Source organism: Drosophila simulans, unplaced genomic scaffold (genome assembly GCF_016746395.2).
Source record: "Drosophila simulans strain w501 unplaced genomic scaffold, Prin_Dsim_3.1 Segkk5_quiver_pilon, whole genome shotgun sequence".
Lineage (NCBI taxonomy): Eukaryota > Metazoa > Arthropoda > Insecta > Diptera > Drosophilidae > Drosophila > Drosophila simulans.
Window position 1 is genome coordinate 1 of NW_025416856.1, and position 71,169 is coordinate 71,169.

The window sequence follows — 71,169 nt, forward strand, 5'->3', positions numbered from 1 at the left end:
AACCGAGTCATCGAAAAGGACTTAAAAGTTGTCCCACTGGGAGACCAAATAAACTTCCACAGCAGCCGATATGCCGACAGACTTAGCGCCCACCCGAACTCGTTGGCGAATCTTGTCGACCCTTTTTCCCCCTATTTTACATTTGTATACATTATAATTAAGGAACAGTATCCATAATATTAAGCAACACATTAAGTTCATAAGTTCAGAACAATAAAAGATTTCAAAAAAAAAAAAACATTCTTCGTGTTGATTCTGTACGAGTATGAACACAAGAAATCAAAATGCACTTTACAATTTTATATTCAATGCATATATTTATGTCTTCATGTTTTAAAAAATCAAGTAATTATACCACCCAAGACCTGACATTAATTTAGCTTAATCTAGATAACGACAAAAAATTTAATTCACTGGTAAGCATAATTATTATTTGATACCCAATCTGCCACCGAAATGCTCTTCTGTGGAAGCGTTTTCAAAAAAAAAAAAAAACAAGCCAACAGTGTATAACAAAATACACGGAAAAAATTAATCAGCATTACCAAGGAACCTTGCGTTAAAATTATTCGGATAATCTTGCAGTTCAAGATTACTCGTGGTTGAAAACGGCTGCGGCCCACCTAAAAAATCATAAGTAAGAGCTGTCCCAAATGCAAGCTAAATTGGTAAATTCTTGTTTAATATGCCTCTTCACCTTCACAGAGAAGAAATTCTTTGAGTTGCGCATTTGAAGTCAGGGACGCAATCTTCTGATTGCTGGCCGTTAAGAGAGGCGTGTTGGCGAGGTGTGTTGCTGTCGGCAGTTGGAGTCTGCGACTGGAGTTGTCTTAAGTGGTGTCGTCGTAGGTGAAGTTTGTGCCGAATAGAGAGTTGCACACTTTCACGGCCACGTTGCGATGGGCGATCTTCTTGGATCTGCCGTGGGCGTGGAATTCCTGGTTGTCCACCGTGATTCCCAGATGCTGCATGCCGTTGGTATTGTCGCCAGATGACCCGTAGTTCACGTAGCTGAGTCCCGGGCGCATCTGCAGGGGAATTGATTACTGACAGTGAATATAGTGAGGTGGGCTGGCCTACAATACAAAGAATGGTCGCCGGGTGCATGGTCTCCCAGCCAGAGGGTAGCTCCGTACGCACTGGCGGCTTCTTTGGCTCCTTCGGCGCGGCGGGAACTGGAGTTCCGGCATCCTCTTCGGCCTGCTGGGCAGCATTGGCCGAAGCGTGCATCTCGGGTACGACATAGCCCTCGCGCTCCCACTCCGCGAACAGCTTGTAGATGGCAAACGAAGCCAGATTCAACATGGGCAGATCATCATCCGGTGCATCGGCCTCATCCTCTTTAGTGTCTATTGGCTCCGCACCTATCTCCACCTGGTGAATACGGGGAGGCTTAGGCGTCATCTTCGCAATTATAAAATCGCGCCAAGCCTTCTCGCAGGCCGCGTTCTTGGCTGTCATCTTTGAGGTACCCTTGCCCACGTACTGAGTCGAGTTCACAGTGACAACGGCCGTGAATCCCCCGTCGGTATTGCTGACGATGGTGAAATCGCTGATGGTCACGCCCTTAACCTCGTTGAGGGCCATCAGAGCGTTCTTGGGGAGCATGGACTTGCGCAGCTGGCGGTTCTGTCGCAGCTTCTTGTCCCGAGTGCGTTCTACGATCGAGTTAAAAGACATATATGTTATTGTATAAATGTTAAGTAATTTCCAGTCTGTCCTTTCATAAGAACTGTAGTGATTCGTGTGTGTGTGCGATAAAAGTCTGGGAAAACTGATCACCAAAGAATTCCACGCTTACCAGACGACTTCTTGCGCTTTTGGAAGATCTTTTTAAATGGGATCTTGCCCCCAATGCCGCTGGCACTGGTATTGTCCTCTATAATGTCGACGGACGGTTCATCGTCGACAGAGATCGGCTCCTCCTTGATGATAACTGGCAAGGGCAGCTTCGAGGCGATGGCGTCCGCATCCGGATTTTGCTGCTGGACGGACGAGTTCGGCACTTGAACGGGGACAGGAGTCGATGGCTGCTGAACAGCCACCGGAGTGGCCACCGGAGGAGACTGCTGCTCCTGGACATTGGCGGCCTGCAACGGCATTTGGATCAAAGGCTTGACGGTGGCATTGGGATTCTGCGTTTGCGAAAGAGTTAACCGATTAGTTAGCAAAGGCAACGGGCTGGTCCAGTGGGTCGACAGAAAAGCGACTCGCTGGCCAACGGAAACCATCAAGTCGTCAAGTTACCCGGAAGCGTCAGGGTGGTCGGCTGGTCACTTAAAACCATAGTTCAGGAAATAGCCATGGCCATTCCTGCGACCCAAGTGCCCCGAAACGAAGCTCTGCACCAGCGGAGCCACCTGCCCAGCAACTGTGGATCTAGGGTAGGGTAACAATTCCCTCATTCATTTAAAGGGGTTAAAAACAGCAAAGTCCGATTAACAAATAAATGCAGTCTTATGGTGAGTTAATTTTTCGCTAATGTATTCTGTTGCAGCGAGGTTCGAGAAAATCAAATTCTAATTCTAATACAATTTTCTCCGATATGCAAAAATGGATTAATTTTTAATGACTAGTGCTCTATAAGTTACACAATTCTAAAATACGTTAATTTATTTCTTTCTATTTTAGTAAGAAACAAATCAAACACGAATTCATTTTGGACTTGGAATAGTATAGTTATGGGGATCCTTCGGTCATCGGCTGAGCTCATGGTCGCCGGCTCGTTTCGGGCACTTTCGGTGGAGTGAATGGGCATTGCTATCTGACCCAAAACTAATAATTTTAGTTACAATTTCGAGTAAATGCATTTTCAGTAGCCATAAAAGTTAGCGATAACCGCAAGTCCAGCGTGAAACTATCGCAGTGCTAGCCATCTCTGGTTGATCGAAAGCACGAATGGAGTGGAATGACTGCAATGACCAAATGGGTGGGATACAAATGCAATGGAAGAGGGAAAGCTGGGGGTGGGCTGGAGGGTGCATTGTGGATGCTGGTGGAATTCGGACAACGATCTGCAGTGCAGTCTCTGCACTTTCGATTAACCCGCTTTTAGTGGCTATTGCAAATGAGTTCACAATTGTAATGAATACACACACTTTCACTTTGTGCGCTGCAAATTATAGAAATAAAATCGAAAACTTTGTTATTTCACAAATCAAATATGGATGAGTCCAACAATGGTTTTTGTTTTCGTGATCTAGGAACACTAGGAACACATCTCTTCACAGGGAAGTTTAAACTCACACTCCTGCACACACTTGGAAAAAATGTAGATTCTTACGTAAATGCCTCCAAAGACAAATGGCTTGTTGTTTGCCGCGAGTGGACGAAGATTTCCCTCCATCTTGATTTTTTCGTTTTTGTAATTTAATTTTTCACTGTTCAAATCACAGAGATAAGCTTACTGCGCTGATGGGAAAACCTAAATAGGGATGTAAGGCATATATCAGAATATATCGATATTTGTTTCACATATTTTGAAAATCGATTCTTGTATTAAATATATTAGAGACATTTCACACTGGCCATAGTAATATAAGCAAGTGAAGGGATAGAAAGACGGCGGAAAATGAGCGCAGACAACTGATTTTTTTCTAAAATAATTAACAATAATATAAAAATAACACGAAGATGCCTATTTGAAGTGTCTAAAAATTAATGCGAAAATTAAAAATTGCAACAGTATTTCTGTATTTCTTGAGAAATTTATAGCTTTTAGAGCGTGTGCATGTTAATTCCCTCAATTTTTTGTGATTGACTTACATTTGAATATAGTAAAAGAATAGTCTAAAACTCAAACCATACCCGCAACAAAATTATTATTTTAACGCACAAAATTTTTGTTATGATCGTGGTTTATTTTTTGACCACAAATGTATAGTACTTTTAAAATATTTAAGCTGAAGACACTGTGCATTTTAAAACACGACGAGTTAGAAAATGCAATGCAATAACGTATTAAATCGTTTCATGACTTGCAAACACAATTTGGCAGTCCGCAGCGTGGGCAAAATCTATAAGGTTCCAATCAACGAAAAACAGAAAAGGTGTTCACACTGTTTTAACAAGAGTTTTGCGTTTCCTCAACCACAGCAATAGGAAAGTATGCGAATTTTTGAAAATGAACACCGAATTAAGTGAATTAACTATCTGGGTTGGGATTAATCGCCCAGTTTTTAATATTTTTCATATATTAAACAAATATTATTATTCGTCAAAGTAAGGTAAGATACCTGTAACTCAGATAGTGTTAGTTCAATGGAGAATTTTCGACATTCTTTTGGCATATCTATAGAAAGCTCCAAGACAAATAATTTTCTAAAAAAAATGGGAACATTTTTGAAAAGTGTTGGCATGGCAGTTTTGGACAAACTGCTCTAGAATCTGGAGAATAAGTCTCAACGCCCTGACTTTTTATAGTTCCTCAGATCTAGAAATTTATACGGACGGAAATGGACAGATCGCGGTTTTTATTATTTTACGAAAATTGAAGCAGTAGTCAACCTGCGCTGCATACAGGCTTAGTCCCAACTAGCACTTAAGGTTCGCGATGTTCCAAAGTTCATACAATCGGGCAGTCGGACAAAAGACCATGGGAAAGCACGACTCGTTTTGTAATCATGGACTACAGAGAACTTATATACACCCACCTACAAAAACTCCAATTTAATTTTTCGCTGCTCAAGTCACAAAACTATTGACAATGAAGACAAACCCGGATCAAATGAAACCACAAGGTAACTATAGATCTATGTTTACATTGTAGTATCTGAAACAAAATGATACAATTTTTATACCTTTTACTTGTAGAGCTATACTAGATTTGTTGAAAAGTATATAACAAGCAGAAGGAAGCGTTGCCGACTATATAAATTATATGTATTCTTGATCAGGATCAATAGCCGAGTCGATCAAGCCATGACCGTCTGTCCGTATGAACGTCGAGATCTCAGGAAATATAAAAGCTAGAAGGTTGAGATTCAGCATACAGTTTTTAGAGACATAGATGTTGCGCAAGTTTATTTACAAACCGCATAAAACTACCGCGCCCACACTTTTGAAAAATGTGTTGATTTTTTTTCACATTTGTATTAATCTTGTAAATTTGCAAGATCGATTTGCCTAATAACTTATTTTTGTCTTTGGTCTATGGCTTTACCCTACATACTGCCAACCATCCGGATGACAGACAACATCCTTGCTAGATCAAATATCTCTCATCGCCACTCTATCTCAAAATCATATCCAGGAAGTAACTATTCAGCTGACTGCAAGCAGAGGAAACTTTAATGTTGCCTTAATATACTGCCCTCCTTACACTTAGATGGACAGATGCCATTGCTGGGCAGTTCATCACACACAATTGGAGAAGCCACATGCTACCCCCACCATGCAACTGCCTCTCCAAGTGCCATAGATTTTGGGATCTCCAAAGGCTTTAGACAGCAACTAATCAGGGTGAAAGTGCTGACAGAACTGTTATCTGACCATCATCTGCCATTGATTGAAGACGCCCAATCATTTAGAAGTGTTAAAAAAATGCTGTCTCCACAAGCGAGAATTCGGATCTTTAAAAAACACATCGAGGCTACTGTAGAACTCAACATTTTCATTGACACTTGCAGTAGGCTGGAAGCGTACGTCGACTACTTCACATCGGCGATCATTGAAGCTGCAAGGCAGGCTACACCAAGTTGGTCTCACGGCCATAAGGAGGCCTGCCATTTTAAGCTTGGAGGCTAGGGACTTAGCCACAAAAGACGCCTCAGAAGACATACACCGCGACAGGAGATCCTAGCATTTACCAGCAATATTCATACTCCAACGCTCAGACACGCCCTATACCTTACCGCATAAGGTAATGATGCAACTAAAGGCTTTGCAGCCAAAAAAAACCCTGGTTACTATGGCATAGACAACCGAACTGCGAAATTTCTACCACGCAAAGGAGTGCTTGCTCTTGTGAAAATATTTAATGCTATGCTAAGATTAGGTAATTTTCCCAGGCAATGAAAACGTGCGCGCATTGTAATGATCCCCAAAGCTGGAAAGTCACCAACACAGATCGACTCATACCGCCCGATAATCCTGCTACCAACTTTCTCCAACGTTTTTGAGAGAATTTTGCTTACCCGCTTGATGGAACTGCCGGAGGTAGGTAACACATCCCACAAGAACTAGCTTTGAACAGTCGGCGTATTTTTGGACGTGAAACAAGCGTTTGATAAGGTGTGGCATGAAGGTCTGCTATATAAAATGAAAGATCTCCTCCGAGCAGCCCATTATGCCATCCTCAGCTCCTTCATCGCTGATCGGCCCTTCGATGTTGCTGTACGAAACTGTCGGTCAAGCCTGGAACACATTCATGCAGGGGTTCCACAGGGAAGTGTGCTTGGACCCTTTCCGTATACCCTGTACACTGCTGACATGCCAACTCCCGTCAACAACACCGATGAAGCCTCCCCTGCTCAGCTGCTCCTGGCCACCTACACTGATGACACCGCCATGCTTGCGTCGCACTCATCCTTTCAATTCAGCCCAATGCAGTTCAGGAATGGCTGCATGCAATCGAGCGATGGACTGGTAAATGGAACAAATCCATTACATACTAAGTCGGCCTGTGTCACATTTACCCTGCGACCTCAACATGCCTAGGTCTTCTCTTTGACGGAAATACCATTGACCACGTCTCATCCCACTGCTACTTCGGAGTTCACCTTGATGGACGCTGAGTTGAAAAGCCCATATCACGGCAGTTAGAGCCAAATCCTCATGGAAGCTGAAAAAGCTGGACAGGCTTTTCCACTCAAGCAACCCTCATATGGCAGTTAAGGCTCCCTTAATAAAAGCCATATTAGGTCCAACACTGACCCACGCAATCCAAGTGTGGAGTGTGCCTCTGGGACTCAGCTCAATGGGCTTGGAGTAATACAATCGCGAGCGGCACGACATGCATCTGGGCTACCCTGGTATGTGAGCAACCGAGTCATCGAAAAGGACTTAAAAGTTGTCCCACTGGGAGACCAAATAAACTTCCACAGCAGCCGATATGCCGACAGACTTAGCGCCCACCCGAACTCGTTGGCGAATCTTGTCGACCCTTTTTCCCCCTATTTTACATTTGTATACATTATAATTAAGGAACAGTATCCATAATATTAAGCAACACATTAAGTTCATAAGTTCAGAACAATAAAAGATTTCAAAAAAAAAAAAACATTCTTCGTGTTGATTCTGTACGAGTATGAACACAAGAAATCAACATGCACTTTACAATTTTATATTCAATGCATATATTTATGTCTTCATGTTTTAAAAAATCAAGTAATTATACCACCCAAGACCTGACATTAATTTAGCTTAATCTAGATAACGACAAAAAATTTAATTCACTGGTAAGCATAATTATTATTTGATACCCAATCTGCCACCGAAATGCTCTTCTGTGGAAGCGTTTTCAAAAAAAAAAAAAAACAAGCCAACAGTGTATAACAAAATACACGGAAAAAATTAATCAGCATTACCAAGGAACCTTGCGTTAAAATTATTCGGATAATCTTGCAGTTCAAGATTACTCGTGGTTGAAAACGGCTGCGGCCCACCTAAAAAATCATAAGTAAGAGCTGTCCCAAATGCAAGCTAAATTGGTAAATTCTTGTTTAATATGCCTCTTCACCTTCACAGAGAAGAAATTCTTTGAGTTGCGCATTTGAAGTCAGTTACGCAATCTTCTGATTGCTGGCCGTTAAGAGAGGCGTGTTGGCGAGGTGTGTTGCTGTCGGCAGTTGGAGTCTGCGACTGGAGTTGTCTTAAGTGGTGTCGTCGTAGGTGAAGTTTGTGCCGAATAGAGAGTTGCACACTTTCACGGCCACGTTGCGATGGGCGATCTTCTTGGATCTGCCGTGGGCGTGGAATTCCTGGTTGTCCACCGTGATTCCCAGATGCTGCATGCCGTTGGTATTGTCGCCAGATGACCCGTAGTTCACGTAGCTGAGTCCCGGGCGCATCTGCAGGGGAATTGATTACTGACAGTGAATATAGTGAGGTGGGCTGGCCTACAATACAAAGAATGGTCGCCGGGTGCATGGTCTCCCAGCCAGAGGGTAGCTCCGTACGCACTGGCGGCTTCTTTGGCTCCTTCGGCGCGGCGGGAACTGGAGTTCCGGCATCCTCTTCGGCCTGCTGGGCAGCATTGGCCGAAGCGTGCATCTCGGGTACGACATAGCCCTCGCGCTCCCACTCCGCGAACAGCTTGTAGATGGCAAACGAAGCCAGATTCAACATGGGCAGATCATCATCCGGTGCATCGGCCTCATCCTCTTTAGTGTCTATTGGCTCCGCACCTATCTCCACCTGGTGAATACGGGGAGGCTTAGGCGTCATCTTCGCAATTATAAAATCGCGCCAAGCCTTCTCGCAGGCCGCGTTCTTGGCTGTCATCTTTGAGGTACCCTTGCCCACGTACTGAGTCGAGTTCACAGTGACAACGGCCGTGAATCCCCCGTCGGTATTGCTGACGATGGTGAAATCGCTGATGGTCACGCCCTTAACCTCGTTGAGGGCCATCAGAGCGTTCTTGGGGAGCATGGACTTGCGCAGCTGGCGGTTCTGTCGCAGCTTCTTGTCCCGAGTGCGTTCTACGATCGAGTTAAAAGACATATATGTTATTGTATAAATGTTAAGTAATTTCCAGTCTGTCCTTTCATAAGAACTGTAGTGATTCGTGTGTGTGTGCGATAAAAGTCTGGGAAAACTGATCACCAAAGAATTCCACGCTTACCAGACGACTTCTTGCGCTTTTGGAAGATCTTTTTAAATGGGATCTTGCCCCCAATGCCGCTGGCACTGGTATTGTCCTCTATAATGTCGACGGACGGTTCATCGTCGACAGAGATCGGCTCCTCCTTGATGATAACTGGCAAGGGCAGCTTCGAGGCGATGGCGTCCGCATCCGGATTTTGCTGCTGGACGGACGAGTTCGGCACTTGAACGGGGACAGGAGTCGATGGCTGCTGAACAGCCACCGGAGTGGCCACCGGAGGAGACTGCTGCTCCTGGACATTGGCGGCCTGCAACGGCATTTGGATCAAAGGCTTGACGGTGGCATTGGGATTCTGCGTTTGCGAAAGAGTTAACCGATTAGTTAGCAAAGGCAACGGGCTGGTCCAGTGGGTCGACAGAAAAGCGACTCGCTGGCCAACGGAAACCATCAAGTCGTCAAGTTACCCGGAAGCGTCAGGGTGGTCGGCTGGTCTACTTAAAACCATAGTTCAGGAAATAGCCATGGCCATTCCTGCGACCCAAGTGCCCCGAAACGAAGCTCTGCACCAGCGGAGCCACCTGCCCAGCAACTGTGGATCTAGGGTAGGGTAACAATTCCCTCATTCATTTAAAGGGGTTAAAAACAGCAAAGTCCGATTAACAAATAAATGCAGTCTTATGGTGAGTTAATTTTTCGCTAATGTATTCTGTTGCAGCGAGGTTCGAGAAAATCAAATTCTAATTCTAATACAATTTTCTCCGATATGCAAAAATGGATTAATTTTTAATGACTAGTGCTCTATAAGTTACACAATTCTAAAATACGTTAATTTATTTCTTTCTATTTTAGTAAGAAACAAATCAAACACGAATTCATTTTGGACTTGGAATAGTATAGTTATGGGGATCCTTCGGTCATCGGCTGAGCTCATGGTCGCCGGCTCGTTTCGGGCACTTTCGGTGGAGTGAATGGGCATTGCTATCTGACCCAAAACTAATAATTTTAGTTACAATTTCGAGTAAATGCATTTTCAGTAGCCATAAAAGTTAGCGATAACCGCAAGTCCAGCGTGAAACTATCGCAGTGCTAGCCATCTCTGGTTGATCGAAAGCACGAATGGAGTGGAATGACTGCAATGACCAAATGGGTGGGATACAAATGCAATGGAAGAGGGAAAGCTGGGGGTGGGCTGGAGGGTGCATTGTGGATGCTGGTGGAATTCGGACAACGATCTGCAGTGCAGTCTCTGCACTTTCGATTAACCCGCTTTTAGTGGCTATTGCAAATGAGTTCACAATTGTAATGAATACACACACTTTCACTTTGTGCGCTGCAAATTATAGAAATAAAATCGAAAACTTTGTTATTTCACAAATCAAATATGGATGAGTCCAACAATGGTTTTTGTTTTCGTGATCTAGGAACACTAGGAACACATCTCTTCACAGGGAAGTTTAAACTCACACTCCTGCACACACTTGGAAAAAATGTAGATTCTTACGTAAATGCCTCCAAAGACAAATGGCTTGTTGTTTGCCGCGAGTGGACGAAGATTTCCCTCCATCTTGATTTTTTCGTTTTTGTAATTTAATTTTTCACTGTTCAAATCACAGAGATAAGCTTACTGCGCTGATGGGAAAAGCCTAAATAGGGATGTAAGGCATATATCAGAATATATCGATATTTGTTTCACATATTTTGAAAATCGATTCTTGTATTAAATATATTAGAGACATTTCACACTGGCCATAGTAATATAAGCAAGTGAAGGGATAGAAAGACGGCGGAAAATGAGCGCAGACAACTGATTTTTTTCTAAAATAATTAACAATAATATAAAAATAACACGAAGATGCCTATTTGAAGTGTCTAAAAATTAATGCGAAAATTAAAAATTGCAACAGTATTTCTGTATTTCTTGAGAAATTTATAGCTTTTAGAGCGTGTGCATGTTAATTCCCTCAATTTTTTGTGACTGACTTACATTTGAATATAGTAAAAGAATAGTCTAAAACTCAAACCATACCCGCAACAAAATTATTATTTTAACGCACAAAATTTTTGTTATGATCGTGGTTTATTTTTTGACCACAAATGTATAGTACTTTTAAAATATTTAAGCTGAAGACACTGTGCATTTTAAAACACGACGAGTTAGAAAATGGCAATGCAATAACGTATTAAATCGTTTTCATGACTTGCAAACACAATTTGGCAGTCCGCAGCGTGGGCAAAATCTATAAGGTTCCAATCAACGAAAAACAGAAAAGGTGTTCACACTGTTTTAACAAGAGTTTTGCGTTTCCTCAACCACAGCAATAGGAAAGTATGCGAATTTTTGAAAATGAACACCGAATTAAGTGAATTAACTATCTGGGTTGGGATTAATCGCCCAGTTTTTAATATTTTTCATATATTAAACAAATATTATTATTCGTCAAAGTAAGGTAAGATACCTGTAACTCAGATAGTGTTAGTTCAATGGAGAATTTTCGACATTCTTTTGGCATATCTATAGAAAGCTCCAAGACAAATAATTTTCTAAAAAAAATGGGAACATTTTTGAAAAGTGTTGGCATGGCAGTTTTGGACAAACTGCTCTAGAATCTGGAGAATAAGTCTCAACGCCCTGACTTTTTATAGTTCCTCAGATCTAGAAATTTATACGGACGGAAATGGACAGATCGCGGTTTTTATTATTTTACGAAAATTGAAGCAGTAGTCAACCTGCGCTGCATACAGGCTTAGTCCCAACTAGCACTTAAGGTTCGCGATGTTCCAAAGTTCATACAATCGGGCAGTCGGACAAAAGACCATGGGAAAGCACGACTCGTTTTGTAATCATGGACTACAGAGAACTTATATACACCCACCTACAAAAACTCCAATTTAATTTTTCGCTGCTCAAGTCACAAAACTATTGACAATGAAGACAAACCCGGATCAAATGAAACCACAAGGTAACTATAGATCTATGTTTACATTGTAGTATCTGAAACAAAATGATACAATTTTTATACCTTTTACTTGTAGAGCTATACTAGATTTGTTGAAAAGTATATAACAAGCAGAAGGAAGCGTTGCCGACTATATAAATTATATGTATTCTTGATCAGGATCAATAGCCGAGTCGATCAAGCCATGACCGTCTGTCCGTATGAACGTCGAGATCTCAGGAAATATAAAAGCTAGAAGGTTGAGATTCAGCATACAGTTTTTAGAGACATAGATGTTGCGCCAGTTTATTTACAAACCGCATAAAACTACCGCGCCCACACTTTTGAAAAATGTGTTGATTTTTTTTCACATTTGTATTAATCTTGTAAATTTGCAAGATCGATTTGCCTAATAACTTATTTTTGTCTTTGGTCTATGGCTTTACCCTACATACTGCCAACCATCCGGATGACAGACAACATCCTTGCTAGATCAAATATCTCTCATCGCCACTCTATCTCAAAATCATATCCAGGAAGTAACTATTCAGCTGACTGCAAGCAGAGGAAACTTTAATGTTGCCTTAATATACTGCCCTCCTTACACTTAGATGGACAGATGCCATTGCTGGGCAGTTCATCACACACAATTGGAGAAGCCACATGCTACCCCCACCATGCAACTGCCTCTCCAAGTGCCATAGATTTTGGGATCTCCAAAGGCTTTAGACAGCAACTAATCAGGGTGAAAGTGCTGACAGAACTGTTATCTGACCATCATCTGCCATTGATTGAAGACGCCCAATCATTTAGAAGTGTTAAAAAAATGCTGTCTCCACAAGCGAGAATTCGGATCTTTAAAAAACACATCGAGGCTACTGTAGAACTCAACATTTTCATTGACACTTGCAGTAGGCTGGAAGCGTACGTCGACTACTTCACATCGGCGATCATTGAAGCTGCAAGGCAGGCTACACCAAGTTGGTCTCACGGCCATAAGGAGGCCTGCCATTTTAAGCTTGGAGGCTAGGGACTTAGCCACAAAAGACGCCTCAGAAGACAATACACCGCGACAGGAGATCCTAGCATTTACCAGCAATATTCATACTCCAACGCTCAGACACGCCCTATACCTTACCGCATAAGGTAATGATGCAACTAAAGGCTTTGCAGCCAAAAAAAACCCTGGTTACTATGGCATAGACAACCGAACTGCGAAATTTCTACCACGCAAAGGAGTGCTTGCTCTTGTGAAAATATTTAATGCTATGCTAAGATTAGGTAATTTTCCCAGGCAATGAAAACGTGCGCGCATTGTAATGATCCCCAAAGCTGGAAAGTCACCAACACAGATCGACTCATACCGCCCGATAATCCTGCTACCAACTTTCTCCAACGTTTTTGAGAGAATTTTGCTTACCCGCTTGATGGAACTGCCGGAGGTAGGTAACACATCCCACAAGAACTAGCTTTGAACAGTCGGCGTATTTTTGGACGTGAAACAAGCGTTTGATAAGGTGTGGCATGAAGGTCTGCTATATAAAATGAAAGATCTCCTCCGAGCAGCCCATTATGCCATCCTCAGCTCCTTCATCGCTGATCGGCCCTTCGATGTTGCTGTACGAAACTGTCGGTCAAGCCTGGAACACATTCATGCAGGGGTTCCACAGGGAAGTGTGCTTGGACCCTTTCCGTATACCCTGTACACTGCTGACATGCCAACTCCCGTCAACAACACCGATGAAGCCTCCCCTGCTCAGCTGCTCCTGGCCACCTACACTGATGACACCGCCATGCTTGCGTCGCACTCATCCTTTCAATTCAGCCCAATGCAGTTCAGGAATGGCTGCATGCAATCGAGCGATGGACTGGTAAATGGAACAAATCCATTACATACTAAGTCGGCCTGTGTCACATTTACCCTGCGACCTCAACATGCCTAGGTCTTCTCTTTGACGGAAATACCATTGACCACGTCTCATCCCACTGCTACTTCGGAGTTCACCTTGATGGACGCTGAGTTGAAAAGCCCATATCACGGCAGTTAGAGCCAAATCCTCATGGAAGCTGAAAAAGCTGGACAGGCTTTTCCACTCAAGCAACCCTCATATGGCAGTTAAGGCTCCCTTAATAAAAGCCATATTAGGTCCAACACTGACCCACGCAATCCAAGTGTGGAGTGTGCCTCTGGGACTCAGCTCAATGGGCTTGGAGTAATACAATCGCGAGCGGCACGACATGCATCTGGGCTACCCTGGTATGTGAGCAACCGAGTCATCGAAAAGGACTTAAAAGTTGTCCCACTGGGAGACCAAATAAACTTCCACAGCAGCCGATATGCCGACAGACTTAGCGCCCACCCGAACTCGTTGGCGAATCTTGTCGACCCTTTTTCCCCCTATTTTACATTTGTATACATTATAATTAAGGAACAGTATCCATAATATTAAGCAACACATTAAGTTCATAAGTTCAGAACAATAAAAGATTTCAAAAAAAAAAAAACATTCTTCGTGTTGATTCTGTACGAGTATGAACACAAGAAATCAACATGCACTTTACAATTTTATATTCAATGCATATATTTATGTCTTCATGTTTTAAAAAATCAAGTAATTATACCACCCAAGACCTGACATTAATTTAGCTTAATCTAGATAACGACAAAAAATTTAATTCACTGGTAAGCATAATTATTATTTGATACCCAATCTGCCACCGAAATGCTCTTCTGTGGAAGCGTTTTCAAAAAAAAAAAAAACAAGCCAACAGTGTATAACAAAATACACGGAAAAAATTAATCAGCATTACCAAGGAACCTTGCGTTAAAATTATTCGGATAATCTTGCAGTTCAAGATTACTCGTGGTTGAAAACGGCTGCGGCCCACCTAAAAAATCATAAGTAAGAGCTGTCCCAAATGCAAGCTAAATTGGTAAATTCTTGTTTAATATGCCTCTTCACCTTCACAGAGAAGAAATTCTTTGAGTTGCGCATTTGAAGTCAGTACGCAATCTTCTGATTGCTGGCCGTTAAGAGAGGCGTGTTGGCGAGGTGTGTTGCTGTCGGCAGTTGGAGTCTGCGACTGGAGTTGTCTTAAGTGGTGTCGTCGTAGGTGAAGTTTGTGCCGAATAGAGAGTTGCACACTTTCACGGCCACGTTGCGATGGGCGATCTTCTTGGATCTGCCGTGGGCGTGGAATTCCTGGTTGTCCACCGTGATTCCCAGATGCTGCATGCCGTTGGTATTGTCGCCAGATGACCCGTAGTTCACGTAGCTGAGTCCCGGGCGCATCTGCAGGGGAATTGATTACTGACAGTGAATATAGTGAGGTGGGCTGGCCTACAATACAAAGAATGGTCGCCGGGTGCATGGTCTCCCAGCCAGAGGGTAGCTCCGTACGCACTGGCGGCTTCTTTGGCTCCTTCGGCGCGGCGGGAACTGGAGTTCCGGCATCCTCTTCGGCCTGCTGGGCAGCATTGGCCGAAGCGTGCATCTCGGGTACGACATAGCCCTCGCGCTCCCACTCCGCGAACAGCTTGTAGATGGCAAACGAAGCCAGATTCAACATGGGCAGATCATCATCCGGTGCATCGGCCTCATCCTCTTTAGTGTCTATTGGCTCCGCACCTATCTCCACCTGGTGAATACGGGGAGGCTTAGGCGTCATCTTCGCAATTATAAAATCGCGCCAAGCCTTCTCGCAGGCCGCGTTCTTGGCTGTCATCTTTGAGGTACCCTTGCCCACGTACTGAGTCGAGTTCACAGTGACAACGGCCGTGAATCCCCCGTCGGTATTGCTGACGATGGTGAAATCGCTGATGGTCACGCCCTTAACCTCGTTGAGGGCCATCAGAGCGTTCTTGGGGAGCATGGACTTGCGCAGCTGGCGGTTCTGTCGCAGCTTCTTGTCCCGAGTGCGTTCTACGATCGAGTTAAAAGACATATATGTTATTGTATAAATGTTAAGTAATTTCCAGTCTGTCCTTTCATAAGAACTGTAGTGATTCGTGTGTGTGTGCGATAAAAGTCTGGGAAAACTGATCACCAAAGAATTCCACGCTTACCAGACGACTTCTTGCGCTTTTGGAAGATCTTTTTAAATGGGATCTTGCCCCCAATGCCGCTGGCACTGGTATTGTCCTCTATAATGTCGACGGACGGTTCATCGTCGACAGAGATCGGCTCCTCCTTGATGATAACTGGCAAGGGCAGCTTCGAGGCGATGGCGTCCGCATCCGGATTTTGCTGCTGGACGGACGAGTTCGGCACTTGAACGGGGACAGGAGTCGATGGCTGCTGAACAGCCACCGGAGTGGCCACCGGAGGAGACTGCTGCTCCTGGACATTGGCGGCCTGCAACGGCATTTGGATCAAAGGCTTGACGGTGGCATTGGGATTCTGCGTTTGCGAAAGAGTTAACCGATTAGTTAGCAAAGGCAACGGGCTGGTCCAGTGGGTCGACAGAAAAGCGACTCGCTGGCCAACGGAAACCATCAAGTCGTCAAGTTACCCGGAAGCGTCAGGGTGGTCGGCTGGTCTACTTAAAACCATAGTTCAGGAAATAGCCATGGCCATTCCTGCGACCCAAGTGCCCCGAAACGAAGCTCTGCACCAGCGGAGCCACCTGCCCAGCAACTGTGGATCTAGGGTAGGGTAACAATTCCCTCATTCATTTAAAGGGGTTAAAAACAGCAAAGTCCGATTAACAAATAAATGCAGTCTTATGGTGAGTTAATTTTTCGCTAATGTATTCTGTTGCAGCGAGGTTCGAGAAAATCAAATTCTAATTCTAATACAATTTTCTCCGATATGCAAAAATGGATTAATTTTTAATGACTAGTGCTCTATAAGTTACACAATTCTAAAATACGTTAATTTATTTCTTTCTATTTTAGTAAGAAACAAATCAAACACGAATTCATTTTGGACTTGGAATAGTATAGTTATGGGGATCCTTCGGTCATCGGCTGAGCTCATGGTCGCCGGCTCGTTTCGGGCACTTTCGGTGGAGTGAATGGGCATTGCTATCTGACCCAAAACTAATAATTTTAGTTACAATTTCGAGTAAATGCATTTTCAGTAGCCATAAAAGTTAGCGATAACCGCAAGTCCAGCGTGAAACTATCGCAGTGCTAGCCATCTCTGGTTGATCGAAAGCACGAATGGAGTGGAATGACTGCAATGACCAAATGGGTGGGATACAAATGCAATGGAAGAGGGAAAGCTGGGGGTGGGCTGGAGGGTGCATTGTGGATGCTGGTGGAATTCGGACAACGATCTGCAGTGCAGTCTCTGCACTTTCGATTAACCCGCTTTTAGTGGCTATTGCAAATGAGTTCACAATTGTAATGAATACACACACTTTCACTTTGTGCGCTGCAAATTATAGAAATAAAATCGAAAACTTTGTTATTTCACAAATCAAATATGGATGAGTCCAACAATGGTTTTTGTTTTCGTGATCTAGGAACACTAGGAACACATCTCTTCACAGGGAAGTTTAAACTCACACTCCTGCACACACTTGGAAAAAATGTAGATTCTTACGTAAATGCCTCCAAAGACAAATGGCTTGTTGTTTGCCGCGAGTGGACGAAGATTTCCCTCCATCTTGATTTTTTCGTTTTTGTAATTTAATTTTTCACTGTTCAAATCACAGAGATAAGCTTACTGCGCTGATGGGAAAAGCCTAAATAGGGATGTAAGGCATATATCAGAATATATCGATATTTGTTTCACATATTTTGAAAATCGATTCTTGTATTAAATATATTAGAGACATTTCACACTGGCCATAGTAATATAAGCAAGTGAAGGGATAGAAAGACGGCGGAAAATGAGCGCAGACAACTGATTTTTTTCTAAAATAATTAACAATAATATAAAAATAACACGAAGATGCCTATTTGAAGTGTCTAAAAATTAATGCGAAAATTAAAAATTGCAACAGTATTTCTGTATTTCTTGAGAAATTTATAGCTTTTAGAGCGTGTGCATGTTAATTCCCTCAATTTTTTGTGACTGACTTACATTTGAATATAGTAAAAGAATAGTCTAAAACTCAAACCATAACCGCAACAAAATTATTAATTTAACGCACAAAATTTTTGTTATGATCGTGGTTTATTTTTTGACCACAAATGTATAGTACTTTTAAAATATTTAAGCTGAAGACACTGTGCATTTTAAAACACGACGAGTTAGAAAATGGCAATGCAATAACGTATTAAATCGTTTTCATTACTTGCAAACACAATTTGGCAGTCCGCAGCGTGGGCAAAATCTATAAGGTTCCAATCAACGAAAAACAGAAAAGGTGTTCACACTGTTTTAACAAGAGTTTTGCGTTTCCCCAACCACAGCAATAGGAAAGTATGCGAATTTATGAAAATGAACACCGAATTAAGTGAATTAACTATCTGGGTTGGGATTAATCGCCCAGTTTTTAATATTTTTCATATATTAAACAAATATTATTATTCGTCAAAGTAAGGTAAAATACCTGTAACTCAAATAGGGGTAGTTCGATGGAGAATTTTCGACATTCTTTTTGCACATCTATAGAAAGTGCCAAGACAAATAATTTTCAGAAAAAAATGGGAACATTTTTAAAAAGGGTTGGCATGGCAGTTTTGGACAAACTTGCTGCATCAACTGCTCTAGAATCTGGAGCATAAGTCTCAACGCCCTGACTTTTTATAGTTCCTCAGATCTAGAAATTCATACGGACGGATTTTATTATTTTACGAAAATTTAAGCAGTAGTCAACCTGCGCTGCATAGGCATACAGGCTTAGCCCTACTAGCCTTTAATGTTCGCGAGGACAAAAGACCATGGGACAGCACGACTCGTTTTGTGATCCTGGACTACAGAGAACTCAATACGAACATATATACACTACATCACTACACTAAACTACAGATCTATGTTTAAATTGGAATATCTGAAATAAAATGGTACAATTTTTTTAACTGAGGTCCACCCAAATAAAACGCCTCTAAGAGAAGAAATTGAACAACATTGTACCAAAGACGAAACAGGACGTCAAAGATTAAGTGTGCTTGCATACCTAAAATATTATAAATACAAAACAGGAAAACTTCTTAAAAATTGTAATTCTTATAGGCTTAGGGAAATGTAAGTCGACAGCTATCTGAGCTCGCAAGCCGTTTGGAATCCGATGAATATTTTTATATAACAAATAATGTCGCAAAACTTTTTTTCACTTGGTACAAGCGCCTGACCAAAATCAATTTACGGTGTCCACGAATATGTAAATTGTACACTGACGATGAACTTCTGTCAAATTTGTATAGCACCTATTTTAACAACATTCTTAACGAGAAAACTTAGAAAGCATTTTTAATATAATTGTTTTTTTCGCGTTTCCACATGTGCCAATTTGAATTTTAAAATTAATTAAGAAGAAAGGCATTTTTTTTAATTAAAAAGACATGAAATTAACTTAAAATTTTTCGAACTACAATTACACTTTAATCGTTACACTTTCGTTACATTTTTCAAGCGGCTTGCCAACTTTTTTTTTGTGTGTATTAAAAGACTTGATCTTTGGGTTCCTTTCGAGAGTCTTCTTTTCATTTCTCTCAGTTGCTTTTTGACGCCGGGCTCGTGCGCATTTAAAACGATTCTCAAATGAAGTGTCCACAAATTTGTTTAAATTTGAAAACGTTTCGGTATGGACGCAAGAAAAAGGAATTCTTAGTAATTGATATTCTACGGGAAACAACAACGAAAAACAATTTAAAAAAGGATAATAATATACAAAAATAAGAATACGGCGGTACAACAAATAATTAAGGAATCTGTTTTAGAATTTCATGAATCATTTATAAAGTTAAATCTGTTAAAAAGATCTCCGGCTAATTTTGTTGTTTCTTGAACCAAAAACCTAATCTAATATTTTATTCATTATTCTCAGCGCAGTAGTAGTGTAAAATATATTGGCCTTGGTGACTTACGTCACCCAAGATTTTGTATATTAGCAAGCGGTAATTGTTAAGTCAGCGCGTTCGTGTTTATGGGACATTGGAGATTTGTACACCGATGCTGGTGGGAACGAACGGCTATTAAAATTTGGCTGACTGCTTGGGTTGTTTAAATTCGAAAGAAGGAAATTTTGATGACTAAGGGGATAAAACGTACTGTTTTGGAATTGTTTTTGCTGGATTGTATTTCATGGTAATGTGTGGAATTTGGTGGGGTCACTTTTCTCGATGTGGTTCGATTGAAGTTTAGGTTTTAGGTTTATATTATTATGAGAAATGTGGAAACTTTTATTAGTATTTGCAGTGACAGTATAACGCATAAACATTAACTGAAGGAGATTTATAAGAATTATGTGCACATACCTAAATATATTGAGTATGTTTTCATCTGCAAACCCCTTTTTTATTATTATTTTTACACATTTTTTAAACTAATTGGTTTTATAATTTTGGGTAGCGATGTTAGCATGTATACATTTTACTATTTTTGTATTTTTTCTTTTAATAATCGTCAGAGAAATACTGGTAGTAATTCTACTAAATCGGAATGCAGCATACAAATTAAAAAATTGCTTGTTTATTTTTATTATTAGTTAGTTGTTATTAGTTACAATTAGTTTTTATTAAAAATTTTGAGGGTCGTTTTTGAAACCTTCACTCTTTACCATTTAACGTATAGTATTTTTTATTCCTTTCCTTATAAAACGGGCTTGATTATGACAATATTTATATTTTCTATATTTTATATTTTACCCGTTACTTGTAGAGTAACGTTGAAAAGTATGTAACAGGCGTTTCCTACTATATATAGTATATATATTCTTGATCAGGATCAATAGCCGAGTCGATCTGGCCGTGTCCGTCTGTCCGTATGAACGTCGAAATCTCACTATAAATGCTAGAATGTTAAGATTCAGCATACAGATTCTAGAGACAAAGACGCAGCGCTAGATTGTTGACCCATATTGCCACGCCCACTCTAACGCCCACAAACCGCACAAAACTGTCACGTCCACATTTCTTAAAAATTGTTGGATATTTTTCATCGCCCACGCCCACTTTTGAACAATTTTTCAATTTTTTCTCATTTTATTCCCCAATATCTATCGATATCCCAAAAAAATTATGACATTTCGCGTCGCATTCACACCAGCTAAAAAACGGGTATCTGATAGTCGTGGAACTCTACTATAGCATTCTCTTTTGTTTTATTTTTATTTTATATTTTTTGCATATTTAATTTGTAAAAGTGAGCGAATATGTGTTTTACAATTTCAGATAACCATTTGGCTATGAGGACTTTAAAACTTAGGAAAAATATATAAATTGGATCAGACAGTTTTGGTTAACGACTCCTAAAAAATAACAAATGACAATTATCTGAGCAACGAATCGCTTTGAAGTATTCGCTGCTTAAATTCTATGATGATCACGATGAAAGATTTTTGGACAAACTGTTATGGGGAATTATCACTTAAGGCCCCGAAACTACATTATTCAATTTTTGTAGCTTGTCTGTGGGCTAAAATATATTTCGGCCGAAAAGTAGGCAATACAATTTTTATCAGTTGACCCAAGATTTTGGGTATTTCACAAATTGTTGGATTTCTAAAAAAGACAGATCAGATTTTGAGTCATGACTAGAAGCTCAATTTCATTGGGATTTTTATCCATTTTATTCCGAAGTGCTTTTATAACAACAAATGAAAGCGTCAGCCAGAGCCAGCACTTGATATTTTCTATATTAATTCTCTATATATTACGATCATTTATAGATTTTCATACCCAAGATCTAGCTTTAGCGAAAGCCAGCCACATTTTCTGGCATAACGAGCACCAACCAGAGTCGCAATTTTTAATTTCGTAATAGCAATTTCATTAAATATATAAACATTGGGAGCTGATTCCTTTGAATGTTTTTCAGATTTGTTTGTGTACACAACAAAGTATAGGAAACAATCTATCTACAAAATTATGTTATCCAAATTATGTGCCGACGACCTGGGGAAATGACCCCAGATCGGCACTAGGTCGGATATTACCTAATTATGTGTTCCATGTGAAATAATAAGGCGAAGTATTTGCTTTTGGTTTTCGTTTATTATTCTTGACAAGTTGAAGTTAGATATGATCCGCTCAGCAAGGTTCTCCTCTGCAAGTGTCACCCGGCCCCCGCGCTATGAGCGTCGAGCCCTCGGTCGGCCAGCATAAGTGCAACGTGACTGTTGCTGTCGCGCTCGAGTGTTGCATTCATGAGAGTGCTAGCCCAGCAACTCCGCATAAAGGTCCTGGGGGCAGCAGCGGCGGTGAGGTAAGAAACGTCCCACTTGCAGATCATTGACCAGTTCAGCCGTGGCACGTGTATGGTGTGAGGGGTCAGGGGAAGCGTTTAGCTGGTGTTAACTTCCATATACATAAGTACTTTCAACATCTTTAAAAATGATAGCTTCAACTAAAAGTTTTGTAATGAATAATTGTGAGACACTTTTTGAAGAAGATAGGTAATTTTGACTATGTTATGAAAAAGTTAGTTATCTCTAGCCTATAAACTCCATTAAAAAAGAATAGAGAAAACTATTCTTTTCTTTCTCTTTCCTAAGTCATATGGTCCCAGTCAATGCTAGAATGCAATGCAAAGATTCGTAATCTCACCTCTAAATAAATACCTTAGGATAACCTGTCCAACATGCAAATGTTTAAAGCCTGTTTAAAATTTGGCGAAACAAATAAAAGAAATAACAATCGAAAAACAAAATATTACTGCTAGTAATCCATCATGTCACAACAATAAAACGTATAAATGTCCATTTACATGTCTTGTATATTTCTATCGATTTCCCACGCCCACTCTAACGCCCTGAAACCGCCCCAAACTTGCACACACATATTTTTGAAAAATGTTTGGACATTTTTTTCATAATTTAATTAGTCTGCTAAATTTCTATTGACTGGAATAAAACTTTTTGCCCCGCCCACTCTAACGCCCTAAAGCCACCCAAAACTAATACGCCCACACTTTTGAAAAATATTTACATCTTTCTTTGTCTTATTGTTTATTTTGCTTCATCTTTATACCAATCACCTGTGGCCACGACCTTCCTTTCACCACAAGATGTCCAAAACGATCACCCCCACACTTTTAAACAATTTGTAAATTTTTTTCTCATTTTATTCCCCAATATTTATGGATATTCCAGAAAAATTGTGAAATTTCGCGATCGCTTTCACACTAGCTGAGTATCGGATATCTGATAGCCGGGGAACTCGACTATAGCATTCTCTCTTGTTTTCCATAGATGTCCCTATCAGCAGTTGGATTCTCCTTTCTCAGGATTCACTTAAGTTTTTTGTTACATTTTAAAAGAGGATAGTTCTGCACTTTACGGCTCAGGGTTTCCTAGCCATTTCGTTAAATTAATGCTAATTTATAAAATATCTGCATTTATTTTTTTTAAATTGCATTTCTTTGAGCAATTACTCTATATTTATATACATGATATATATATACCCTTTTCCCTTTTAATTTTACCTACCTTTTTATAAATACTTTAATAAACCATAATATGTTCGTGAGCATACTAACCAGTTAAAAAACAAAAAATAGTCCACAGTATACATAATTGTTTACAAATTCAAGAAAGCAGAAAAGATCATATCGAAAAAATGTGCTTGGCTTTTGATATTCGAAAAACTTTAACCCAAGCCCCAAGATTCGATGAAGCGTTTTGTTCCTTCGAAAACGCAGTCTGAAATTCGCTTAGCGACAAATACAAGAATTTGAGATTTGCGATTGCAATCTAGGGAAAAAAAGATTATTTCGAAAAAATATGGTTGGCTTTTTATATTCGAAAAACTTAAACCCAAGCCCCAAGTTTTCATGGATCATTTTGGTCCTTCGAAAACGCAGTCTGAAATCGCTTAGCGACAAATACAAAAATTTGAGATTTGCGATTGCAATCTAGGGAAAATGTTACACGTTAAACTAACAAATTAAAAATAAATTATAACACAGTTTTAACGCTAAGCTTGCGGTGCGTATCCATATCTGCGAAGTATGTTATTATTTGTGGCACATTAGAGTATTTATTGAAAAGTAAGGTAGCAACGCTAACTATTAGCTAAGCTTTATTAATTCTTTTCTTCACTTTTTTTGTAACTTGTTAAAGGAAAACAATTTCCTGTGGTTAATATTGCCCGAGTCCTCTCCAATAGAACTCTCTCCTGTTTTTAGTTAATTAATCACTTCTCAACAAGCTGTATTTTTGGCCATTGTAATGGCATTATAGGAAATGCATAATAATATAATGCATTATAGGAAAATCCCATTTTCCTCTCAGCAGAATCGATATTGATTTCAATTGGTACACGAGTACCAATTGAAAAGTAAAGTAGACGACATGTTTAATAAAGAATTGAAATGATTGTATCCATTACATGTTTTACCAGATATGGAATTTAGATGTCTGAATAGTGTTAGGAAAACGGGTAGATTGCGAGAACTAAGAGAACGCACGCGACTTTTGTCCTGTGTCCAGGAATTGATCCAGTTTTGTCCAGAGCTCGAGCTAGAAGATTTTTGGACCAATTAATAGCTCGAGTCTTTTGATTCTCTTTTTCCAACTGGTTCTATATTAATTAGCGTTGGTCAGAATGAAGCGCTCCTTCCTTAATGAAATAATGGCAATGGATGAAGGGGTAGACGTCTCGAAGCTAGTCCCTGGGGATTCTACTAGCAATTATTGCAAAAGTTTAGTTTTCCAATAATACAAATTTTAATCACTTATGACTTGTGTGCGTTTAAGTCTTCGCGTTATCAATAATGTCAGTTCCGTGTATGCTGGACAGTGAGATTTTTAATTTGTTCTCGGACGATGTAACTCCTTGTATGCGGAATTCCATTTATGGAATGTTATAAACGTTCATACAATTTCTCGTTTGCAAATTTGCAGAATTCATCGATTATAGTTAGTTCACATTCCATCGGGAATTTAAGTCTTTATACGCGTTATTCGTATAGTAAAAGGGTATACTAGATTCGTTGAAAAGTAACAGACATAAAGCGTTTCAGCACAAAACTGTTACGCCCACACTTTTGAAAAATTTGTTGAAATTTTTTCAAATTTTTATTAGTTTTGTAAATTTCTATCGATTTCCCACGCCCACTCTAACGCCCTAAAACTGGCACGCCCACATTTTTGAATAATTTTTGGATATTTTTTTAACTTTATTTATATTTATTTATTTTTTCATATTTATTAATACTTTTTTATCTTTATAAGTCGCTTAAATTTCTATCGATTTTCCAAAAATATTTTTGCCACCCCCACTCTAAAGCTCTTAAGGCGGCAAGCCGGTCCTCAATTTTTAGCGGTATCCCAGAAAAATTATGAAATTTCGCGTTCGCATTCACACTTGCTGAGTAACGGGTATCTGATATCGGGGAACTCTCTCTTTTTTGATACTAGGGCCAAGGTGGCCTTCTACCGTATTTAAGAGTCTGTCAAATGTCGCGTTGGTTTATAATATGGATGATCATTGCTTAACATCGGGAAAATAAATAGGTCGTTTTCGTGTTAGGTGTCCTTTGGAATCCACTCCATTTCTAGCTTAACATATATAAAATTAATCGTGCCCACAAGCTCAGCATTTGGTCGTAAGCCGATCGGGCAGTATTAATGTTTTACTCATATATTATTTGCTTGTCTTGTTCATATGCTATTACCAGCTAAATGTGATTAGAATATTACAGTGCATATCGATAATTATAGATAAATGAAGTGTAGCCAGTTACGAATACTACCTTGGAAAACTCCTTGCATTCTTGGGATTTAAATGATATCTGTAAAGAAAGCTCCAAATAATAACACAAGTCCTTTTTGTAGTTTGTTGCAGCCGTCAGGCTGACTTAGGTTTATTGAATTCTTTCTTGTATTTTTAGTTGGCAGAAATGGTTCTGCCAGCTCAACGTCTTCACAGTGTCTGATTTGTAAGTTTTGAATATATTTGGTCTTAGGCTAATCCGCGTAGCTGCGCTGCCGGGTACGCCAGCGGCGGAGCGGCGTTCTTATGCATATCTTATATATCTAGGCTTATCGGGAGAGCGAGCTATGTATGTACGTATGTAATATGCATTTGGTCGGCGTGGGAATGCTGACCATGCACTTATACTTTGTGGCCTTCAAGTGTGCGATCATGTTACATCCGCCCTGGGCCTTACTGCTTGCATAAACATAAACATAAACATAGCAACAAAGTGCTGCTATATGTTAGTATGCTAGTATACTTAAATGTTCTTAATATTACATAGGCACATACTACATATCAACTGAAAGCCTTGAGTCTTCAGATAATTCAGACACGTTTATTTAATTCAAATTGCCGAAATTGGACTGACTGGCCAGCGTTTTGCCGGCCACTCGTAAGCTCCGCGGCCCAACGCTTGGCCAAATCCCACGGCATCAGCACATTCCGCTGCAGTCACTCGCGCAGCGTATGCAACTTCGTCAGCGGTGCTCTGGAGCGCTCCAGAGTCGTTGGCCTGTCGTCCGATGCTGACGCTGCGATGAAGGTGGGGTAGGAACTGCCCGGCTTGCATAACACTGAATGCCGCAGCAGTGGGGACAGCGAGCGGGGTTGGGAGGGGAAGGCAAGTGCTGCGTGTTAACTCATATAAATGTATGCGAAATTTAACTCTTTCCTGTCTTGTGTTTTCCAAAGGATTTCTCTCGGACACAGCGGACTCTGACAAGCGTACGCCGGGACTGTTCCAAAATTTTTTCCTTCGTGAGTTGAATGTAACTCTCCTGTCATTTTGCCCCACTGAGCTCAACACATCCTTCTCTTCTAAGGGTTTAAGGGGCTTTCTTCAAACGCACTCCAGTGCAGATGCCATCGTGTTGGCCCCTTCCAGGAGTTCGACATGGATCTGCTTCAAATCTATTGCATGAAACCCCTCGACACTTCTGCCAACACTTTGCATTTCCCTGGTCATATAATGTTTTACCCTTTCGTTGCAACTTTTTGGGTCAAGCTTTGAGTTGTATTCCTCTGTTTTATTACACTTAGGCCACTACGAAGGGTGCATTCAATTCGGCTTATCTGGGAATTACAATTTCGCTGATTCGTTGCTCGTGGCATCATTAGCTCGGCTAATGTTTGAGAAACAAATGGTTTTCCATTATTGAAATCGACCCTCAGTGGAAGTTGGGTCTAGGACTTAGTAACGACTTGTCCTCCTCCACTCCTCACGCTTTTTAATAAAGCCATAGAATTGGTTGAACATTTATAAATTTCCACAGGTCTGGCAATGGGAGATGGCGGTGTCCTTGTAAGTTATCTGACATTACAGTACGGGATAAAATGAACTCTTCTTTATCCCAGCCACTAAGTCAAGTTGAACAGAAAGATAGAAGGGAATTTGGTTCTTGGCAATCGAAGGATATCGTAGTGTTTGGGTCTGTAAATGGGAGTTAGACGGTTGACATTTTGTCTTATGTAGTTACGCCCCGTTGTAGTTACGCCCCACGTTGAAAGATTGGTTGAACAGAAAGATAGAAGGGAATTTGGTTCTTGGCAATCGAAGGTTATCGTAGTGTTTGGGTCTGTAAATGGGAGTTAGACGGTTGACATTTTGTCTTATGTAGTTACGCCCCGTTGTAGTTACGCCCCACGTTGAAAGATTGGTTGTGTAGTTTTAGATTTACTTTATTTTGATTTAATTTGGAGGAGCAGGGAAGGTCCCGCTCCATTCGAAGTTCATTCGTCAATGTTCTAGCGATCTACATCGCCATCTACATCTACATTGTGCCATCTTGTTTACTATCTTGCTTCCTGTTGGCTTACTATTTCTTTCCTCAGCAATTACGTCTAGTAATAGTTCAGCTGGGAAATTTAGTGTATTCGGAACAAGTACTTGTAACTTGTGCCTTTGTGACATATATAATATGTTCTCTTTTAATCGAGATATTATATCTTTTACTTGTGTCTGTTGTAACGAAGATAATTTCGTATTGTGGTCAAGTATTATGACACGGACCTCGTTATATTTTCCTAATAGTGTCTCTAAATGTTTTATCTTTGTATCGTTACTTATTGGTGCACTCTTATTGAGGCACTTAAACGATTTATCAAAGTCTTCGCGCAGTTTCTTGATTTTAGCTATTATATTTAGCCAATACATCAAGTTAGAAACTGGGGTGTTATTTAAAAGATTTATTTAATTATATTTTATATTTTGTTTTCATATATATTTATATGTTTGTTTTTTATTTTCTTTTTGAAGCTTTTGACATGACAGTTTTATGTTTGCTTACTAGGGTTACAATTTTTTTTTTTTCGCTTTATGCCTTTCAGCTATCAAACCCTGTCCAAGTCATTAGCTCTGCTTATATATCTTTTCTTAAGGCATTTACTATGCATTTTGTATAGTTTATAACATATATTTATCAACATAATTATTGTTATAATAATTAAATATATTATTATGTAATCCAAGTTTAAAGGCACAACTTCGACCTTGTTGATTACATTGGCAGTGGAGTGCACTGACTTAACATCTACTAGACCCATGTTTGAAAAGAGGTTTTCTCCTAATACAGTTTTTTCTGAATATATTGGGTCTGGATATAATTTACTTATAGAGTTGTCAAATGACATTTACTTATTGTTTATTTATTGATTTTGTTTTTGATTCGCTTTTTTTTTTTAATTTTAAAATATCTATTTTGTTTTTTTTTTTTTTTTTTAAGACGCCTTGCGGCGGTGAGAAATTCAAAATTAATTCATCCGTATGAATTTACAGGTTTCCTACCTAAATTTTCGTTTGGCTTTACAGGCCGAACTTCTCATCGGGCAGAAAAGGTTCCGCTCAATGTTACAATTGGTTTTTATAATTATTAAAAAAAATATGCATCGCAGTGCAATCAGAAAAACAAATTTTGCACACAGTGCTATTAAAAAAAAAATGATGCGCTCTTTGAAGCGCTGTCGGTTCTCTCTTGTCAGTTGTTGTTGGAGATCCACCGTTGCTGTAGTGTGCGGATAGCGCACCACAGTGTGAATATTATTCCCGCGTTGACGTAGTGGGCGGGCTGCACACCACGTTATCCTGTGTCAGCTGGGCGTCGCCGGTGTTGGCACGCTGACACGCCCTCGATGACGTAGTGAGCGGGCTGCTCACCACGATGATGATAATGTCCTCTTATTAGGGTTGTGTGCCGGTGTTGCAAAGCCTGCAAGTACGTTCACAATGTGGTGTGAACAATGGTCCCTCGCAGTCGTTCGGGCAGATTTTCTTAAATTCCGGCAGGCTTTTTGGCTGGGTAGGTTGAATTTTATTATTATTTGTTAAGGATTTTATTTCTTTTACTGAGTGAGCGGGTGTGGTTGGGTTTGTTTCCTTAAGATATTTGACATAGTGGTCTAGCTCGGTTTGTAGTTTTTGAGCTTTCGACCATACTGGCGGTGGAGTATTCGTATATAATAGCCACTTTAGGTGCGCTATTCTCTTTTTGGCTTTATTTCGAACTCCGCCCCTGTTTTTACCCATCACACTCACACTCTACTCACTCAGATCGCTGTTTCTCCGCAATTGCCGCCGTCTTGGTTGTTTGTTGAAGTTGTTGAGTCCTGTCACGGTCGCCATGTAGTTACGCCCCACGTTGAAAGATTGGTTGTGTAGTTTTAGATTTACTTTATGTTGATTTAATTTGGAGGAGCAGGGAAGGTCCCGCTCCATTCGAAGTTAATTCGTCAATGTTCTGGAGATCTACATACAAAGGTTTCTTAGCCTAAGTCGAGGAGCAGCGCTGCCGGCATAGCCTGCACACATATTAGCGATCAGCGCTTGGGCAGCGTAAGTACTGCTGATCATGCAATTAGGTATGTTAGCCCTGAAGTGGGTGCTCGTATTACGCATACGCTTGGGCTGGACTGTTTATGTACACATTGCAACAGAGTGCTACAATGTGCTTGTATATTATGAATACATATAGGTACAGTGGTTAACCGATATGTGTGCATACTACATCTCCCTCCTTTTGAAAACTAACGTAATATTATGAAGTTATTTTAAAGGTAGTTTATACATTATTAAAAATTGTGGTTTGATTGTTTTTAAGTACATTTATGTAGTGAGAATTTTTAAGTAAAACCTCAAAAAGAAAAAATATTTTTTTTTTTTTATTATTATTATTATTATTTTTATGCCTATGTTTGATCATACTATAAATGTTTGCTACGTAGCAACTTTTAATCTGTCTTTATGAACAGTTTGCTTTTTATTTTTATTATTAGTTATTATAACGTTATTATTTTCTCCTATTTCCGTTACTTTATACGGACCTGTATATTTCGAGTCTAACTTATGACCTGTTTCATTTTTAAATAGAACTTTATCTCCTACTAATATATCTAATTTCTTAGCTTTCTTATCATAAAGTTTCTTATTTTTCTTTTTATGTTCATCTATCATAATTCTAGCTCTTTTATAGGCTACTTCTAATCTATATTTACTTTCCTTAGCATAATCGTCTACATTATATATGGGTTCTATATTAGTTATGCTATTAAAATGTTTTGGCAAATTATTTGTTTTACCAATGACAAGTTCTTATGGACAATAGCTGTGTGCTACTGATGGGGTCGTGTTAAAACAGTATACGAAATATTTAAGCCATACGTCCCAATCAGTTTTATCAACCGATATGTATATATTCATTGAAAGTTCGGTGACTTCTTTCGACTGTTCCAACTGTCTGGTGATGGTGTGCAGTTGATGCTATTTTTTTTATTTTAAGATATTTGCACAAGTCGTTTTTAACTGAAATCTTATATTCTGTTCCCATGTAAAGAACGTAATGAACGTCTTCATTGGACCGTACTTTAGAATAAAAGATTCATAAATTGCTTTAGCGACAGAATTTGCGTTTTTGTTTGCAACTGGTATGGCAACTAGATATTTAGTTAAATCACATATTAGTGTGATTGCATATTCATTGCCATTTCCTGATTTTGGTAGCGGACCTATAGTGTCCACTATCACCCTGTCGAAAGCTTTTCTGTTATTGTTAAAGGAGTTATTGTATTTGTTGTCACTTTTGATTTTTGGCATTTCTGACATTTTCTAATGTACTCAGTTATATCTTTAGACATACCTTTCCAGTAATAGTATCTTTTGACCTTGGCCATTGGTTGTATTGGATCATCATATAGCTTCTTTTTCTTTTAATTTTTCTATTAGGGTCACCGGGTTGAGTAGCGCTACTCTCAATGAATTTAATATTTTATTGCCCATTATTTTGAAATTATCAATTGAAACATGTTCAAAGATATTTTCCCACGGTGCCACTTTGAGTTGGCTGATTTCATTTATACCGGCTTGCATTTCAAGCCTTTGGAAAAAATGACCTAAATCAAGTATTCCATTAGTATATAAATCGCTAACATCATATCTTGCAAAATTTTCTTACCATGCTTACAGAAACATATCATATTTTTTATATGCAAGGTCACTACATTACGTAATTCGTCATTTTTTATGACTTCAAATAAGTTAATCTTTTCCTTTGTGGAAATTAAACGAGTCCAATTTGCGAGGTTGACCTTTTATTTCGGATTCAAATTAAGAACTAAACATTGAGAATTAGAGTAAGCCCTAAGTAAGCTGTGGGTGTCTGGCAGAGGCGTCGGCAGAACGTCGTCGTCGTCGCTGATGGCGTGATCGGCAGCTAGGCGGAGCATTGGAGTGGTTTGAACTCGATTGAACTGGATCGAATTGCAATCTCTGCAATTTCGGTGTTGCGTGGGTTCGTCGCGGCGGATGTTTATAATATTGTTGATTTAGGATTTTTGAACTCTTGTATTTCTTAGAATACTTTGTTGCACAATTCTTGCAGGAAAAGTACTAAGGGTTCATTGTATCGGCCGTCGAGAGGAGTAACAAAAGTTTCTGTTGTTAACTCTCCCCCCTCAGGATCCTACTTGTCCTCAAGTGGGTGTTAGAAATAGGGAATATTGTTGAATTCGGGCTGTATCGGCCTTGGCTTAAGTTTACTATTAAGCGTGGGAGGCTCTTGTTGAATTTGAATGGTTACTTTCTCTCTGGGCTTAAAGTGGATTTTGGAGATTATTGAAAGAAGTATGACGGTGCCCAGTAAGCACAAGATCGCGATGCGGTTTATGGTAGAGTGTGTTGTTACGTTATTTAAGTGCTTTGTGTTTTTGATGTTGAGGGCCTCCAGTGATTCCAATGACAAAATTTTTAACCTCTCCACTTCTATGGGTGACATTTGAATTATTGGTGTTCCGGGTTTTAGGATAGATTTTTCTTTATTGTTGAATTGCTTGCTATTTATTTGAACGGTATCGTTCCAGAAATGAACCAGGTATGTTCCTTTTAGATTGTAAGTTATGTTGTTGTGTATTAAGTTGCCGGTGTAGTTGTTAAGTAATATTAAGCTGCCATCGATCTCCTCTATTTTCTGAATATGTTCTGCATTACTGAAGTCACACAGCGCTTCCTTTCCCTCAATTAACTTAGCAATACATTTTGTTTGTTTTAGATTTACAGTGTTTTCTTTTTTACATATTTTTAAGTAATTGGATATTTTACAGTTTTTGGGTACATTAATGATTTCTTTATGCGCTATGAATATTTCATTCGTTTCTAAGTGTACAATAAAGTTATTTTTTATAACGGGTTTTATCAACATATCTTGATAGGTAGTGGGGTCTAGTTCTGGTATTTTGATGATATAGATAATCGCTGTTTTATTATGTAATACTGAAACATCAACAAATTCTAGCATTTCTTCGATTGATAAAGAGGTAATATTGTTTTTTTGAAATATTTTATTTACTTCATTTAGTTCAAATTCGTTTAAAAGGAGTGTGTTAATTACGTTAATTTTTGCCCATTGAATGGCATATTTAATGTTTACAATTTCTTCTTTTATCAATCTGACCTGATTTTGCAGACTCGTTGCTATTTCATTGTTAAAATTGTTATCCTTTTTTATTGAGTTCGTAAGCATATTTGAGATTGTTGTTAAATTATTGATTCTACTTTGCAGTTGTTTATTAACTATTACCTGATCGTTATTGTTAGTTATAAGGCTATTTAAATTATTTTCGATCATAGTTAAGTCGTCATGATCCGGATTTCCTGCCACAAATTTCCAAGCGGAACCAATCCAATTGATTGATCGAGCTTTGCGATATTTTGAGGTCAGAGTACTTAATGCGGTAAATGAGCTATTTCGTGTGTTAGTGTATGGTAGAGGTAGCTTCCTTTTAAGTCATTAATTGTGTGTTCTCGTATTTTGTACAATTCTGTTTCTAGCTGTTCTAGGTCTATTAGATGGATTAATTTAGTTGATGATATTTGTAGTTTCCCTAATCCTTTGTACACTGAGACGGTTTGAGCGTCGGTGTAATTAGTGATTTCCATATTTGCCAATGCTAATGGCAGAAGCATTAAAAATAAGAAAATCCTGTAATGGGGAAAAGGAGAAGAAGAAAAATCATTTATTCAGTGAACGAATTAATTTTTTACGGGTATAGGCCGATCCCTCACGATCGGATCGATACCCGCAAACGGACAAAAATACTGAGTTAGAGGGTATTATTACTCTTGTTTTATGTTACTCTTGTGAACGATTCTTCCTGTTTCTGTGATAATAGTTGTATGTCTATTTTCTTTTACTGTTTCTTTCTTGTACCGTGGGGAAAGTTTAGAACCTAGTCTTGTGTTTTGCTTTATAAACACTATTTGCCCTGGCTCATAGTCTTTGATCTTATTGCGTTTTTCATTATGGTTTTTTAAGTCTGTTGCTTGTTTTGATTTCAGTTTTTCAATGTTATCTTGTCTGCTTTTGTCATATTCTCCTGGGTCAGTGGTTATATTTCTGCCAAAAAATATTCCTAATGGACGCTTTTTCGTTACAGAGTGAATTGTGAAGTTGTATTCGTAGACAGCTGAATCTAATAGTTCTTCAAAAGTTCGGTGTACCTGTTTAGTTTTTAAGCATCTCATAATTTCAGCGAGGGTAGAATGAAACCGTTCTATTTGTCCGTTTACGGAACTTTTATAAGGGGGTGCTTTAAAAATTTGTATGCCCAGCTGGTCTCTCATCATAAAAGTTATTGTAGCGGAATTAAAAGATTTTTCATTATCCATTACGACGTATTTTGGTACGCCAAAATAGAATAGGATGTCATGTAAGGGTTTTCTTATGTCTTCTATTGATTTTGAATTTATTAATTTAGCTTGCGCAAGTTTAGAAAATTTTTCAATTGCCGTTAGTACCAGTTTTTTTTCTGTAGAGAAAATATCTATATGGATTGTGTGTCCCGGAAACTCAGGAATTGGAGTTTCCATTATTTCTGGGTTTGTGGGATGCCTATCATATTTTCCTTCCTTGCACACCTGACACTGTTTTACTAATGTTAAAATTTTAGATTTAATTTTGGGAAAATAGCATTTTTCGGATAATTGGATTTTATTCTCTTCAGCATTTCTATGTGCCCTATTATGAGTTTTAAGGATAAGTTCGTCTTGATCTGTTTCATTAACTATGTCTTCTACCGGTTTTGACTAAATCTGACTTTAAAAGATCGAAAATGTTCTGGATAAATTCGTTGTATTTGGCCCATTATATCTTCTGTTGTGTGAATGCCATTAATGACTGTGGGATAAAGATGTTTTCTTAAAATTTGTATTAAATCATCGTCTGAGTATGTTGGCTGCGATACTGTATGCCTATGGAATGTGGGAAATGGAAGGGTAAATTTATAGTCAGGTGGCTCTTCTTTAAGTATAAAAATTTGGTTTTTAAAAACATTAATCGGAGATTCAACATTTGATATCAAATTGTGGCTAGAACTTTGAGTGCTATGTTGAGTTGCTGTCAATGAATTAATTTCAACTTGTCTTGGTGCCCTCGATAGTGCGTCTGCTACTACATTTTCTTTCCCTGGCTTGTAGAGCAATTCTTTATTATATTCATCCAAATAAGACTTCCACCTTCTAATAGCTATTCCACCTTTCCAATTGCAATCGTGCGTAAGTGGTTCGTGATCGGTATAGATTTTGACCTTTGAACCACCGTAAAGATATCCCTTGAAGAAATTAACAGCCTAATGTATTGCTAACATTTCTTTCTTTGCCGTTTCGTATTGTTCTTCAGTTTTGGAAAGTGTTCTAGATATAAATGAAATCGGTCTGTTGGATTGTGATAATACTGCTCCTATCGCATAGTCAGAGGCGTCTGTCGTTAGTGTGAATTCCTTATCAAAGTCTGGGTATTGGAGTATTACATCTTTGGATATCAGTGTACTGCGCAACTGTTCGAATGCTTTTATTGCTTTATCGTCTAAGTGAATCAATTTCTTTGCCGACATTCCCTTTGAAATGCGTCCGTCTTCCCCTCTAAGCAAATCAGTCAGTGGCTTGGCCATTGTCGCATAGCCCAGTATAAACCTCCTGTAGTATCCTGATAGCCCAAGGAAGGATCTTAATTCCTTTAAGGTCTTTGGTCTCGGATAGTTAGCTATAGCTACTACCTTTGATGGGCTAGTCTCTATTCCTTTATCTGATATAACGAATCCTAAGAATTCTACTTTGTTCTTAAAGAACTCGCACTTGTCTAGTTGGCATTTAACGTTTGCTGCACTTAGTGTTTCAAAAATTGTTTTCAGATTTTTGCAATGAGACTCTTCGTCTTTGCTAAAAACAATAATGTCATCAATGTAAATGTAGCAAATGTTTCCTATGTGTTCTCTAAGGATGTCGTCAAGGGCGCGTTGGAATATTGAAGGGGCATTTTTTAAACCAAAGGGGAGCCTAGTAAACTCGTACTTTCCATTGTTTACGGAAAATGCTGTTTTTTCTATATCTTTCTCTTTTAATGGAATTTGGTGAAATCCGCTTTTAAGGTCTAAAACGGAAAAAAGCTTGTTATTACCTAACTGTGCAATGACTCCGTTTATGTCAGGTATAGGGTATTTGTCAGCTATTGTTACATTATTCAGTTTTCTATAATCAATGACCAGTCTATATTTTTTTACGTTGGAAGCATCCTGTTTTTTTGGAACGATCCACACAGGTGAATTATATGGGGAACGCGATGGTCGTATTATATCATTCTCTAAAAGGTCTTTAATCTGTTTGTCAACCTCAGCTTTTAAAGCCATTGGGTACTGATAAAATCTAGAGTAAACTGGTGTGTCAGTATTTATTCGTATTTCGGCTTTCACATTTGTGAGGTAGGTCAGTTTGTCATCCGGTTCGGCAAATAAGGTTGGGTAATTTTTGAGTAAGCGATTTAATTCAAATCGCTGATTGTGTGTAAGGTGATCCAACCTTGGTATTATTACATTGACTGATTCAAATTTTTTTTCTTTAATGGGAATATTCGAGCCATCTTTTAAATGCATTATTTGGTTTTTTGTGTCAATGACTGCGCCTAATTCTTTTAAGCTGTCATTGCCTAATATCGCGTCAAAAGTTTTGAGGGTTGGTAATAGGAAAAATTTAACTATTGTATTCAGATCGTTAAATAAATTGGCGTTTTTGTGATGAGTTATTTTTATATCGCCACCTACAGAGACAGCATTGAATATGGTTTTGTTTGGTAACGGGTTTGAGACATGTTTTGGTTGAATATAATTTCGATTAGAGCCGGTATCAATTAATATTTTTAAGATTTCTCCACTCCTCACCTTACATTCAAAATATGGCAGTGAAGAGTCAGTTACCCTAAAAAATTGAGATAGGAATGGTCATGCTCTGGTTCTTGGTCATTGCTGTCAATCACTTCTGTGTATTCACCAAGTGTTTGTTCATAGTCTGTCTGTTCATTTTGTTCTGCTAAGGTCTGTTCGTAATCGGCCATTGTCGGTGCTCCTTGTTCTGCCTCAGTTTGTTGTTCGATTTCAGTTTGGATATTAAAATTTCTTTGTCTTTTGGTTGGATCTGTAATAGGTATTGGGGGTCGTTTACCAGAGGCATCAAATTGAGGCCTGTTCATATAATTAATTTGCCTAGATTGAAGGCTTCTGTCCACGTCCATTGGCTCTGGTCGTGGTTGGGGTTTTGTTGCAATCGGACGAGGTGGTGGATACGGTTGGTGTGCTGGGGGTTGTGCTATCGGAGCTTGTCGGAATTGTTGCCCAAAATTATTCGGTGCTGGTCGGTATTGTGGGTGTCCAAAGTTAGCATTAAACACTCCTGCTGGCATGGGTCTGGGTGGTAGTATTGGTCTGGTTTGGTAACCCATATTATTGGGTATAGGTAGTGGGCGTGGAGGCGGCCCTTGAGGTGTGCTTCTAAAATTGTTCTGTTGAATTTTGCCCGAAGCGTGATTGATACGGTAAGTCTGGTTTTCCAACTTTAGGCACAAGTGCAAAGCAGATGGCAAGTCAGTGGGTTCTTTTATGCCCAGCAACCGGGGAAGGTCGCCACGGAGACCTCGGATAAAGGTATCTAAAGCTTTATCCCTGTACAACTTGGTCATAACCAATTCTGATTCCCTGCCCAATTCCATGCAACTTATTTTATTGAGTATTAGAGACAAATGTCTGTAAACAACTTGATGGAATTCTTCAACTGTCTGATTGGGCTTTTGGAATATTGTTGTCATTTGATATTCCAAGGTGGAAATATCTCGTTTGTCTGCGTAATGTAATGTTAAGCACTTTGAGATTGCTGCCCAGTTCAACGGGACATTATAAGAATCGAGGGCAATGTCTGCGATGCCTTTTATCTTATTTCGAATTGTGTGCAAAATACCGAAATACTTTGCTGTACCTACGGTGTGAGCATAAGTTTCTAATATTCTATCTACACTCCTTTTCCAGGAACCGAATTCAGCTGGGTCACCGGAAAAATCATGCAAAGATCTTACAATATCGGGGACTTTGTCTAAATCTTGTAAATTATGTTGATGTTCTGGATTAATACCCTGGTTCTCGACATTTGCGAAATCAAAGCTAGAGCTTTGACTTTGATGCAAGAGAGTTGGAAGTTGTTCGGCCAGAATCTGACGAACGATTTCGGCTAGTTGTTCGGGCTGTGCCATTATGTTTCTGTTTTGTTGGTGTGTTTGTTGTCTTGCGACTTGTCTGTGTTGTTGAATTAGATTAGGTGCGTTAGGTTCTGTTCGGTTTATTGCCTCAGATTCTGTTTCTAAGTTGAGCACTAGTGGTCTAATTAAATTGTTGAAATTTGCCATAAGGAGAAATTTCCATTGAGGTAAAGAATTACTGTGATATCGAATAGTCAACTTGTTTAGTATGGTTACGCGTAGCTAAGTATGGTTATAGCAATAGAATCAATTATTTAAGTGTATAAAATGAATGAGGGAACAAAATATTTTAAATTGTGTCACTTAAGATTTGTTGATAGATCCGTTCAATTATTTAGTTAATTTATGTTTGATTTAAAATTTAAATAGGTCTTAATAATCAATAGTGTTTAGTAGCAAAATTTTATAGCACGTTAATATTGAAACTTACTCCTAATTTAATTATTTTATGGTAAAATTTAATCGCGTATTAAAAATTTTATTTAATTGAAATTTAAATTATGAATCATAAAAATTTTTTTTTAAACCTATTTAGTTGCGTATGAATTGTAATTTCTTTTAGTTTCGAATTTTACTTTATTTAGTTTTAGCAAAGGAACGTGATCAAAGAACTGTGTTCTGTTTAAAGTGAATTTAATTTATTTTAATTGTTGAAAACCAGTGTCTGGTTTTGCTCTTTTACCTTGGAGGGTCCCTTGGGATTCGCAAGATTGAGCTTGTTATACTGCTTTTTTTATTGGTAGTGCAGCGATATTTTATTTTATTGCTTTACGCTTATTTATTTTATTCACAGACTTTCGTCAATTTCTTTAAACACTTTCACTTTGTTTTTGCTTTTAACATATCGCTATTTTTACTTTGAATTATTTTAGTTTTCTTAACTTCTTATTACGTTTTAGGTAATCTGATTCACTTAACTCTACTTACATTGCTAACTTGATACGGCTACTCCTCCTGGTGATCCGGATGTTGTCCTTTTTACGTTGTTACTCGGGATCCTGCGATGCACACACGTAGAGGATGTTCTGCGGTCGTACCTTACAGAACACGTAGACCGCCTATGGGTTGCCTTTAGTAAATCCGCGTACCAAAGAATGCAACAGGGGTTTTTGGGACTGATGGAGTCGTACTAATGTACTAATCTGACTTAACAAGATTTCCTTCTCATCAGGTCCCTGTTCGGGCGCCAGTTAATCTTTTCCTTTGTGGAAATTAAACGAGTCCAATTTGCGAGGTTGACCTTTTATTTCGGATTCAAATTAAGAACTAAACATTGAGAATTAGAGTAAGCCCTAAGTAAGCTGTGGGTGTCTGGCAGAGGCGTCGGCAGAACGTTGTCGTCGTCGCTGATGGCGTGATCGGCAGCTAGGCGGAGCATTGGAGTGGTTTGAACTCGATTGAACTGGATCGAATTGCAATCTCTGCAATTTCGGTGTTGCGTGGGTTCGTCGCGGCGGATGTTTATAATATTGTTGATTTAGGATTTTTGAACTCTTGTATTTCTTAGAATACTTTGTTGCACAATTCTTGCAGGAAAAGTACTAAGGGTTCATTGTATCGGCCGTCGAGAGGAGTAACAAAAGTTTCTGTTGTTAACTTATACGTTGTGCTTTGAAGCTTTTTCTATAGATTGCTTATGCAATTCTGTTTCTCTATCTCCTGCGCAGGATTTTTGTCTACTTTGATATCTTGTAGTGACTTTCTTTATATTTCTTGTCATTTCTTGTAGTTCTTTGATGGTTATTCTTGATAACGCATCAGCTACATAGTTATCTTTTCCCTTTAGATACTCAACTTGAAAATTATACTCCTCTAATTCGAGTCTCATACGAGTTAGTTTAGAGCTTGGATTTATCATAGAGAACAGGTATGTAAGTGGTCTGTTTTGACAGTGAAATCTCTACCATAAATATATGGTCTGAAATGACTTATTGCCCAATGAATTGCTGCCAATTCTTGTTCAGTTGTGCTTTTGTTACTTTCACCCTTGGTAAACGCTCTTGATGCTACTGGAAGTTGGAGACCATTTTTGCATTGAGTTAACACTGCTCCACAAGCTTGCTTACTTGCATCCGTTATTATGCAAAATTCTTTGCTGAAACTTGGGTATTGTAATAAATTGGGATTAACTAGTGCCGATTTGAGATGTTCGAAGGTATGCTGTCATTCAGCTGTCCATTCGAATTTTACACCTTTTTGTCATAATCTTGTTATGTGACGAGAATATTCGGAAAAATGTTGGATAAAGCGTCTATAGTAATTGCAAAATGCATTAAATCGTCTAGGACTGTCCGCATCGTGTGGGACTGGATAATTTTTGATGACGTCATATTTTTTGTCATCTGGCAAGATTCCTTGATCTGTTCATTTGTGTCCCAAAAATGTGACTTCATGCATGAAAAATGAACATTTTTCTGGATGTAGCTTTAGGTTGTATTTCCTGCATTTCTCAAAAACATCAGTCAAGTTTTTAACCATATGTTTTTCAACCAATAACTATTAAATCATCCATATACAGGAATGCTTGAGAAGGTTCCAGTCCAGAGAAAGCTATAGTCATCATTCTCTGAAAAGAATTTGGTGCTATTTTTAGACCGAATGGTAATCGCGTGAAGCGATATGAGCCATTGCTCGTTGAAAAAGACGTTACATCTCTTGAACTTTCTTCGAGTTCAGTTTTATGAAAACCTGACATTAAGTCTAGGCACGAAAAATATTTTGCTCTACCTAGTTGATCTAAAATATCATCAATTCTAGGGAGTGGGAATTTATCGGACAACAATTTTTTTTTAATTTGACGATAGTCAATTACTAATCGTCATTTTTTCTTGTCAGAACCAGGAAGAGATTTCTTTGGAAGTAACAAAAGTGGGCTGTTATATGGGGACACAGACGGTTCGACTATTTTATTATCAATTAATTTTTCTACCTGTACATGAAGTTCGTCAAGTTGACTATGAGGATTTATATAATTTTTAATATATACTGGTTCATCATCTGTCAATCTTAGCTTTTGTTTGTAGAAATTATTTGTTGTGATTGATTCGGTTTCGGGTCCGAATACATCGCTATACTTGCTGCATAAATCTGTTAGTGTAGATTTGAATTGTAGTGGAAAATTTTGTGTTAATTGAGACATGACAGTTTTTTCTCTTGCTTCAGGATTGGTTTTGTCAGAATTTTCTTTTAGAAGAGAAATATCTGCACCTGTGTCTATTAAAAAGACAAGTTTTTTATTTGTTTCTACATTGACAAAATTAACAAATATGTTTTGGCTAAGATTAATTGTGTGAACCTTGTATCTATTTATTGTTGAGCAGCTAAAGGGTGATTGGAGTTTCCCGAGTTATTTTGGGATACTCTTACATGTCCTTGATTATTGTTATTTTGGCCTCGGTTCGAGTTGCCACGGCCTCTAAAGTTCCCTCTATTATTATTATTATTGGAATTGTTATAACGATGACCGCCTCTGTAATAAGGGCGGCCCCTCGTGTTATAACGACCGCGGTGTGTACCGCGATGAGTCTGATTTTGGTAGAACAGAACAGCGTTGGAATGTCCAGTTGCTTCTGTGCTAGTTGATCTAAAATATCATCAATTCTAGGGAGTGGGAATTTATCGGACAACAATTTTTTTTTAATTTGACGATAGTCAATTACTAATCGCCATTTTTTCTTGTCAGAACCAGGAAGAGATTTCTTTGGAAGTAACAAAAGTGGGCTGTTATATGGGGACACAGACGGTTCGACTATTTTATTATCAATTAATTTTTCTACCTGTACATGAAGTTCGTCAAGTTGACTATGAGGATTTATATAATTTTTAATATATACTGGTTCATCATCTGTCAATCTTAGCTTTTGTTTGTAGAAATTATTTGTTGTGATTGATTCGGTTTCGGGTCCGAATACATCGCTATACTTGCTGCATAAATCTGTTAGTGTAGATTTGAATTGTAGTGGAAAATTTTGTGTTAATTGAGACATGACAGTTTTTTCTCTTGCTTCAGGATTGGTTTTGTCAGAATTTTCTTTTAGAAGAGAAATATCTGCACCTGTGTCTATTAAAAAGACAAGTTTTTTATTTGTTTCTACATTGACAAAATTAACAAATATGTTTTGGCTAAGATTAATTGTGTGAGCCTTGTATCTATTTATTGTTGAGCAGCTAAAGGGTGATTGGAGTTTCCCGAGTTATTTTGGGCTACTCTTACATGTCCTTGATTATTGTTATTTTGGCCTCGGTTCGAGTTGCCACGGCCTCTAAAGTTCCCTCTATTATTATTATTATTGGAATTGTTATAACGATGACCGCCTCTGTAATAAGGGCGGCCCCTCGTGTTATAACGACCGCGGTGTGTACCGCGATGAGTCTGATTTTGGTAGAACAGAACAGCGTTGGAATGTCCAGTTGCTTCTGTGCAACTGTCTGTAAATTTAGATATGGCATCGTTCATACTGTTGAACGTGCCTGCTTGCATGATAACTTTTACCTTATCAATTGAGCAATTCCTCGTCATTGCTTTGACGGCTTGTGTCGTGCTGTATTTGTTTGCAAGTTCTGGTTTCAAACCATCACTAATATAAGCACCTTCTAGAGCTCTTGTTAATTGCTCCACCTCTTGAGTGTATTGGTTGGCTGTTTTGTTCCTTTGCTGCAGATTTTGTAATTTTGCAGAGAGTACCTCAACAGATTCCCCCTTTACTGTTCGCGAGAGTTTATCTTTAATTTCCAGTATAGTATTTTCTGTGCTAATGAGATTCCTAGCATGACCTCTTAGTTTGGTCTTAATGACATTGACTGCTAAAGTCTCATGTTCTCCTTTTATCGAATCTAACAAGTTCAGAGCGTCTTTGAAACTCTTTAGGTTTTCGGATTTCCGTCGTACTCAAATAATAGAGACGAGGCTGTCTTTAGGAAATCTACTACTGATTGTGCCATCCTGTTTACTATCTTGCTTCCTGTTGGCTTACTATTTCTTTCCTCAGCAATTACGTTTAGTAATAGTTCAGCTGGGAAATTTAGTGTATTCGGAACAAGTACTTGTAACTTGTGCCTTTGTGACACATATAATATGTTCTCTTTTAATCGAGATATTATATCTTTTACTTGTGTCTGTTGTAACGAAGATAATTTCGTATTGTGGTCAAGTATTATGACACGGACCTCGTTATATTTTCCTAATAGTGTCTCTAAATGTTTTATCTTTGTATCGTTACTTATTGGTGCACTCTTATTGAGGCACTTAAACGATTTATCAATGTCTTCACGCAGTTTCTTGATTTTAGCTATTATATTTAGCCAATCCATCAAGTTAAGAACTGGGGTGTTAATCAAAAGATTTATTTAATTATATTTTATATTTTGTTTTCATATATATTTATATGTTCATAACTAGGCTTGTTTTTTGTTTTCTTTTTGAAGCTTTTGACATGGCAGTTTTATGCTTGCTTACTAGGGTTAAAATTTTTTTTTTTCGCTTTATTTATTGCCTTTCAGCTATCAAACCCTGTCCAAGTCATTAGCTCTGCTTATATATCTTTTCTTAAGGCATTTACTATGCATTTTGTATAGTTTATAACATATATTTATCAACATAATTATTGTTATAATAATTAAATATATTATTATGTAATCCAAGTTTAAAGGCACAACTTCGACCTTGTTGATTACATTGGCAGTGGAGTGCACTGACTTAACATCTACTAGACCCATGTTTGAAAAGAGGTTTTCTCCTAATACAGTTTTTTCTGAATATATTGGGTTTGGATATAATTTACTTATAGAGTTGTCAAATGACATTTACTTATTGTTTATTTATTGATTTTGTTTTTGATTCGCTTTTTTTTTTAATTTTAAAATATCTATTTTGTTTTTTTTTTTTTTAAGACGCCTTGCGGCGGTGAGAAATTCAAAATTAATTCATCCGTATGAATTTACAGGTTTCCTACCTAAATTTTCGTTTGGCTTTACAGGCCGAACTTCTCATCGGGCAGAAAAGGTTCCGCTCAATGTTACAATTGGTTTTTATAATTATTAAAAAAAAATATGCATCGCAGTGCAATCAGAAAAACAAATTTTGCACACAGTGCTATTAAAAAAAAAATGATGCGCTCTTTGAAGCGCTGTCGGTTCTCTCTTGTCAGTTGTTGTTGGAGATCCACCGTTGCTGTAGTGTGCGGATAGCGCACCACAGTGTGAATACTATTCCCGCGTTGACGTAGTGGGCGGGCTGCACACCACGTTATCCTGTGTCAGCTGGGCGTCGCCGGTGTTGGCACGCTGACACGCCCTCGATGACGTAGTGAGCGGGCTGCTCACCACGTTGATGATAATGTCCTCTTATTAGGGTTGTGTGCCGGTGTTGCAAAGCCTGCAAGTACGTGCACAATGTGGTGTGAACAATGGTCCCTCGCAGTCGTTCGGGCAGATTTTCTTAAATTCCGGCAGGCTTTTTGGCTGGGTAGGTTGAATTTTATTATTATTTGTTAAGGATTTTATTTCTTTTACTGAGTGAGCGGGTGTGGTTGGGTTTGTTTCCTTAAGATATTTGACATAGTGGTCTAGCTCGGTTTGTAGTTTTTGAGCTTTCGACCATACTGGCGGTGGAGTATTCGTATATAATAGCCACTTTAGGTGCGCTATTCTCTTTTTGGCTTTATTTCGAACTCCGCCCCTGTTTTTACCCATCACACTCACACTCTACTCACTCAGATCGCTGTTTCTCCGCAATTGCCGCCGTCTTGGTTGTTTGTTGAAGTTGTTGAGTCCTGTCACGGTCGCCATGTAGTTACGCCCCACGTTGAAAGATTGGTTGTGTAGTTTTAGATTTACTTTATGTTGATTTAATTTGGAGGAGCAGGGAAGGTCCCGCTCCATTCGAAGTTAATTCGTCAATGTTCTGGAGATCTACATACAAAGGTTTCTTAGCCTAAGTCGAGGAGCAGCGCTGTCGGCATAGCCTGCAGCGCAGCTACGCTTATATGCGTTTCCTATAGAGTTTTACCTCTTTGCTGAACTGTTGATAGCTTTGCTTTGTTTATAATTGCTGGAATTGTCGTTTCATTGTCAACTGAGTTCAAAATTGCGCCAACTATTTTTGACTTAATGACCTCAACTGCAATGTCTTCAAATGGCTAGCTAAGGCTAGGTCTACCAATTTGATTGCCTTAATGAATCGTCGTAAGTGGATCTTTTGCCTATCAAATTCTGACACTGCGCAAGCGACTTCCTTAATGTAAGACCTAATGGCTGCGGCTTGTTCTGCCATGGTTAATTTATTTTCTGAGTCAGCGGCGTTATTTGTTTTATTTTCTTACTTCAGCACTAGTGTTGCTGGTATAGTTAGATCGTGAAGATCTTCCTCTTTAATGTCTTCCTCGACTACTGTTGTATTTTCTTCGTCTGAGTCAGTGCTTTCTTCATTAAAATTTATTGTTAATGGAGTGTTTACTATTGTCGGAATTTCTATCTGGAGGCTGAATTTATTTTTTATTAATATTAATTTTCCTCTTAATGCCACCAGTAGTTCCGAAACTTTAGCACACTGTTTACTGTCCAAATTCTTTCTATTCTGTTGTATCAGTTCTCTGACTTCATTGTAACTATTTACCAATGTTTGGGCATTTTTATTTATCGTTACAGCTTGTATTGATCTATTTTGCGTTAAGCATTTATAAGATTTTTTGAAATTTTCTTTTGATTCTTTTATCTGATCAATAAGCTTTTCCCAGTCCATGCTGTGGTATACTTATACATTCGAATTTAGACATTTGAATATTACTTATAATGCTTTATTCTTAAAATCGGGGTCATATTCATAAACTTTATCTATAGTGCGCTGTGTTTGAGCTACACTCGTGGTTGGCTATTGCTATATATTTTTGGATTCTAACCTAGATGAAGTAAATATTACGTTTATATTTTAATTTATTATTTTTTTTTCAACTTTTATATTTTCGTTCGTAATTGAGTTCCCTCATAATTTCCTTTAAATATTATCTAAACCGTTAGCAGTGCTACGGTATCGTTTTGTGAGACACTTGTTATGTACGTTGTATATTTTTAATTATGCAGTGGATACCATAATTAGAGCAATTACAATTAGTATTATGGTTATCCAGAACAAGTCTGCATTTTGGACTTCCACTTTATTTATAACATTTGCTGTTGAGTCAACAGTTTTAGTGTCTTTCAGACCCATTTTGGGTATACTAATTTTATAGTTTGGTAGAAAATCTTCTATATTTTTATATATGTTTTTAGTTTTGCTTATTCCATTTGTCTCTATAGACATTTATATTTGGAATTATTTATTTCTTAAATGTTTGTCAATGTTCGTAAAAAAAAATTTTGTTTTACATTATTGCCTGCTTGATTCTAGCTGTGGCTTCACGGGCCATATTGGGTTGACAGGGCATAATAGTATATGCTCCATTTTACAATGTGTCTTACAATTTTTCTTATATATATATATTTATATTTATTGTTAATTAGTTAATATTTTACTGCTGCTGATGTTCATCTCCTGGTGTCAGCTGGGCGTCGCCGGGGGTGGCACGCTGACACTCCCTCGCTGCTGTCTATTTCTGGGCTTCTGATGATGTTGATGGCTGCTCACAAGTCCCCAGGCAGTGAGGACTTCAGACTCCTTCGCAGTCCGGGGGGCAGGTTTTTTTTGGCTTCGTTAGTGCTGGTGCTGCTGCTGGACATGCCTTTGGTTTTGGAGCTTCATTAATTATTGTTATATTTTTAGTATTTTCTGAGTAAGTTTTCTCGAGTTTTTGGGTCTTTAATTTTGATAATTGCTGATATTGCAGCTAGTGGTCTAGCTCTGCATGTAGCCTTAGAGCTTTCGACCAAACCGGTGGCGTTTGCTGACCGTATATTAGCCACGTTACGTGAGCTATACGTTTGTTCAGTTTGCTTTTTAGACCGCCACGGTGTTTTCCCATACCTCAATACAACTCTGCTCACTCAAGTTTTTTCCTCACTTTTGGCAATTGTGAGTTCCATGTAATGATTCCTCGGTCTTCTTCCTCAGCCTTCCAGTCAAGTTTTTCTCCAATATGTGTTTATTATTTCGTCAATTTGTCCATCGTTGGACGACTGTCACGGTCGCCATGTAATGGGTGGTTCATTGATAACACAAGTCTTTTGGTTTTGATTGCAGCCGTCAGGCAGACTTAGGTTTTTATTTGATTTTTATTTAATTTTTGTTTGGCAGAAATGGTTCTGCCAGTTCAACATCTTTACAGTGTCTGCGTTGTGAGTTTTGAATATATTTCGTGTTAGGCTAAGCCGCGTAGCTGCGCTGCCGGATCTTCAAGTGTACGATCATGTTACATCCGCCTTGGGCCTTATTGGTTGCATAAACATAAACATAAACATCTCAACAAAGTGCTGCTATATGTTAGTATGCTATTATACTTAAATGTTCTTAATATTACATAGGCACATACTACACACCCATCGCTGCCCCACGGGCCACCAAGGTTCGCGAGACGTGGTCAGACGTGGTCAGACGTGGTTGAGAGCATAGCTCCTGTGCCGTCCTGGAACTTCTCCAATGCACGTTGGCGATTGTTCAAGGAGGAAATGGTGAGTAGAGCAGCCGAACTTCCGGAAAACTTCTCAGAGTCGCCGTTGGACCAGCAAGTTTCGACCCTGCGCAGTATAGTACATAATGTATGTGATTAGCGCTGGGAAGGAAGTCGATTCGATCGCCCAACAGGAGAGCACGTTGGTGGACTGCCGACCTCTGCGATGCAAGGCGCGAAGTCCGGAGACTTCGTCGCCTATTCCAAGATGGAAGGCGTCGTGATGACGGTGCCGCTATAGAGCGTGTAGTGGTCGAGCTGAGGCGGGCCTCAGCCAACTACAAGAAGCTCATTGGGAGGCCGAAAATGGATGACCGGAAACGCTTCGTGGGAGATCATGCCGACGACCCATGGGGGCGCGTCTAAAAGAATTGCCGTGGCCGCAGAAAGTGCACGGAGATTGGGTGCCTCCGCGTGAATGGCGAGCTGATCACTGATTGGGGTGACTGTGCACGAGTGCTCCTCCGCAATTTCTTCCCAGTTGCGAAGTCCGAGGCACCGACTGCCATCGCGGAGGAAGTCCCACCGGCCCTCGAAGTATTCGAGGTTGATGTATGTGTTGCCCGGTTGAAGAGCAGGCGCTCTCCCGGCTTGGACGGCATCAATGGCACTATCTGCAAGGCAGTCTGGCGCGCCATACCCGAGCACCTAGCATCGTTGTTTTCGCCGAGTGGAAGTGCCCACGAGTTGTCTCGCTGCTCAAAGGGCCAGATAAGGACAAGTGTGAGCCCTCCTCATATAGAGGAATATGCTTGCTACCAGTCTTTGGTAAGGTGCTCGAGGCCATCATGGTGAATCGTGTGAGAGAAGTTCTTCCGGAAGGCTGCAGATGGCAGTTTGGATTTCGCCAAGGACGATGTGTGGAGGATGCTTGGAGGCACGTGAAGAGCAGTCTTGGTGCCAGCCCGGCGCAATACGTGCTCGGCACATTCGTGGACTTCAAAGGAGCATTCGCCAACGTCGAATGGAGTGCTGCACTCCGCCGACTAGCCGACTTGGGATGCCGGGAGATGGGCTTGTGGCAGAGCTTTTTCTCCGGCCGAAGAGCAGTGATCCGAAGCAGTTCCGGTACTGTGGATGTACCGGTAACTAGAGGCTGCCCGCAGGGGTCAATCAGCGGCCCATTTATCTGGGACATACTAATGGATGTACTGCTTCAGCGTCTCCAGCCGTATTGCCAGCTGAGTGCATACGCGGATGACTTGCTGCTTCTCGTCGAGGGAAATTCCCGAGCTATGCTAGAGGAAAAAGGAGCACAACTGATGTCCATCGTAGAAGCGTGGGGAGCGGAAGTTGTCGTTGCCGTCTCGACCAGCAAGACGGTAATAATGCTGCTGAAAGGTGCCTTGAGACGTGCGCCTACGGTGAGGTTTGCTGGAGCGAACCTTCCGTATGTGCGTAGCTGTCGGTACCTCGGCATCACGGTCAGTGAAGGAATGAAATTCCTCACGCACATAGCTTCGCTTCGCCAGCGGATGACCGGAGTCGTTGGAGCATTGGCGCGTGTGCTTCGAGCCGATTGGGGCTTCAGTCCTCGAGCCAGGTGGACCATATAAGACGGACTCATGGCACCTTGTGTGCTGTTTGGTGCCCCGGTATGGTATGACACCGCCGAACAAGTAGCCGCCCGGAGACGACTAGCCTCCTGCCAGAGGCTAATCCTGCTTGGATGCCTTTCGGTATGCCGAACAGTGTCCACAGTGGCACTGCAGGTACTTGGTGGAGCTCCCCCGCTTGACTTGGCTGCTAAGTTATTAGCGGTCAAATACAAGCTAAAGCGTGGATACCCGCTGGAGGAGAACGACTGGCTTTACGACGAGGACATTACGTGTCTAAGCTGGAAGCAGAGGAAGACTCGCCTAGAAGAGTGCTTACTGCAGAGTTGGCAGAACAGATGGGATGACGACAGCGAACCAGGACGGGTGACGCATAAATTCATCCCATACGTCACTCTCGCCTATCGGGATCCAAGCTTTGGATTCTCGATGAGGACGTCTTACCTGCTGACAGGTCACGGGTCGTTCAACGCATTTTTGCAAGGGAGAGCCCTCAGCGATACCACTGCTTGCGCTTGTGGAGATCCATATGAGGACTGGATGCACATATTGTGCGCTTGCCCCCTATATGCAGATTTGCGGAACCTCGATGGACTTGGAGTGCAGCGCCTTGGCGAAAACTGGACCTTCGAGAGAATCCTGAAAGATCAACAGAGTTTGGATTTCGCCAAGGACGATGTGTGGAGGATGCTTGGAGGCACGTGAAGAGCAGTCTTGGTGCCAGCCCGGCGCAATACGTGCTCGGCACATTCGTGGACTTCAAAGGAGCATTCGACAACGTCGAATGGAGTGCTGCACTCCGCCGACTAGCCGACTTGGGATGCCGGGAGATGGGCTTGTGGCAGAGCTTTTTCTCCGGCCGAAGAGCAGTGATCCGAAGCAGTTCCGGTACTGTGGATGTACCGGTAACTAGAGGCTGCCCGCAGGGGTCAATCAGCGGCCCATTTATCTGGGACATACTAATGGATGTACTGCTTCAGCGTCTCCAGCCGTATTGCCAGCTGAGTGCATACGCGGATGACTTGCTGCTTCTCGTCGAGGGAAATTCCCGAGCTATGCTAGAGGAAAAAGGAGCACAACTGATGTCCATCGTAGAAGCGTGGGGAGCGGAAGTTGGCGTTGCCGTCTCGACCAGCAAGACGGTAATAATGCTGCTGAAAGGTGCCTTGAGACGTGCGCCTACGGTGAGGTTTGCTGGAGCGAACCTTCCGTATGTGCGTAGCTGTCGGTACCTCGGCATCACGGTCAGTGAAGGAATGAAATTCCTCACGCACATAGCTTCGCTTCGCCAGCGGATGACCGGAGTCGTTGGAGCATTGACGCGTGTGCTTCGAGCCGATTGGGGCTTCAGTCCTCGAGCCAGGTGGACCATATAAGACGGACTAATGGCACCTTGTGTGCTGTTTGGTGCCCCGGTACCAACAAGTAGCCGCCCGGAGACGATTAGCCTCCTGCCAGAGGCTAATCCTGCTTGGATGCCTTTCGGTATGCCGAACAGTGTCCACAGTGGCACTGCAGGTACTTGGTGGAGCTCCCCCGATTGACTTGACTGACATTTTTTGACTGTTACTGTGCCTGTGTTGTTTATCAAAAAAAAACCCGGACATACGGTTTTCTATTGCCGTCTGGCGTTCTTTATTCGGCGACTGCTACTCTTACCTCCCCGCCCCTCCGTACCTTAAGGCGGTAGCGCTGCCCGCCAAGCTCGAATAACTTGGCCCAGTGCACTCTTCGCTTCCGTGCTCCTTGTCGAGCCGCTTCCTCGGCCACCCGGAGCGGCCAGTCTTCCGTTGGCACCTCCCTCTACTTCTGCCCGTCCAGCGACGCCTGCCTGCAGTGGCATGGGGGCGGCGGCGTTTGCCCCGCTTCCGGGCACGACGTTTGCCTCGGCAGCCTTGGTGGTGGCAGCGCCTCACCTGGTGCAGGCCAGCTCCACTCCCTCTTCTCCGGGTTTGCTTCTCCCGGGCTCTCCTCCCTCGGGACCTCCTTCTCCGGCCTCTTACCCTCTGCTCGGGCGCGTAATCCCGGATCGCATGACTCCTGGTCCGGCGTTCTACAGCCAATCGCTTCCGCCTCTTCCCGGGCTTCCGGCGCATCCTCGGTCTCCATCGATGCGGGCCACGTCCACGTCACCGACTGTTGGTGCCACAGACGCCCTCCCATCTCGATCGTGCGGACCACCTGGCCGACGTGTGCCTGCGGGATCTCCCACGCCTGTTGCCTGTCGGCGGCGGCGTCAACGGCAATGGTGGCTGCGGTGTCGGCGGTAGCTGTCTTGCCAGTGGCTGCGTGGGCTCCGGCTGATCCGTGGCTGGTGCCCACAGTGCTTCCTCCTCCTCTTGCAGCCGAGCCAAACGCTCCTGCCATGCGGCCTCGGCGTCGCTGACCTTTCGCGCGTCTACCATCTGCTGGAAACGCCGCAGGGTGGCGACTCGTGCCTCCATAAATCGTCTCATATCCACCGGATCCTCGGTCGGCGGCGCGACCCCGAGGCTTATCCGTCCCTGGCCCTGCGTAGCCCGCCGGACGCTCCGATAAGCCATCCGCGCCCTGGCCTTTCGCGCAGTCTCGTCCTCGTCCGATGACACCTCCGGCGTGACCGTCTCGCCTCCGTCATCGTCTTCCTCGCTCTCCGAGGAGAGGGTGATGACCTCGGCCACGCCCTCCGTCTCCGCCATTGGCTGGTCGTCCTCGAGCTCGATGTCCGGAATTTCCTCCGGGTCCTCTATACTTCCCGGGGATGGAGATCGCGACACCAGGGGTGACGCCAGGAGCTGGAGGTAGGAATTGGAATCCCTACTCCATGTCGCCCCGGACGATGTGTGGAGGATGCTTGGAGGCACGTGAAGAGCAGTGTTGGTGCCAGCCCGGCGCAATACGTGCTCGGCACATTCGTGGACTTCAAAGGAGCATTCGACAACGTCGAATGGAGTGCTGCACTCCGCCGACTAGCCGACTTGGGATGCCGGGAGATGGGCTTGTGGCAGAGCTTTTTCTCCGGCCGAAGAGCAGTGATCCGAAGCAATTCCGGTACTGTGGATGTACCGGTAACTAGAGGCTGCCCGCAGGGGTCAATCAGCGGCCCATTTATCTGGGACATACTGATGGATGTACTGCTTCAGCGTCTCCAGCCGTATTGCCAGCTGAGTGCATACGCGGATGACTTGCTGCTTCTCGTCGAGGGAAATTCCCGAGCTATGCTAGAGGAAAAAGGAGCACAACTGATGTCCATCGTAGAAGCGTGGGGAGCGGAAGTTGGCGTTGCCGTCTCGACCAGCAAGACGGTAATAATGCTGCTGAAAGGTGCCTTGAGCCGTGCGCCTACGGTGAGGTTTGCTGGAGCGAACCTTCCGTATGTGCGTAGCTGTCGGTACCTCGGCATCACGGTCAGTGAAGGAATGAAATTCCTCACGCACATAGCTTCGCTTCGCCAGCGGATGACCGGAGTCGTTGGAGCATTGGCGCGTGTGCTTCGAGCCGATTGGGGCTTCAGTCCTCGAGCCAGGTGGACCATATAAGACGGACTCATGGCACCTTGTGTGCTGTTTGGTGCCCCGGTATGGTATGACACCGCCGAACAAGTAGCCGCCCGGAGACGACTAGCCTCCTGCCAGAGGCTAATCCTGCTTGGATGCCTTTCGGTATGCCGAACAGTGTCCACAGTGGCACTGCAGGTACTTGGTGGAGCTCCCCCGCTTGACTTGGGTGCTAAGTTATTAGCGGTCAAATACAAGCTAAAGCGTGGATACCCGCTGGAGGAGAACGACTGGCTTTACGACGAGGACATTACGTGTCTAAGCTGGAAGCAGAGGAAGACTCGCCTAGAAGAGTGCTTACTGCAGAGTTGGCAGAACAGATGGGATGACGACAGCGAACCAGGACGGGTGACGCATAAATTCATCCCATACGTCACTCTCGCCTATCGGGATCCAAGCTTTGGATTCTCGATAAGGACGTCTTACCTGCTGACAGGTCACGGGTCGTTCAACGCATTTTTGCAAGGGAGAGCCCTCAGCGATACCACTGCTTGCGCTTGTGGAGATCCATATGAGGACTGGATGCACATATTGTGCGCTTGCCCCCTATATGCAGATTTGCGGAACCTCGATGGACTTGGAGTGCAGCGCCTTGGCGAAAACTGGACCTTCGAGAGAATCCTGAAAGATCAACAGAGGACTGAACGGCTGGCAGTGTTTGCGGACGAAGTGTTCCGGAGGAGGAGGGGTGTTTAGCCCAACAACTTCGCCGTGTGGTTAGCGGGCGAGAATACTTCCACAGTCCGCTATTGCTTACGGTGAGGTTTGCTGGAGCGAACCGCCTACGCCTACGGTGAGGTTTGCTGGAGCGAACCTTCCGTATGTGCGTAGCTGTCGGTACCTCTGCTTCCACGAGAATACTTCCACAGTCCGCTATTGCTTGTCGTAAGAGGCGACTAATATAGCGACAGGTTCCTCTAACCATGCTTGTCGGAGCAAAAGGAGGAGGCCCACCGAGCCTCTCTTTCGGTACCACGGGTTGTGCAGCTATCCAAGACTGCACATTGAGGTAGGCCCCCTGGTGGGAGTATCGTGGTGGCTGTGGTTGGTACGCATATCGCGGGTAGAGCCTTCGTGTTCGACGTTTGAGTTACGGTGCTGGTTGCGCAAAACTCGGGTGCTGTGACCCAGAGTTCAGTAGAGATTTAAGGTAGATCTCGCTCCTCAGCAAGGGGGAGTGCTTGCCCGGCAAGCAAGTACTCGAATTGCTACCAGGGTGGTCGCTATGAACATAGCTATAGCTTCTAGTCCGGGACGCTTGTCTGGCGTATGCAGACACATGCACCATATGCTCACTTGTGGGTGTATAGGGTGTCGTGGTTGTAATCCCTTCAGTGTGGAACGCGCCACGTAAAACAAGTTCGGAGGGATCCGAAAAGTCGTCGTTGCCCTTGACTCGCTGGGGTCCAAGATCCACAGCGGTACCGGTAGTTCACGGTGCGTCCTCTTTGTGCCCGCACCGTTACGAGCATCCTATCGATCGAGAGTCGCTATCGGGGTGCTCTCATCCCAATTGTTTCCTCACGTGCTTCGGTGTAGCAGCTCAATGAAAGGTAAGTCTAACGTTTTCTTGCGTATCGCCATATTAACAAATCCTCTCTTGCTTCCAGCTCCACCAACAGATGTATGCCCCCTTCATGCTCCGGGGCGGCTGCCCCTGGCCCCGCGCCCCCCTGGAGACCTGCCTGCGCTGTCAACTGAGGCCCGCCTGCGTTCTGCGAGTGCCTCCCCGTCCCGCGCCTGCTGCAGCCCCGCGTTGTATGCTGGCCCGCGTGCCTGGCCCCGCGTCACCCCCTCGCGCGTTATCACGGCTGCTGCGGATTATACCCGTACCCATTTTTTGACTGTTACTGTGCCTGTGTTGTTTATAAAAAAAAAACCCGGACATACGGTTTTCTATTGCCGTCTGGCGTTCTTTATTCGGCGACTGCTACTCTTACCTCCCCGCCCCTCCGTACCTTAAGGCGGTAGCGCTGCCCGCCAAGCTCGAATAACTTGGCCCAGTGCACTCTTCGCTTCCGTGCTCCTTGTCGAGCCGCTTCCTCGGCCACCCGGAGCGGCCAGTCTTCCGTTGGCACCTCCCTCTACTTCTGCCCGTCCAGCGACGCCTGCCTGCAGTGGCATGGGGGCGGCGGCGTTTGCCCCGCTTCCGGGCACGACGTTTGCCTCGGCAGCCTTGGTGGTGGCAGCGCCTCACCTGGTGCAGGCCAGCTCCACTCCCTCTTCTCCGGGTTTGCTTCTCCCGGGCTCTCCTCCCTCGGGACCTCCTTCTCCGGCCTCTTACCCTCTGCTCGGGCGCGTAATCCCGGATCGCATGACTCCTGGTCCGGCGTTCTACAGCCAATCGCTTCCGCCTCTTCCCGGGCTTCCGGCGCATCCTCGGTCTCCATCGATGCGGGCCACGTCCACGTCACCGACTGTTGGTGCCACAGACGCCCTCCCATCTCGATCGTGCGGACCACCTGGCCGACGTGTGCCTGCGGGATCTCCCACGCCTGTTGCCTGTCGGCGGCGGCGTCAACGGCAATGGTGGCTGCGGTGTCGGCGGTAGCTGTCTTGCCAGTGGCTGCGTGGGCTCCGGCTGATCCGTGGCTGGTGCCCACAGTGCTTCCTCCTCCTCTTGCAGCCGAGCCAAACGCTCCTGCCATGCGGCCTCGGCGTCGCTGACCTTTCGCGCGTCTACCATCTGCTGGAAACGCCGCAGGGTGGCGACTCGTGCCTCCATAAATCGTCTCATATCCACCGGATCCTCGGTCGGCGGCGCGACCCCGAGGCTTATCCGTCCCTGGCCCTGCGTAGCCCGCCGGACGCTCCGATATGCCATCCGCGCCCTGGCCTTTCGCGCAGTCTCGTCCTCGTCCGATGACATCGGACCGTCATCGTCTTCCTCGCTCTCCGAGGAGAGGGTGATGACCTCGGCCACGCCCTCCGTCTCCGCCATTGGCTGGTCGTCCTCGAGCTCGATGTCCGGAATTTCCTCCGGGTCCTCTATACTTCCCGGGGATGGAGATCGCGACACCAGGGGTGACGCCAGGAGCTGGAGGTAGGAATTGGAATCCCTACTCCATATCGCCCCGGACGATGTGTGGAGGATGCTTGGAGGCACGTGAAGAGCAGTGTTGGTGCCAGCCCGGCGCAATACGTGCTCGGCACATTCGTGGACTTCAAAGGAGCATTCGACAACGTCGAATGGAGTGCTGCACTCCGCCGACTAGCCGACTTGGGATGCCGGGAGATGGGCTTGTGGCAGAGCTTTTTCTCCGGCCGAAGAGCAGTGATCCGAAGCAATTCCGGTACTGTGGATGTACCGGTAACTAGAGGCTGCCCGCAGGGGTCAATCAGCGGCCCATTTATCTGGGACATACTGATGGATGTACTGCTTCAGCGTCTCCAGCCGTATTGCCAGCTGAGTGCATACGCGGATGACTTGCTGCTTCTCGTCGAGGGAAATTCCCGAGCTATGCTAGAGGAAAAAGGAGCACAACTGATGTCCATCGTAGAAGCGTGGGGAGCGGAAGTTGGCGTTGCCGTCTCGACCAGCAAGACGGTAATAATGCTGCTGAAAGGTGCCTTGAGCCGTGCGCCTACGGTGAGGTTTGCTGGAGCGAACCTTCCGTATGTGCGTAGCTGTCGGTACCTCGGCATCACGGTCAGTGAAGGAATGAAATACCTCACGCACATAGCTTCGCTTCGCCAGCGGATGACCGGAGTCGTTGGAGCATTGGCGCGTGTGCTTCGAGCCGATTGGGGCTTCAGTCCTCGAGCCAGGTGGACCATATAAGACGGACTCATGGCACCTTGTGTGCTGTTTGGTGCCCCGGTATGGTATGACACCGCCGAACAAGTAGCCGCCCGGAGACGACTAGCCTCCTGCCAGAGGCTAATCCTGCTTGGATGCCTTTCGGTATGCCGAACAGTGTCCACAGTGGCACTGCAGGTACTTGGTGGAGCTCCCCCGATTGACTTGGCTGCTAAGTTATTAGCGGTCAAATACAAGCTAAAGCGTGGATACCCGCTGGAGGAGAACGACTGGCTTTACGACGAGGACATTACGTGTCTAAGCTGGAAGCAGAGGAAGACTCGCCTAGAAGAGTGCTTACTGCAGAGTTGGCAGAACAGATGGGATGACGACAGCGAACCAGGACGGGTGACGCATAAATTCATCCCATACGTCACTCTCGCCTATCGGGATCCAAGCTTTGGATTCTCGATGAGGACGTCTTACCTGCTGACAGGTCACGGGTCGTTCAACGCATTTTTGCAAGGAAGAGCCCTCAGCGATACCACTGCTTGCGCTTGTGGAGATCCATATGAGGACTGGATGCACATATTGTGCGCTTGCCCCCTATATGCAGATTTGCGGAACCTCGATGGACTTGGAGTGCAGCGCCTTGGCGAAAACTGGACCTTCGAGAGAATCCTGAAAGATCAACAGAGGACTGAACGGCTGGCAGTGTTTGCGGACGAAGTGTTCCGGAGGAGGAGGGGTGTTTAGCCCAACAACTTCGCCGTGTGGTTAGCGGGCGAGAATACTTCCACAGTCCGCTATTGCTTGTCGTAAGAGGCGACTAATATAGCGACAGGTTCCTCTAACCATGCTTGTCGGAGCAAAAGGAGGAGGCCCACCGAGCCTCTCTTTCGGTACCACGGGTTGTGCAGCTATCCAAGACTGCACATTGAGGTAGGCCCCCTGGTGGGAGTATCGTGGTGGCTGTGGTTGGTACCCATATCGCGGGTAGAGCCTTCGTGTTCGACGTTTGAGTTACGGTGCTGGTTGCGCAAAACTCGGGTGCTGTGACCCAGAGATCAGTAGAGATTTTAGGTAGATCTCGCTCCTCAGCAAGGGGGAGTGCTTGCCCGGCAAGCAAGTACTCGAATTGCTACCGGGGTGGTCGCTATGTACATAGCTATATCTTCTAGTCCGGGACGCTTGTCTGGCGTATGCAGACACATGCACCATATGCTCACTTGTGGGTGTATAGGGTGTCGTGGTTGTAATCCCTTCAGTGTGGAACGCGCCACGTAAAACAAGTTCGGAGGGATCCGAAAAGTCGTCGTTGCCCTTGACTCGCTGGGGTCCAAGATCCACAGCGGTACCGGTAATTCACGGTGCGTCCTCTTTGTGCCCGCACCGTTACGAGCATCCTATCGATCGAGAGTCGCTATCGGGGTGCTCTCATCCCAATTGTTTCCTCACGTGCTTCGGTGTAGCAGCTCAATGAAAGGTAAGTCTAACGTTTTCTTGCGTATCGCCATATTAACAAATCCTCTCTTGCTTCCAGCTCCACCAACAGATGTATGCCCCCTTCATGCTCCGGGGCGGCTGCCCCTGGCCCCGCGCCCCCCTGGAGACCTGCCTGCGCTGTCAACTGAGGCCCGCCTGCGTTCTGCGAGTGCCTCCCCGTCCCGCGCCTGCTGCAGCCCCGCGTTGTATGCTGGCCCGCGTGCCTGGCCCCGCGTCACCCCCTCGCGCGTTATCACGGCTGCTGCGGATTATACCCGTACCCATTTTTTGACTGTTACTGTGCCTGTGTTGTTTATAAAAAAAAAACCCGGACATACGGTTTTCTATTGCCGTCTGGCGACTGCTACTCTTACCTCCCCGCCCCTCCGTACCTTAAGGCGGTAGCGCTGCCCGCCAAGCTCGAATAACTTGGCCCAGTGCACTCTTCGCTTCCGTGCTCCTTGTCGAGCCGCTTCCTCGGCCACCCGGAGCGGCCAGTCTTCCGTTGGCACCTCCCTCTACTTCTGCCCGTCCAGCGACGCCTGCCTGCAGTGACATGGGCGCGGCGGCGTTTGCCCCGCTTCCGGGCACGACGTTTGCCTCGGCAGCCTTGGTGGTGGCAGCGCCTCACCTGGTGCAGGCCAGCTCCACTCCCTCTTCTCCGGGTTTGCTTCTCCCGGGCTCTCCTCCCTCGGGACCTCCTTCTCCGGCCTCTTACCCTCTGCTCGGGCGCGTAATCCCGGATCGCATGACTCCTGGTCCGGCGTTCTCCAGCCGATCGCTTCCGCCTCTTCCCGGGCTTCCGGCGCATCCTCGGTCTCCATCGATGCGGGCCACGTCCACGTCACCGACTGTTGGTGCCACAGACGCCCTCCCATCTCGATCGTGCGGACCACCTGGCCGACGTGTGCCTGCGGGATCTCCCACGCCTGTTGCCTGTCGGCGGCGGCGTCAACGGCAATGGTGGCTGCGGTTGTAACGTGCAACGAATAAAGAAATGATGAAAGACTGGAGAACCTGTACTTGCGGGTGCACGCTTTAGAGGCCGGCTCTAGCTCATGGCAATGGGTGTGGTGGTCTTGCTTGTACAGATCTCTTTTCGTCACGGACAACAATTAATAAGATCAAGAAATTGAGCGTGCTTGCAACAACAACAAAATGAAGGAGCTAGGATACAAAAATCGGAGGAAGCAAATTAATACCTTCGGAAGCGGACAGTTCCAGATTGGGAGGAAGGTTTGAGAATTTTTCGCCTGCGAAGCACCGGTGGAATCGTGTTCGCGCATTGCCCTGCCCTACCTTAGACCACTTCCCTTAAGAGCATAGCTCTAGTGGCCCCTTCAGTGCCCTACGTCAGGAGAAACATCAGCCGAGTCAGTATTTAGGTTTTTAGAAATTCATATTTTCAAAATCAATCAATGCTTAATAATTAATAACAATATTTATATCTAAAAATAAGTACATACTAAAGGACCAAGTGAATATACAAATAATATACGGGCTAGTGTAACTCAAAAGATCTAAAGCAAGGTTTTTCACGCAGTTGCGAGATCAGAAAATGTAGTTCAATTCGATGTTCGAGATCATTACAATTAAAAGTTAAAAATACTAGTGGCTAAATATGTTTTTTTTTTTGAAGGAACAAAGCTTTCATTTAAATCCTTAATAATTTTCGTTCTCTCTATAATCTCGTTCTGTGAATCATTAATTTTATTTATTTTTTTTTTCTTTGAGAGTTTATTATAACGAATCTTTAACGAGAAAAAAAATTAATTCTGTTTGAGAGAGAGCCACAAATAAATTCGGTTAGATTTTTTCTTTTTCTCTTTATATTTCAATTGGCTGCTCTCGCCACTCCATTATTATTACTTTTTTTAATTGCAGTGTGTATACAACATAAGATGACCTCTAGCAAAATTTATTCGGTTTACTACCGAATATTTCCAATAAGAATAAAGTTTTATCAATGAGACTCAGTCAACTTTCCCTCCTCGGCGAAAGATCGATCTCCCGGCGCAGATGAGCTGAAACGAAAAGGTGGCTTTTTCCACAAACACTATAAAGAGGCATAATTTTGGATTACACGATTTATTTGGATTACTTGAAAATTTAAATGAGCACTTTCCGAAAAGGAACTCCTAAAAAAAAATTTAATTAGCTTAGGTTAGATCACTTACTATATAAAACTTTAATCACTAATAAGAATTCATTTTTTTTTAAATCCAAGAAAAATTATTAAACAGTATGACCGAGTTTCCTACTCGAGTACCTATTCTTATAGCTTAACGTTAAACTTAAACTACATAGAAAAAAATTTTAATTTCTGCCACTCTATGTCCAAGATGGCGATCCGGTTGGATTAATACTCTCTAGCAAGGTTAGGTCTGGCTTTTGGCATATTTTAGCGTATAATTAGAAATTTTGATCGATTCAACTTTGATTTAATTTAATTTCGACATTCGGGACTGCCAATCAAGCCAAAAAAAAATTTTCCATTCACTCTAACCTCACTCTAAGCTCTACTTAGGCTGCATTTTTATTTGTTTAAAGATCCCTCCTGGTGGCCCCGGCTTAGGGCGGTCGCTGTCCTGCTGCTGCGGCTGGTCCTTCGCTCCGGCTTGCTGGAAAGGCGCTCCACTACTCGGCCTGGCGCAGTTGCCGTCTCTCCTTCTGCCCGCCGGTGGCGGCTCCGTAAAATCGTGGGACCCGGGCAGTGATGCGAAAGTATAAGATGTCCAGCGAAAACCCTCCGGGCTTCAATTTCGGCTGCGATTATATTCCCGTATCAAACTACCGTCCACCAATATTTCGAAGTTCACTAACCTGCAATTTGTCCCAGTCGAAGCTAGGATTTGGCGGCAAAGCGGCGGTGAGATGGCCGTGACAAACGCCGATCTCTTCGGCTTAAAATCGCCGGGAAACACACGCCGGACTTATTTCGCGCACCACTATAGGCGAAGGAACGCCGTATTTTCGATATTTCGCGCGACAAAAAGCAAGTTAAAATTTTTTCGACGCACTTTCGCAACTTGACGCGTTGACGGTTCAGATCGAAAAGAAGGCAAACCGGAAACATTAGTCGAGGCGTAGGCCATCGGCGGAAACCACGATCAGCTGAACAACACTTTTTCTCCGATAACCGAATTATACCAAACTTATCGGGTGCAACTAATAAGGGTTGCATCCAGTCTAGTATATTCTAGCTACTTCTTGCTACATCTAGTATGACCTCACATTAGTGTGTCACAGCTGACCGCCCTATCGAGTATTCATCGAGATTTTTCTCACCCACTGCTTCAGTCGCCTCTACAAAACCCCCCCGCTACACTCAGACTAGGGTACTCATTGACACACTAGGCTGAGACCGACTGGAAGCACCTTACTGCCGAATGTCCTTGGCATGATAGGTACCCACAACTCGTCCTTGGAGATCCTCCAGCTCGTAATACACGTTGCCGATCTTCTTCCGAACTCGAGACTTCACGAACGTAGGTCCAAACTTGGCGTTGTAACCGGTTTGGAAACAGCTTGGCTTGAAATTCCGCCGATAAACTTCTTGCCCTTCGACGAATGATACCTCACGAGAACGGATATTATACCGCTTCTCATTCTCGTTATGCTTGTTTCTCATCTGATCGACAGCTTGCTTCCGCATTATCTCGAAAGATTCGTGCCGGTCGAACTTTAGAGAACGATCGTCCAGGAGATTTAGGCGTCTGATCAACGAATACGTCGACCCTGACGTGATCATGTGCTGCCCAAATACCATATAATAGGGACTGGTACCAATGCTAGAATGCGCCGCCGACCTCAACGCACAACATATTCGGCTGAGAAACTCGTCCCAGTCCTTCTGGTCGAGACGCAGATAGGCCCTGATTGCAGCAATTACTGGTCTGTTCACGCGCTCCGAAGCATTTGCCTGAGGCGAGTGAACAGCGGTCAGCGTGTGCTTAACGCCGTACTGCTCCATAAGTTTCTGGAACGTCCTAGCTCGAAATTGGGAACCATTGTCAGACAGTATCACTTCGGGCACTCCGAACGTCATGAACAACTCGTCTTCCAGATACTTTATGACGACGCTGGAATCAATCTTCTTTACGGGTTTCAAGAACACGTATTTCGTAAAATGATCCAGAACAATAAAGATTCCTATGTTGCCGCTCCTTGACCTAGGATACGGTCCGAGAAAATCAATGAACAAACGCTGGAAGAATCGCTGCGATTCAGGCGCTTTTCCCAAAGGTGGTCTGAGAGTGAAATTTGGAGATTTTGTACTCTTACAAACCTCACACGCACTAATATAAGCCCTCACGTCCGAAACGAGACCGGGCCAGAAGTAATATCGCCGTATTCTTTCCAAGGTTTTGTGTATGCCACCATGCGCAACTAACGGACTATCGTGCGCGCGAGCCAGAATCTTCGATACCAACTCTTTGGGGACCCAAAGTTTCCAGGCGTATTCGTCATGCATTCGTTCTCCAGTCAGGTGCTCGGCTTTTCTATATAAAAACCCGATCTCCACTTTGAGATCAGGAAAATTCGAGCTATTTTCCTTTACGGTCTCTACCAACTTTACGTAGTCACCGGACTGGAAAAATTCAGAATCGAAATCAACAATTAAGTCTTCTTGCAAGTCCATCGCGGCTACAATCTCCTCGTTTACACGAGACAATGTATCCGGGACGACATTTAAAGAACCCTTACGGTGTTCAATCTCGAACTTGAATCTCTGCAAAGCTAATGCCCATCGCGCCAGTCGTGAATTTAGATCGTGATTGGACATTAGCCACTTGAGCGAAGCATGGTCGGTTATTATTTTAAAAGGGAGTCCTTCCACGTATGCTCTGAAGTTTTTGAGAGCTACTATTGCGGCCAAACACTCCTGCTCTGTGACGGTATAATTTCGTTGAGCTTTGTTCAGCTTCTTCGAAACGAAAGCGATAGGACGCTCGTCACCTTCTTCAGACACTTGTACCAGCACGGCACCCACGCCTGACTTGCTAGCGTCGCAATGTATGGCAAACGGCTTCGCAAAATCCGGACTACACAGGACTGGAGCTTTGCTAAAACACTCTTTGAGCTTGTTGAACGCTTCAATTGCCTCCTTCGTTAGTACAAACTTCCGCTTCGTGGTCATCAAGTCAGTCAATGGTGCAGAAAGTGTCGCGAAGTTTGCGACGAATTTCCTGTACCATCCGCACAATCCCATGAAACTGCGCAAGCTTTTCAAACTTTTAGGCAATGGGAAATCGGTAATCGCGGCCACCTTTTCAGGGTCTGTGCGAATTCCACCGTCTCCGATAATGTGGCCCAAATAGCGCACTCGTCGCATACAAAAGTGACTTTTGGCGACGTTTAGCGTTAAGCCCGCGCGCTTTATCTGCAGGGCTAACTCCCTCAGTACATTCAAATGGCTCTCAAAACAAGAAGATACTACTAGTAGGTCGTCTAGATAGATAAAAACCTCGTTTCTCAAATGAGCCGGCACTACTTTGTCCATTAACCGTGACATAGTGCTCGTGGCGTTACACAACCCGAAAGGCATGACTCTAAACTGATATAACGGTCTACCCGGGACGGTAAAAGCTGTTTTGTCCCGAGACTTAGGATCCAAAGGGACCTGCCAATATGCATCCTTCAGATCTAGGCTCGATATGTACTCAGCTCTCGGCAAACGACTCAGTATCCCATTTATTTGGGGTAACGGATATGCATCCTTCTCCGTAAAACTATTGACCTTGCGACAGTCAAGACAAATTCTGACTTTGCCTGGTTTAGTCACCATCACGATCGGCGAAGACCAAGCACTCTCAGACTCCTCTATCACCCCTAAGCGTAACATCCGGTCGATTTCCGCATACATAGCTTTTTCGACGGCGGGGGAGACAGGGAAATGCCGTTGCTTCACAGGCCTAGCGGTGCCCACATCGATCGAATGAGAGACCAAATTCGTCTTACCTAACCCTTCCTGGCTAAAGGAAGGAAAACAGTTGATTACATTGGCCAACTTGGCTTTGTCACCTTCACACAATTCGTGCTGATCCACCACCGTTTGCTGGTTGGGCTCAGGCGACAATATCTCAGCTATTTTCAAATTAGCAGGAAGGAGGTCATATAGTTTCCAAAAGTCAATTCCCAAATAGAGATCCTGTTTTAACGATGGCACGACATACAACTTCAAAAGCTTTCTGATGTCACCGTATTCCACTTCTATTTTTAGCAGTCCTACTATACGTTGAGAATTCCCGTCGGCTGTCGCAGCTTCTTCTATCAACGACTTAAACTTCTTGTCTTCCATCGCAGCTTGCACTAACCCTCCTCCAATACAACTAATCGATGCGCCTGAATCCAACAATCCGTAGACCAGGCGATTCAATAAGCGAATCGGTAAGAACGGTCGAGGGTCTCGAGGTCCTGTCGGACTAGAACTGATGTAATCCAAACTGGCTTTACATTTTTTGACATTCTTCCAGAACAATTTCAAGCGTCGAGCACTGCGAGATTTTCGTTTAAGAATTGCTGGAGTTTTTCTGGAATCCGAAATGCAGACATTCCGTAATTCCGAAATTTTGCTGTGAAGCAGTCTAATAGCCGGTTTAATTGGTACGTCAGGGAGGGGTAGAGACACACTTTTATTAGTGTTCTCTACTGATCGGTCATTGTCGACTGATTCCTTGCGGCATTCGAAGTCTTCGGTTTGACTGGCAACTTCGACATGCCGACCTTGAAGTTTTTTGAGCATTTTCTACAACTTGGTTTGTAGGTGTTTGCTGCAGCACACCCGTAACAAAACACTCGTCTTTCGGCTATGCATTCTTGGTATCGGTGACCTTCGACTCGGCAATTCCAACACACTAGGGAAAAAGCTTCGATGTCGTTCTCAGCCCCGTATGTTGACTTCACCTCATCTTCACTCTCCTGACAGACCTCGGAGATCTCACGTTTAAACGAAGTATCTTTCGCGTAGCTACTACATCTTCTGACGTCAGCCAGGAATGCCTCCCTTCGCTTACAAATCTCTCTCAACTCCGACACCGTTCGGACATCTAAGTTTAAAATTTCGTGGCGGATCTCAGGACGAAGGTTATTTCTTAGCACGCGGACAAGTTTGTTGGCTGTCTAAGGCTGTTCTAGCTGGTCGACTAACTCGGATACCGTGTCGTAGAAACTATCAAACGTTTCATTTGGTTTTTGGTTGGTATTCCTGATCAGTTCTTCTATGTCCCCATCGTCGCGACTCTGTCGAAATTTTAGTCGTAGGGCCGTGCAAAACGTCTCCCACAGAATTTCACCGTTGGCTTTATGATAGCGCCAAAAGAAGTCGTTAGCCTTGCCTTCAAACAATACACTTATGTTCCTACATAACAAGTTGAAATTTCCATTCAACGTCTGCCTTGTAGGCGCTTCGACTCTGTATATAAAGTTGTCCACTGACACTCCTACACCAGAATATTTTATTTTCCAACCATTTAATATGTGGACGACTTTATCTGGCCGATCAAACAAATCGGAAGAAGCGCTTCGTGGAGAAGGAACTGGATTTGGCGATGCTAAATACTGCCTCTCATAGGCATTTGGGTGATCAGCGGACATTTCACTAGCTGTAACGACTACAGCCGGACTCGGAGTGGGCATTATTCGCTGCATGCTTGAGGTGATAGCGTTTTGTACTAAATCAGCCATCTTCTCGGACAAGGTTGCTAGAAGCCTACGCTCCATGGCTAACAAAGCTGCATTAGCACTTACAGCGCTTGAACTAGCTTCATTTGCGTTAGCACCGCTGGCTGATGTCGAAGGACCCCCGTCTACTGTTGCGGCTGGAAGATTTTTAGTTTTACTGCGAGTTTCTCTCCCTACCCTTTCGGTCGCTTCGGCTGGAGGCCTACAGGTTAGTTTGCACCTCGGACAGCTCTCACTTTTTTTAAAATGATTGCCAATGCACTCCCTGTGAAATTCATGGTGACAGGTTGTCACATACAAATCTTGTGTGCTGATCTCGGCTGCACATAATTTACAAACAGGGTTTGAGACACTAGGAGATTTCCTAGTTGGTGATCGGTCTAACCCCATCATACTTGCGAAAAATTACAGGTTCAAAAATGGCGAGCAAAAATAGAATAAACTTATACGTAAAATATCAACGATAAGGTGCGAAAAGATAATAAAACTGAACTCTTGGCTTGATGTTCTCGGGCTGTCTACTATTTTGGCTCAAAATTCTCACGAAGGCGTAGAAGGAGTTTCGTTAAAATAAGATATTCCATTTGTTAGACTAAATTTCAACACCACCAGTAGGTGTATCAGTGAAGTCTTGGATCGTGCCTTTTCCTTGGCACGAATATTCCAACCTATAGGAAACTCTATCTTATTTAAAACGAATGGTAAAAAAAAAAAAAAAAGGAAAATCGTCAACTATATGAAGATCTTGCATTTCTCTTGAGTAACGCAAAGATTTTCCGTCATGTTACGTAAATGATCTTTTTTTTTTTTAGAATAGCGTTTAGTTAGCTCAAGGAAGTAGATAAAACCGGGACAGAAACCTAACCGAAGTTACTGTTACTCTGTTTTCCTCAGCAAAATCCACATTTGCCTTTGCTACACTTAGGAAAATTTTTGGGATCAGTCTTAGTTATGGCCAGTCAGCAATATTAGTATTGACTTGACGTGTACTCCACAACCAATTCTAAACACAAAAATTTTTGGAAGTGAGACAGAAAATGTAAAGAAAGGATTGAAGATATTAATTCGCGAGTCTTAATGAATTTAAAAAAAAAACACACTAAGGCCCCACACGTTGGGCGCCACTTTTTCTTATTTATTATTATTCTTTACTAAACTGTAACGTGCAACGAATAAAGAAATTATGAAAGACTGGAGAACCTGTACTTGCGGGTGCACGCTTTAGAGGCCGGCTCTAGCTCATGGCAATGGGTGTGGTGGTCTTGCTTGTACAGATTTCTTTTCGTCACGGACAACAATTAATAAGATCAAGAAATTGAGCGTGCTTGCAACAACAACAAAATGAAGGAGCTAGGATACAAAAATCGGAGGAAGCAAATTAATACCTTCGGAAGCGGACAGTTCCAGATTGGGAGGAAGGTTTGAGAATTTTTCGCCTGCGAAGCACCGGTGGAATCGTGTTCGCGCATTGCCCTGCCCTACCTTAGACCACTTCCCTTAAGAGCATAGCTCTAGTGGCCCCTTCAGTGCCCTACGTCAGGAGAAACATCAGCCGAGTCAGTATTTGGGTTTTCTTAGAAATTCATATTTTCAAAATCAATCAAGGCTTAATAATTAATAACAATATTTATATCTAAAAATAAGTACATACTAAAGGACCAAGTGAATATACAAATAATATACGGGCTAGTGTAACTCAAAAGATCTAAAGCAAGGTTTTTCACGCAGTTGCGAGATCAGAAAAGGTAGTTCAATTCGATGTTCGAGATCATTACAATTAAAAGTTAAAAATACTAGGGGCTAAATATATATATTTTTTTTTTTTTGAAGGAACAAAGCTTTCATTTAAAACTTTAATAATTTCCGTTCTCTCTATAATCTCGTTCTGTGAATCATTAATTTTATTTAATATTTTTTTTTGAGTTTTTATTATAACGAATCTTTAACGAGAAAAAAAATTAATTCTGTTTGAGAGAGAGCCACTAATAAATTCGGTTAAATTTTTCTTTTCTCTTTATATTTCAATTGGCTGCTCTCGCCACTCCATTATTATATTTTTTTTTAATTGCAGTGTGAATACAACATAAGATGACCTCTAGCAAAATTTATTCGGTTTACTACCGAACATTTCCAATAAGAATAAAATTTTATCAATGAGACTCACTCAACTTTTCACTCCTCGGCGAAAGATCGATCTCCCGGCGCAGATAAGCTGAAACGAAAAGGTGGCTTTTTCCACAAACACTATAAAGAGGCATAATTTTTGGATAACACGACTGCGTTAAAAAATTTTAAAGATCCCCACTTGAAAATTTAAATGAGTACTTTCCGAAAAGGAACTCCAAAAAAAAATTTAATTAGCTTAGGTTAGATCACTTACTATTTAAAACTTTAATCACTAATAAGAATTCATTTTTTTTTTTTTAAATCCAAGAAAAACTATTAAACGGTATGACCGAGTTTCCTACTCGAGAACCTATTCTTATGGCTTAACGTTAAACTTAAACTACATAGGAATAATTTTAATTTCTGCCACTCTATGTCCAAGATGGCGATCAGGTGGAATTAATACTCTCTAGTAAGGTTAGGTCTGGCTTTCGGCATATCTTAGCGTATACTTAGAAATTTTGATCGATTCAACTGTGATTTAATTTAATTTCGACATTCTAGACTGCCAATCAAGCCAAAAGAAAAATTTTCCATTCACTCTAACCTCAGCTCTACTTAGGCTGCATTTTTATTTGTTTAAAGATCCCTCCTGGTGGCCCCGGCTTAGGGCGGTCGCTGTCCTGCTGCTGCGGCTGGTCCTTCGCTCCGGCTTGCTGGAAAGGCGCTCCACTACTCGGCCTGGCGCAGTTGCCGTCTCTCCTTCTGCCCGCCGGTGGCGGCTCCGTAAAATCGTGGGACCCGGGCAGTGATGCGAAAGTATAAGATGTCCAGCGAAAACCCTCCTGGCTTCAATTTCGGCTGCGATTATATTCCCGTATCAAACTACCGTCCACCAATATTTCGAAGTTCACTAACCTGCAATTTGTCCCAGTCGAAGCTAGGATTTGGCGGCAAAGCGGCGGTGAGATGGCCGTGACAAACGCCGATCTCTACGGCTTAATATCGCCGGGAAACACACGCCGGACTTATTCCGCGCACCACTATAGGCGAAGGAACGCCGTATTCTCGATATTTCGCACGACAAAAAGCAAGTTAAAATTTTTTCGACGCACTTTTGCAACTTGACGCGTTGACTGTTCAGATCGAAAAGAAGGCAAACCGGAAACATTAGTCGAGGCGTAGGTCATCGGCGGAAACCACAATCAGCTGAACAACACTTTTTCTCCGATAACCGAATAATACCAAACTTATCGGGTGCAGCTAATAAGGGTTGCATCCAGTCTAGTACATTCTAGCTACTTCTTGCTACATCTAGTATGACCTCACATTAGTGTGTCACAGCTGACCGCCCTATCGATTATTCATCGAGATTTTTCTTACCCACTGCTTCAGTCGCCTCTACACGGTGTCGGCGGTAGCTGTCTTGCCAGTGGCTGCGTGGGCTCCGGCTGATCCGTGGCTGGTGCCCACAGTGCTTCCTCCTCCTCTTGCAGCCGAGCCAAACGCTCCTGCCATGCGGCCTCGGCGTCGCCGACCTTTCGCGCGTCTACCATCTGCTGGAAACGCCGCAGGGTGGCGACTCGTGCCTCCATAAATCGTCTCATATCCACCGGATCCTCGGTCGGCGGCGCGACCCCGAGGCTTATCCGTCCCTGGCCCTGCGTAGCCCGCCGGACGCTCCGATATGCCATCCGCGCCCTGGCCTTTCGCGCAGTCTCGTCCTCGTCCGATGACACCTCCGGCGTGACCGCCTCGCCTCCGTCATCGTCTTCCTCGCTCTCCGAGGAGAGGGTGATGACCTCGGCCACGCCCTCCGTCTCCGCCATTGGCTGGTCGTCCTCGAGCTCGATGTCCGGAATTTCCTCCGGGTCCTCTATACTTCCCGGGGATGGAGATCGCAACACCAGGGGTGACGCCAGGAGCTGGAGGTAGGAATTGGAATCCCTACTCCATATCGCCCCGGACGATGTGTGGAGGATGCTTGGAGGCACGTGAAGAGCAGTGTTGGTGCCAGCCCGGCGCAATACGTGCTCGGCACATTCGTGGACTTCAAAGGAGCATTCGACAACGTCGAATGGAGTGCTGCACTCCGCCGACTAGCCGACTTGGGATGCCGGGAGATGGGCTTGTGGCAGAGCTTTTTCTCCGGCCGAAGAGCAGTGATCCGAAGCAGTTCCGGTACTGTGGATGTACCGGTAACTAGAGGCTGCCCGCAGGGGTCAATCAGCGGCCCATTTATCTGGGACATACTGATGGATGTACTGCTTCAGCGTCTCCAGCCGTATTGCCAGCTGAGTGCATACGCGGATGACTTGCTGCTTCTCGTCGAGGGAAATTCCCGAGCTATGCTAGAGGAAAAAGGAGCACAACTGATGTTCATCGTAGAAGCGTGGGGAGCGGAAGTTGGCGTTGCCGTCTCGACCAGCAAGACGGTAATAATGCTGCTGAAAGGTGCCTTGAGACGTGCGCCTACGGTGAGGTTTGCTGGAGCGAACCTTCCGTATGTGCGTAGCTGTCGGTACCTCGGCATCACGGTCAGTGAAGGAATGAAATTCCTCACGCACATAGCTTCGCTTCGCCAGCGGATGACCGGAGTCGTTGGAGCATTGGCGCGTGTGCTTCGAGCCGATTGGGGCTTCAGTCCTCGAGCCAGGTTGACCATATAAGACGGACTCATGGCACCTTGTGTGCTGTATGGTGCCCCGGTATGGTATGACACCGCCGAACAAGTAGCCGCCCGGAGACGACTAGCCTCCTGGCAGAGGCTAATCCTGCTTGGATGCCTTTCGGTATGCCGAACAGTGTCCACAGTGGCACTGCAGGTCATTGGTGGAGCTCCCCCGCTTGACTTGGCTGCTAAGTTATTAGCGGTCAAATACAAGCTAAAGCGTGGATACCCGCTGGAGGAGAACGACTGGCTTTACGACGAGGACATTACGTGTCTAAGCTGGAAGCAGAGGAAGACTCGCCTAGAAGAGTGCTTACTGCAGAGTTGGCAGAACAGATGGGATGACGACAGCGAACCAGGACGGATGACGCATAAATTCATCCCATACGTCACTCTCGCCTATCGGGATCCAAGCTTTGGATTCTCGATGAGGACGTCTTACCTGCTGACAGGTCACGGGTCGTTCAACGCATTTTTGCAAGGGAGAGCCCTCAGCGATACCACTGCTTGCGCTTGTGAAGATCCATATGAGGACTGGATGCACATATTGTGCGCTTGCCCCCTATATGCAGATTTGCGGAACCTCGATGGACTTGGAGTGCAGCGCCTTGGCGAAAACTGGACCTTCGAGAGAATCCTGAAAGATCAACAGAGGACTGAACGGCTGGCAGTGTTTGCGGACGAAGTGTTCCGGAGGAGGAGGGGTGTTTAGCCCAACAACTTCGCCGTGTGGTTAGCGGGCGAGAATACTTCCACAGTCCGCTATTGCTTGTCGTAAGAGGCGACTAATATAGCGACAGGTTCCTCTAACCATGCTTGTCGGAGCAAAAGGAGGAGGCCCACCGAGCCTCTCTTTCGGTACCACGGGTTGTGCAGCTATCCAAGACTGCACATTGAGGTAGGCCCCCTGGTGGGAGTATCGTGGTGGCTGTGGTTGGTACCCATATCGCGGGTAGAGCCTTCGTGTTCGACGTTTGAGTTACGGTGCTGGTTGCGCAAAACT

General features: G+C 43.0%; 2 protein-coding genes and 2 long non-coding RNA genes across 10 annotated transcripts; 2 read left to right on the plus strand and 2 right to left on the minus strand.

The window, feature by feature from the left end:
* Positions 1 to 290: 290 nt before the first annotated feature.
* On the minus strand, positions 291 to 3,430 carry LOC6726615 (double-stranded RNA-specific editase 1). 4 transcript variants are annotated; one of them, XM_044923844.1, is made up of 5 exons: positions 3,284 to 3,423; positions 2,248 to 3,112; positions 1,802 to 2,135; positions 1,081 to 1,658; positions 291 to 1,028 (listed from the first exon to the last, which is right to left on the minus strand). In XM_044923844.1, the coding sequence occupies exons 3-5, from the start codon at positions 2,100 to 2,102 to the stop codon at positions 831 to 833; spliced, it is 1,077 nt and encodes a 358-aa protein (XP_044779779.1). In that variant the 5' UTR covers positions 2,103 to 2,135; positions 2,248 to 3,112; positions 3,284 to 3,423; the 3' UTR covers positions 291 to 830. The 4 variants fall into 4 exon arrangements, with proteins under 4 accessions (XP_044779779.1, XP_039154204.1, XP_039154203.1 ...); XM_039298270.2 differs by lacking the exon at positions 2,248 to 3,112 and having other exon boundaries at positions 1,802 to 2,090; positions 3,284 to 3,430; XM_039298269.2 differs by lacking the exon at positions 2,248 to 3,112 and having other exon boundaries at positions 3,284 to 3,430.
* Positions 3,431 to 4,239: 809 nt separating this feature from the next.
* On the plus strand, positions 4,240 to 10,412 carry LOC123327429. The gene is made up of 2 exons (XR_006542151.1): positions 4,240 to 4,739; positions 5,252 to 10,412. It is a non-coding gene; the product is annotated as an uncharacterized LOC123327429 (long non-coding RNA).
* Positions 10,413 to 11,224: 812 nt separating this feature from the next.
* Positions 11,225 to 14,625, plus strand: LOC123327430. The gene is made up of 2 exons (XR_006542152.1): positions 11,225 to 11,724; positions 12,237 to 14,625. It is a non-coding gene; the product is annotated as an uncharacterized LOC123327430 (long non-coding RNA).
* LOC120285585 (double-stranded RNA-specific editase 1-like) lies at positions 14,621 to 17,436 on the minus strand. 4 transcript variants are annotated; one of them, XM_044923845.1, is made up of 4 exons: positions 17,250 to 17,436; positions 15,767 to 16,055; positions 15,046 to 15,623; positions 14,621 to 14,993 (listed from the first exon to the last, which is right to left on the minus strand). In XM_044923845.1, exons 1-4 carry the CDS (start codon positions 17,310 to 17,312, stop codon positions 14,796 to 14,798), a joined length of 1,128 nt encoding a protein of 375 aa, XP_044779780.1. In that variant the 5' UTR covers positions 17,313 to 17,436; the 3' UTR covers positions 14,621 to 14,795. The 4 variants fall into 4 exon arrangements, with proteins under 4 accessions (XP_044779780.1, XP_039154150.1, XP_044779781.1 ...); XM_039298216.2 differs by having other exon boundaries at positions 15,767 to 16,100; XM_044923846.1 differs by lacking the exon at positions 17,250 to 17,436 and adding an exon at positions 16,213 to 17,230 and having other exon boundaries at positions 15,767 to 16,100.
* Between the last annotated feature and the right edge of the window lie 53,733 nt (positions 17,437 to 71,169).

Excerpts from the sequence above, each read along its gene's own strand:
- LOC120285585 (XM_039298215.2), bottom strand. The coding sequence starts at position 16,196 with ATGGTTTCCGTTGGCCAGCGAGTCGCTTTTCTGTCGACCCACTGGACC. Across the intron at positions 15,624-15,766 it reads AAAGCGCAAGAAGTCGTCTG|AACGCACTCGGGACAAGAAG; the intron begins GTAAGCGTGGAA and ends ACTCGATCGTAG. Across the intron at positions 14,994-15,045 it reads CGGCGACCATTCTTTGTATT|ATGCGCCCGGGACTCAGCTA; the intron begins GTAGGCCAGCCC and ends ATTCCCCTGCAG.
- LOC6726615 (XM_039298268.2), bottom strand. The coding sequence starts at position 2,231 with ATGGTTTCCGTTGGCCAGCGAGTCGCTTTTCTGTCGACCCACTGGACC. Across the intron at positions 1,659-1,801 it reads AAAGCGCAAGAAGTCGTCTG|AACGCACTCGGGACAAGAAG; the intron begins GTAAGCGTGGAA and ends ACTCGATCGTAG. Across the intron at positions 1,029-1,080 it reads CGGCGACCATTCTTTGTATT|ATGCGCCCGGGACTCAGCTA; the intron begins GTAGGCCAGCCC and ends ATTCCCCTGCAG.